General features: G+C 41.9%; 6 protein-coding genes across 13 annotated transcripts; 4 read left to right on the top strand and 2 right to left on the bottom strand.

Moving 5' to 3' along the window:
- Positions 1-1334: 1334 nt before the first annotated feature.
- fignl2 (fidgetin like 2) lies at positions 1335-16524 on the top strand. Of its 2 annotated transcripts, none has more exons than XM_020930156.2 (3): positions 1335-1473; positions 2727-2865; positions 12436-16524. In XM_020930156.2, the coding sequence occupies exons 2-3, from the start codon at positions 2841-2843 to the stop codon at positions 14403-14405; spliced, it is 1995 nt and encodes a 664-aa protein (XP_020785815.1). In that variant the 5' UTR covers positions 1335-1473; positions 2727-2840; the 3' UTR covers positions 14406-16524. The 2 variants fall into 2 exon arrangements, with proteins under 2 accessions (XP_020785815.1, XP_055022054.1); XM_055166079.1 differs by lacking the exon at positions 1335-1473 and adding an exon at positions 2588-2650.
- Positions 16525-24820: 8296 nt separating this feature from the next.
- stat6 (signal transducer and activator of transcription 6, interleukin-4 induced) lies at positions 24821-35398 on the top strand. Its single transcript, XM_055166345.1, has 21 exons — positions 24821-25478; positions 27834-27985; positions 28081-28238; positions 28928-29007; positions 29081-29252; positions 29473-29576; positions 29657-29805; positions 30080-30199; positions 30292-30465; positions 30845-30932; positions 31015-31137; positions 31243-31335; positions 31865-32065; positions 32252-32346; positions 32421-32554; positions 32643-32789; positions 32875-32944; positions 33025-33093; positions 33539-33613; positions 34042-34086; positions 34392-35398. The coding sequence occupies exons 2-21, from the start codon at positions 27855-27857 to the stop codon at positions 34465-34467; spliced, it is 2304 nt and encodes a 767-aa protein (XP_055022320.1). The 5' UTR covers positions 24821-25478; positions 27834-27854; the 3' UTR covers positions 34468-35398.
- Positions 35399-35516: 118 nt separating this feature from the next.
- On the bottom strand, positions 35517-38981 carry mipa (major intrinsic protein of lens fiber a). Its single transcript, XM_020929693.2, has 4 exons — positions 37237-38981; positions 36997-37161; positions 36833-36913; positions 35517-36748 (listed from the first exon to the last, which is right to left on the bottom strand). The coding sequence occupies exons 1-4, from the start codon at positions 37597-37599 to the stop codon at positions 36563-36565; spliced, it is 795 nt and encodes a 264-aa protein (XP_020785352.1). The 5' UTR covers positions 37600-38981; the 3' UTR covers positions 35517-36562.
- Positions 38982-39132: 151 nt separating this feature from the next.
- ptges3a (prostaglandin E synthase 3a (cytosolic)) lies at positions 39133-41898 on the bottom strand. The gene is made up of 8 exons (XM_020929694.2): positions 41739-41898; positions 40838-40951; positions 40695-40764; positions 40524-40622; positions 40258-40347; positions 40151-40192; positions 40039-40066; positions 39133-39906 (listed from the first exon to the last, which is right to left on the bottom strand). Coding segments are annotated over exons 1-8 (465 nt in total). The 5' UTR covers positions 41741-41898; the 3' UTR covers positions 39133-39886.
- dtx3 (deltex E3 ubiquitin ligase 3) lies at positions 41383-47560 on the top strand. Of its 7 annotated transcripts, none has more exons than XM_055166342.1 (5): positions 41383-41493; positions 43658-43698; positions 44078-44883; positions 45304-45521; positions 46021-47560. In XM_055166342.1, the coding sequence occupies exons 2-5, from the start codon at positions 43686-43688 to the stop codon at positions 46094-46096; spliced, it is 1113 nt and encodes a 370-aa protein (XP_055022317.1). In that variant the 5' UTR covers positions 41383-41493; positions 43658-43685; the 3' UTR covers positions 46097-47560. The 7 variants fall into 7 exon arrangements, with proteins under 7 accessions (XP_055022317.1, XP_055022315.1, XP_055022318.1 ...); XM_055166340.1 differs by lacking the exon at positions 41383-41493 and adding an exon at positions 42799-43481; XM_020929689.2 differs by lacking the exon at positions 41383-41493 and adding an exon at positions 42818-43504 and having other exon boundaries at positions 43803-44883.
- A 1005-nt stretch (positions 47561-48565) lies between these two features.
- On the top strand, positions 48566-50063 carry LOC110164969 (probable E3 ubiquitin-protein ligase DTX3). The gene is made up of 3 exons (XM_020930115.2): positions 48566-48920; positions 49355-49572; positions 49639-50063. Exons 1-3 carry the CDS (start codon positions 48651-48653, stop codon positions 49715-49717), a joined length of 567 nt encoding a protein of 188 aa, XP_020785774.1. The 5' UTR covers positions 48566-48650; the 3' UTR covers positions 49718-50063.
- Positions 50064-54297: the final 4234 nt, after the last annotated feature.

Below are 54297 nucleotides of genomic sequence, written 5' to 3'. Positions count from 1 at the left end.
TTACTATACATCTTAGTGTATTTTGAAAGTAAAAGTGGCATTATTTCCTTGGCCCTGTGTTATGTTGAATGATTCATATGTGTGCCTCGAGCTGTCAGTGCAGCAAACACTTTGGGTAATCCTGTCACATGATGAAGTGCATGGGATGCTCTGGACTCCAAACATATGATCACAGCGTCCCTGTCTATTTTCAGACACTTTCCTCAGCGTGTGGAGAGTGTGGTTGGTGGGTCCGGTGGGGCTGCTCTATGAGATGCTTGACAGAGGAACAGGCCCTGTGTAACAGGAGCAGATGACTGGGCCATGTGGCCTCAGTGAGCAGCTAAAAACAGGCTGACAGCTGTGTGTGGAAACTAGAGCAGCACCTGACTGCTACATCCACGCGCCTCCCAAACGGGCAGTGACGGGAAACATACCCCCCTCCCACAGAGTATTAGGGACATATCACTGCACTCACACTGTGGATCACAACTCTTCACTCCTGAATATGACAGGTGGAATGCGTCTGCAGAAAGGGGCTTTAGTGATATTAATTTACTAGTCAAGTACATCTGTGATATGAGATAAGTCTTGGTAACTTTAAGCACCATACAAATACAAAGCAATAATTTGGAACATTCTCTGTGTAGATATACAAGTTAAATGCCACACTGTGAAACATTCCAGGCAAGAGATGAACACTTGGAAAGCCACCACCAGGTCAAGGATGCATATTTTTCCTAATTTTTATTGAACAATAGAGACACCCATCATGACATAAATTATTGTGTTACAGTTTAATTTTGACTGAAATTTGACAAAACAATTGGTGAGGCTTGAAGCAGCTGTTAGTGCAAAGATACTCTTTCATGAAAGAATTGTTCAGTCACTGGTTTGACAACATTCAAGCAACATGAACAGGCTCAGAGAGCTGTGAGGAAGCACTGATTAGAAAAGACATTTGTAGCCACATTTGTTTATCTGATACTTCCTCCTCAAACATAGCTTTGCAGAGGAGAACTTTATCCAAAATTTCTAACCCTTTCCTATGCTATTCTCCCTTCACTACAATGTCCAGTCTCCTCAATTGGCTGCACTCCCCCTGACTGCTGCCCACCCCTAATTCTACTCTCTCTTTACTTAAATACATTTAGCATAAAGAGCCACAGGGAGAGGGAGGGAGGGAGGGAGGGAGAGAGAGAGAGAGAAGAGAGAGAGAGAGAGAGAGAGAGAGAGAGAGAGAGAGAGAGAGAGAAGAAAGAAAGGAGGGGGGGCCAGGGGGAGGGGAGTGGCGTGGGGGAGGGGTGAGCTCATGGAGAGCCGCTTGCTTGCTCTGTTGTCACTGGCCAGAGAGAGGCAGAACAGAGAGGGGCTGGCAGAGTCCACTTGTGCTTGTCCCATGTGTAAAAAAGCCTAGCAGCGAACACGGCTCCACTCCAGGGATTATCCTAGCAGCATTTTGAGATCTGATGGACAATATAGAGGCATGAATAGGTAAGAATACATCCTCTTTTGTTTTTATGCTCTGTCATTGAATTTAAAGAAGTTTAAGTATTGTTACTGTAGCTTGCTGTTCTTATGTTTACCAAGACATGTTTAACCGGTGCTTGCCTTATGCACGGACAGATCTGGGTTTGTTCTGAGTAGGAAATTATGTTTTTTTTAGCAGTTTTATGTATTATTATGTATTATTGTTAGACGAGGTGTTGCATGGTAAAAGTCAGTTGGCGAGCCGGGATGTCCTAGATTGGTGTCCGGAGACAGTTATTGCGTAATTGCTCCTCCAGATGAATGGCACATGAGTGATTGGAAATGGGCAACATTATTCTCTGAGTGAGGTGCCTTTTTGTTATATAATAGTCTTAATGTTGTACAACAGCCATCACTGTTTTGACGTTTGGTGCATTTGAGAGATACCATACATTTTTAGGGCTTTTACATTAGATTGGATTGGTTTTAAACTTAAGATGTGTGCTTTGATTTTGCATGTCTTTTCTTCTGATTTAATGCTGTTGACTTTTTTTGTTTCTATATTTTTATGTTTTTTTAATTGCATTTAAGTAATTTTTAAATTTCTTTGCAGACAAAGACATGCAACAATTTAAAAAAAGACTTGATTATGTATATTTACTTTTAATAAATATATGCAAATATGACACATAAAAAACTATTACAGCATAAAACACCAAAGCGTCCATCTGAGAAATAGTACTATTTTTGAAAATGCTGAACTAAAAACGTATTTAATTTTTGTTTAAAACTACAGACTTACTGATACTGAACAGTATTGTATAATCTTTTACTCTTGAATCTACAACACAGGTGAAGGCACAACTCCTTTTCCAACTTTTTGCGTTTGCACAAAACTCATTCTTTCTTTTTGCTTTTGGCTTGTGCAGCTGTTTGGTCTCCTAAGAATGCACTCTTTATTGCCCCAGTGCACAGAGCAGTGGTATGCACCCAGTCCTTTTTTGTCAGGCAGATTTAGAAAGCCCTCTTTAGTGGCTGGACGCCTCACAATCAGCTTAATGCTTTGCCCTATAATGAATCCCCTTGTGTGTGTCAATTTGCCCAACTCTACTCTTCTTCTTTCTGTGCATGTTTTGGTCACACTGATATAGGCTTCTCAGGTTGGTCCGTAACTCAATCAGACGCCGCGTGGATTGAGACCGTTAGTTGACATTTGAGTGTTTTCTGTGGACATTGTGCGACGGTCTGTAACAGCTTTTGGTTCTTTTTGTCTCCAGGGCAGTTGTCGTCAACGGAAGAGCCCACCAGTGATGGACTACAGCTGGACGGACGCTAACCTGAGCTGGCATTCACCAAACGGCATTCCTTCAAACTGAGACCAGCTCCACAGAATGCTGAGTCCCATTGTTCCCTATAGTGAGTACTAAACATCTGTGTCATCTCACCAAACAGGACTTGACTTTTAGTTGGACTTTGGCTAAATCAATGAGTTCTAAAAATAGAGGGAGCAGCCTTATTATTTTGCCTAAAATGAACATATACAAGATGCTGTTAATTATTTAAAAAGTTCAATGACCACAAGAAGAAAAGTGGCAAAACTCTAATTTCAACATTAACACTTTTTATCTGTTTTAAAGTCAAAATGTTCTCAGTGAATTTATAGAAACTAGTATATTCATCATTGTTGTTATCCAGTGTTATGAATACCATATACTACTCAATTACAATCTGATCTATTTTAAATAAGCCCAAAAGAAGGGTACAGAAGAGACAAAATAAGCTCTGACATGAATTACACTCTATAAAGATTTCATAAGAACATCAAACTTTATATACTGAGGTGAGTCCCCAACTCTAGCATTTTATATGAAGCATCTTCTGAAAGGACAAAGAGGACCAGTGAAAAAGGGCAAAGTTTTCCTTGACGTGCTGTGGAAAGGCTAAACCCAGGTCCTGGTCCGGTCTGAATGTTTCATCACGTGGCGGAAGGGAGACAGTGGGAGAGGAAGAGGGGCGGAGGAGACTGTGGTGCTGATGGTTTAAGCAGCAGAAAGCCATCAGTTCTGCCAGTGTCATTTTACCAACACGGTCAAGAGTTACTACCACACATGCTGTTCCCCCCGCGCCTCTTCCCCCTCTGCGCTGACCTAATAACTGACGTGTCCAGTCCTGGCTCCCCCTCCCACCAGGCTGCATTGGAGTGCAGTGCTCAGCTTCTCCAAAACAGCATTGTTTTGTGGCCAGCATGGGGCTTCTGCGTGAAGAGCCCCCTTTTCCTAGCTCTTTAACCAGTCTCAAAGGGGCTTTATCAGCATGACAGTTACATGAAAAGAGTGGAGTGAAACGTAACTCTTGATTGACAAAGTAATACTTATAGGAGACACAGGGTTTGCTTTGGTGATGGCTGCGCTAATGTGCAAAAAATGGAAGTCAGAGTTTGAGCAGGTCAGGCACGTGGGAGAGTGAATGTGCTGCCTGTAGGTGTGGACAGTCATCATGACATTTGTTTTGGTCATTGGTCTTAAGTTATCTCTAAGGCACTGAGCAGATAAAGGGAATCTGAGGGCAGCTTTGTGAGTAAAACCAGTGGTTGTACATGTCTGTAAAATAAATTAACAGTAAAAATGTTTTTTAAAGACCCATAGACAGGCAGTCAATTTAGCTTGAAAGGCTTCACAAGGAAAATGTTCTTCTAGAAGGATATAAAACTTATTAGCTTCAATGCAGTACACTATATACACTTGTGCTCCTACATAATACTCTCAACTGTTTGCATCAGTTGTTAATCCTCTCCCTTTGTTGAGGTAATGCTTAATGACTGTAATGTCTCCAGGCGGCTGTGCTGTAAACACACCACACAGGTTTGTGCAGAGTCTGCTTGTCCCATCAGCTCCCAGCGGCCTAAGAGCCCACCCTGAGGACACTCCCTCGAGTCAAGTGGACACTGTATCCTAGAATGTCACAAACTGCTGATGAAATGAGTAACATGCTTCTAGAACGGCCAGTGCTTTTCTGTCATGGGAAACTTCAGTGCGCTCTGTACTGGCCTTTGTGTGTGAAAGCTTTTATGATGGTGAGGCACAATGCAGGTTTTCATGTGTCCAGAGTGCACAGGCGTGCTCTGTTAGCAGATTGTTTCCACTGCTCCAGTGCAGTGTCCACTGTAGTAATCTGTATGTCTACGGCTGCACACAGCGGTGTGAGGAGCACTGCTGTTTGCTCTCAGCCCAGTGACACACAAACATCCGTGTGCGTCTCACCATCTCCCACTTAAAGACTGGACTCATGATTTTACACAGCAATTTGACAGTGAGGCACTTTGCATATATGCAGCACATGTGAAGACTCTCACATCCATGTTGAAATTCACTTTGTGGGAATTTCCACTTCCCAGTGCTACTTCTGACTCCTGCTGTAGGCATTTGTGGTCATGCACTGAACAGGTCCATGGGAATGTGTGCATGATGACACATGGTTTAGATTGGTTTTAGTCAACCACATTGGTTCTTTGCCATGTTATTGTTGCTGGTGTGTCCAGCCTCAGAGCTCATGTCCGGCCAGTCCAGAGGGCTTCAAGCTGGGGCAGGCAGCGGCCGGAGCGGAGGAGTAACCTGAGAGAGATTCCAGGGGCCATGGATACTCCTGGAGGGATTTGGTGCAAAGAATCTGTAATCTGCACTTCAAACAGACTCTTAAATCAGTCCCAGGCCGCCAACCCAGGAGTGCCCTAACTCTTGTTGCAGGGGCCCCGCTGCTTCAGCGATACCTTTTCTTTTACAACACGCACACACAGTACAGGTCTGGCAGATTTTATAGCTCTCCTCTGACTGACCCCGCGCTGCTGCCTCTCCCTCTCTACCTCTGTTTTTTATGTTTTGTACAAGTGTCTTTCTGAATGACTCGCCCAAGTCATGGAGCAGTTTGAATAGAAAGAAGAAGACGCTGGTTCGTGCGGGCCCCTGAGAAGCAGGTTGGAGGGCCGCCCAGGCATATAGCCCATTGTAGGGCAAGTGGTATGAGTGGTGCAGTGAGGGGCCAGTGAGGCTCTTGAGTAAACATACAGCCATTTAAGTGTATGTGAATAAAAGCACACATCATTAGTGGAGGGTGTGAATGGGCCCTAATTAGCCCCTAGTGTGTAAAGGTGTGTGTCCACAGCGGAGGAGGTTAGGGACATAAGGCCAAGAGAGTGTTCCCCTCTCTGTCTGCGAGGGTCCATCAGCTCATTAAGGACATCTCACTAAACATTAAGGGCCCAATTAAGAAGCAGGAGGTGAAGCTCATTTGGATTGCAACACTTCACTGGATTCCTGAGACAGCACATTTCACACAATGAGCCACAATGTCTTTCACAGCTAATTAGCGAACAACCACACTTAAGAAATAACTTGGTTTAATCGTTATGCCATTAGTCGTATGCTGCTCATAAAAACAAAGTGCTGTTGTGAATATATTGAGTTTTCTGTAATTTGTGTGTATACTTACAGAAAACAACAAATCCCAGAGCTCCAATGTTCTTAGACTAATCTCAGAGGGCCGGGATTTGGAGAGAAAAGAGGCAGTGCAACATTCTCATTGGGAACGCGCGGAGAGAGGCTGGTGCAGGGATTGCATGGTAAAGGTCTGGACCAGTGAGATTGGGCGAGGGAGACAGATGGAAAGGGTGATTGGTCATCACAGAGCTTTAGGACAGCTGTTCTTTGATATATTAGTGGACACAATGACCTAGAGCCAGCCTGCAGTCACAGAAAATAGGGACCCTGTTTTTCTTGGTGGGAGGGTAGAGCAGACGGGCTTCTGCCATTTGTGGACGTGCGTTAAAGGGGAGTGGGGGTTGGGGGGGGTTATTTCTAAAATTACGAGCATGAAGTGACGCATCTAACAATTATTCCTCAGGCTTTTTAGTTTTGGAGAGTGCAGAGAAAGGGCTGTAAACTAAGCTCAGATGGGATTTGCTTTTGCGGCACTATAATTAGCTATTCTAAACGTGTTTGCCAATTAATCAATGTTTAACAAATGCCATCATCAAGTATTTTGGCCGCTGCAGCACCACAAACACTCAACAGAATGAACACAGTAATGACATGGTTATTGTTAGCCATTTGTTACATGGGTTTTGGCAAGAGGAAAGCCTGTTGTCTTATATGTTACACGTATATCAGCTAGGTCACAGTTAAATTTTTTTAAGTCATGATTCATGTGTATATGCCTAGCAACTTTATATCAACTTATGGATAACTATCTGTTTCTTCTGACAGTTCACACTTGACTGTGATTGATTAAGCCAGTTTGTCATAACCGAGGCTGACTAATAAGAAGGGTTGGTGGGAAACAGTTTGTGTTATACACCTGCAGAAAAGCTTAGAATCAAGTTTTAACAAAATGGCAAAATGTCACAGAGTCAGATCACATTTCAGTTTCACTTTGTCATATCACCAGACCCTACTTGTCATAATGTCCTTTACCTTTAGCAAAACTAAATTAGCTGCAAACAGTGACAAAAGCTGCTTTGACAGTGGGCCTGACACAGGCTCAGGGGACTAAACAAAAAATAGTGAGTCAAGCTGTCAGCCTGATGTATGTTGGAGTGGCCGCTCTGTCCACAAAGAGACACAGAGGACATGTCTCAGTGCAGGACCGGCCTCTTCCTCTGGGACCGGCTGCTCTGAAAAGCGCTGCGTCTGCTCCCGTGCAGGGCAGCAGGTGTGAAAACTCCCGCACTCTTCTGTTATTACATCTTTTTAGGGCCCTGAAAGAAGCAGCAGATGAGCTGGAGGGAGTCACTACCAGTGTGCCATTTTGTGTCAGGTGATTGATAGCAGCCTTTTGAGTAACACATACATTTATAATAATATTATTTGGCTGGGCCTAATTAGGCACAGCCCATGAGTTATGATGATGGCCTGAGTAGTCACTGTTGGCCACTGCTGTTCATTCTGTCAGGTGCACTTCTTTCAAGTTTTTCTGGGATTTATACACACATTCGAACATTGCTGTTATTGGTAGCTTGTACTATTACAATTTAGAAAGACAATCAAATAAATTGAATTTTATTATTTATTTTATTTTATTAATTTTATATTATTATTTTATTATTAATATTTTTTATACTTAATGTGATCTAAGTGCCTTCATTTTGTATATGGAGCTACTTTGGCCAGATCATAAAAGAATAGTAATTTTTGTTTTGTTTTGTTTTTATTTTAACACTTAAGTAGGATAATATAACTGTATATATTTTTAAACAGCCAACCTTAAACTCAAATACTGACCATTTAAAAAAAAAAAACATAGTAGTAGAATAGCATCCTTGTGCGGTTGTGCTATTTGTCATTGTGAGGCACTTTTTAAACATGATCCAGGACCCACAAATGTACTCTCCTATATGTAGCCAGAATACATCATTGCACAGCGTGTCCGTACGGCGTGTGCTGGAGCTGATATAATGCGTATTTCACACCAAAGTGAGAGAGGGACTCTCTCAGACAATTTTCCAGTGTCTCCACCTGCCACTGGGTGAAATGTAGCCAGCTTGTGGATTGGTGTTTTTATGACAGCCCAGGTAGTATGCAGCCGAGGCCTAGTGAGAACGTCCTGCCTGATATTAGAGCCATAAATCACAGTGAACTTGAGAACAGAGGACTTTGGGGGCTCCAGGACGAGATGACAAATCAAGATAACAAACTTATAAATAACTGAAGTTCACGTGTTTTGCTTTGCGTCAGACAAGAAAGTGCTTTCAGTCGGCACATGTGTGAAAAACTAAAGTGTGGTCAACAAGAAAGAGATGCTTTTACATATTTATGCACAGGACAGTTCATCCAATAATTCATCGATTATCTTGTGTTAGCTGAATGCATAAGAGCTATTGCAGTCATCAGAGCGTCAACTTTGTGTTTTATCAGCACAAATAAAGCCTCTGTCCTACTCTGCCCTTCTGTCTTAAGCCACCGGGTCTTTAGCATGGCAGCATTTAAGCTATTATTTCTCAAAGTGGTGCTTGTGTAAACTTGTGCTGAGCAAATTGCATTCCTGACAAACTGCCACAATGACTAGTGCGGCATTCCCAAACGAATTAGGTGTTGGAGAAAGTGGTTGTTTTCCAGGACAAAAGATGACAGGATTTAAAAGCCTATATTAAAGTGGGTTTTAACAGCATGTGAGCTATAGATGTGCATGATGGAGTGGAGGTGTTGGTAGTTTATTCTAGTGGCGGAGGTGGGGGTCGAAGCTTCTGAATAGGACCCTGATTGGATTGATCCAGAGCTCTTGTTTACAAGCGGCCTCCTCACAATCGGCACGGTTTAATAGCGCACTGTCCCAGAAGGCCTGTTGCATCCGTGTCCAGTTTGTTCCTCGGGGCAGGGGGGAAACAAAAAGTGCCAGGAAGAGAGAAAGGAGAGAAGTATCCTCTAGGGAACAGTGAACCGCCACCGGAGCCATTGGAGTCTCTGGGCTTCCTGCCAGGATAACGTTTAACCTGACCAATGATACCCCTTTTATAGGAAACCACAACACGCTCTCGAGTACTACAGCCTTTACGGACCAAAGCCATCTTGAGTTTCAATGAGTCAACATGAAATTCAAACTGAGTGAGTGAACACAGCAAATGGTGGCTTTTATTACTTTTATTGGCAAAAACGAAATCACAAATGAGCTTTAACACTTCCCAAGAGCAATAGGCGTCCTATTGTCATTTTAGGGCCTTCTCAAAGTAAATTCGGTTTGAGAGCCCACGACACTGCCTTCATCACGAAGTCCCTCAATAGGATGCAGCTCACACAGGTCCCTCAATAAATCCTGGGCTGACACAAAAGCTGTCAGTGGACTGCTGCTGAATAGATTAATAAGATTTCCATAATTAGACAGGCCCTTGACAATAAGATTCTTCAGGCTTTGTCTCAGAGCCAACTGGATTGTCCGAGGAGTGCGCACGTCTGCTGGCCGGCCGCAGACCACAATGGCGGTGCAGACAGTAAGGCGGTCAGTGCACGAACATCTGTCTCTCTTGGGGTTTAGACTTTTCTCCCACAGTGAGAGCGAGAGCCCAAACATACACATAGGGATCTTATCAGGCCCACAAACGCATATAAGACTATTGGTCAACACAACCACCTGCAAACAACCCTTTCAACCTAGTCTTAACTTAAACAGGGGATATTAATTCACTTTACATTCTCTTCTGCATATTGTTGGCAAAACATACAAATGTTTTAGCTGTTAACATGATATATTTGCATTTTAAGATGTAATGCAACTAATATTTTTAGCCAACAGTGTCTTTAGTCATGGTAACTCTTAACTATTCTTGTTTTGTGAAGTGTAGAATCATAGTTTTATCTAAACCAAGTAATTACATTTTAAAACAAAATCAAGTAGTCTAGTAGTTTGTACTGCAAAAAACAAACAAAATTCAAAATTAAAATACTTTTGCAAAATTCAGATTTATTGGTGCATATCTGATATCATCTCTCAATGATTAATGTAAAGAGTCTCTCTTTTTGCTATTTAAATAACAGTCTGACTGTTGCACCTACTATTAAAAAAGGTGTAAATGATTTATACTTTAGCTCAGATCTACAAGATAATCAAATGCATCTACTTTGTCCCAGTAGCCTGATCTTGACCACATTGTCCTGATTTTCCACTTCTAATCTTAGCTTTCTTCCTGGCCCCCAGTGAATTAATCTAGATGATGCTTCTGATTTAAGCAGAACTGTAGATTAAGGCTTTTGCTCAGTTTATTGTGGAGGCCTGGTGCAGCAGTGTCCAGCAGAAGGCAGGCTCTAATTGCCGCTTGACCACCCTGCTGTGCGTCCAACGTGTTTGAGTGATGTCCTGCCACTCAGCCCCTATCACATAACCTCCTATGCCCTTAAAATGGAGTTTAAAGGCAGTTCAGAATTTAGTGAATGTTAATACATGCTCTAGCTATAGTTGGTCAACTTATGAGACAGGAGAAAAAGCATGTGGATTAAATTATGCATATGCTTTAAGAATAATAGCAGCAAAGGAACTGCCAGTATATCCTCTTACTCATACCAGTTGTTTTTCTTATACTCAAACAGGGTTTCTTTTTTAGCTTCGGTGACCCTATATGACTTCAAGCGTGTGCATCCCATGTCTGCTTTTCCATACTAGATAATGAATGACAACTATCTACTGTAGCCACGGTATAATAACTCTTGTTGTGCCTCTTTAAAGACACAATGTGAAGCATTGTACTGTTCCTTTATTCACTCTTAAAGCACTTGGAAGGAATCTAATTTACCCATATTTGACTACGCATTGACCGTGGATTGTTTTTTTTAAGTCCAGCTGGTCATTACATTGGTCAGAGTGGGTTTGGTGGGGGAGTTGGTTAGGGTCCCATTCTGTATTGGTGCTGCTCTGATGATGGAGTAGACAGCCGTTAGCCCGCCTGGCTGAGTCCTCTAATGTCCGCTCCGGCCCACTTGAAGAGGACGAAGCCTGCTGTCCACTCTCTCTCCCCCCACCCCACCTCACCCCTCCCCTCCCTGCTGCAGGTTTTATGAGCTCCCTTGGGCTCTCATCCATCTCTGTCACACACAGGGCCCATTATTGGGGCTGCTTGCTGCTGCTCACAAACTGGTCAGGCTGCAGATGGGAAGGGCCTTGAGGACATATACAGTTTCTTTCTTGCAGCTTTTGGATAAAGACCTCTGCAAGTCCAACCAGAAAAAATATGTGGTCATTTGGGTGTGGATTTACCAAAAGAAGTTGAAATATCCAGTTTGTCTTGTGGTAATAGTGAAAAAAACACTTGAACTGGTGTGGCCATTGGGAACTTAAGGCAGTGGATTTGAATATGAAGGACATGATAATCCAGCGGCCATCTGGTGTGACTGAATCTCATCTGGCTGAATAAATAACGGGTATAATCTGAAAACACACACAGGGAGGTGAGGAGAGGAGGGAAATAAAGAGGCTAAAGTTTAGGAGCAAGCTGCAGCAGTGGACTCAGAGGCACTGGATATTGAGATTTGATTTAAATGGCAATAAGGCCTGGCTCTGCACATGCACACACGCAGGTGGTTATGAATAATGAATCATGAGTAGTCTACTGAAGGAAAAGCAAGCCAGTAATCACAGCTTTTGCTTTATTTCTTTACCTCTCTGTTTTCTAGCTCGAGTAATGCTCACCTCGGGCTAAATCATGACAGTTCAATAATGCCAAGCTATGTGTGGAATGTTAAGCTAATGCCTCAGCAAGAAGTAGTGCTAGTCCTCATGAGGTAAATAGGAAATGTAAAGACTTAAATGCAGCGTAGCTCTAAACAATGAATAAAACAAAAAGACAGACATTGTTAACTGTTGTGAATCCTGAATGTGGGATCAAATAATTAGAGCAATAAATATTTGAAAATGAAAGGTTTTTTTGCATCTTTTGTGTTAAAAGTAATTTCCTTGTGTTAGCTGAGTGTTAGCTCTGAACTTAGCAGCCGTGATCGATCAGACCGGACCCGTGCTGAAGTCAGCCCCACAAACACACATTCCACTTTCCCAATGTTCCATGGGAGACTGTGCTGATGAATAGCACACTATGTTGCAGGCCCAAACCCAACCCCCTCTTTCTCTCCCACTCTCTCCACACCACTGTCCAGCCGGCGCTCACTCTGTGGAGATGTGGTGTACGCTGCTTGGGTGGGTGGTAGCTGGGGGTGCAGGGCGGAGAGAGCAGGCATTCACAGCAACATGCAAAAGGGAGATAACAATAGGTCCTCTGGGAGAGCTGCAGATGCTAGCAGGATGGGGATAGTGTGGGATCTAATCACAGCTCAGCGTCAGCTACAAAAACACAACGTTGACCATATCTTCTGTAACTTTTGTCATTCATGTTATGTTGATCTTCTGTGCAATCACATCATGCTAAGTAAAAAAGTTTTGAGTTATATATTGTCTTTAAAGACTTTAATGTCCTAAACACTCAAACCGTTTATCTAATGTAACATGTGTTTTTTTCAGGCCTGTTGAAGATGCACTGGACCCCAGAGCATGCCCAGCCCCTGAGCCAGTGGCCGGAGCAGCACTTAGACGTGTCGTCCACCACCTCGTCACCGGCACACAAGTCGGACTTGTACTCGAGCCGCAGCCGTGGCTCCTACAGCTACGCTTGGGCCAACGATGACATCTCTGCCCTCACCGCGTCCAACCTGTTGAAGCGCTACGCCGAGAAGTACTCTGGGGTGTTGGACTCGCCCTATGACCGACCTGGCACATACCCTGAGCCTGGAGCTTTTGGACTCAATGGTCAAAAAACTGAACTGGAGCCCTGGCCGCTCACACACAGCACTGATGCCCCATACTCCTTAGTAGCCTCTGGGGGACACGATAGTCTGCCAGGTTCTAAAACCACAACTGCGGGGCCCCCGGGGGCCAGCACTGTGTCAGTAGTCAACAGTAACCTGTCAGACTCTGGCTACAGTGGCAGCAGCTCTTGCAGTGGCTCCAATGAGTACCCCTCCACCTATAATGGCACCTATCTCTCATCAGGCTACTGTCCCCAGCCCAGCGCAGCACTTCCCCCAGCCTCGCTCCACACTCTGCAGTCCACCCCCACACTGGTGCCCAGCTACAGCCCACCCACACCGGCCTACAACTACACCCCGAGCACATACCCATCCCAACCAGGCCTGACCTCTAGCTACAGTCACCCCTCTGCCTCCTACCTGCCCTCTGGTCTGCCTGCCCCCACCCCAGTCCCCACCAGGCCTGCAGTGGTCGGAGGCAGCTACAGCTACCCCAACACCACTCTGGCCTCTGAATCTGGTGGCACGTTGAAAAGAAAGGCCTTTGAAATGGGACTGGAGGAGGATGAGAATGGGGATGGTTCACGCTTTAGAAAGTACAGCTCGCCTTTTGATAAAACAGAGTGCAGAGGAAATGGCTTCAGCAGCTCAGGCAGCACAGACACTCAGAGCTTCAAACCCACTAAGCCCTCCTCGCAGCCTTTGGTGTCCCCTCAGTATGGGGCGGGGGACTACAGCCCCCCGGCCGGGCTCACAGGGGAGAATGGAGCTTCTGAACAGAGTTACTCTCAGCACCGTTCCCAGTCCCATAAACGGCCCTCACTATGTGCCCCCACAGATGCTCTGAAGAGCCCGGACCCTCGGCTGTTGGATCTGGTCAATGGGGAGTTACTGGACTGCTCCCCTGCACTGGGCTGGACTGACCTAGTGGGACTGACCCATGTGAAGGCTGCTCTGGAGGAGGACATTCTGTGGCCTGTACTGAGGCCTAGTCCTGTAGTGAGGCCACCCCGAACCGTCCTGTTGTTTGGTCCTCGCGGAGGGGGTAAGACCACACTCACCCGCTCTCTGGCCTCACAGCTGGGAGCCTCCTTCTACCGTGTCAGTGGAGCCATGCTGGTTGCCAAAGGTAAGGCAGAGGCAGAGCACATCTTGGGTGCTCTGCTGCAGGTGGCGGGGGCACGGCAGCCCTCAGTGGTGCTGCTGAGTCACATGGAGGCCCTGGAGGAGGAGGGCCTGCGGCAGATACTGCTGTCTGCTCTGGAGAAGGCCCAGATGGGCTCCAGTGGCCTTGTGATCCTGGTGTGTGCCACTGGGAGGCCTGACCTCCTGCAGGACTCAGTGCACCGGAGTTTTGCCAAGCGCTACCACGTGGGCCTGCCAGACGGGAGCATGAGGAGGCAGGTGTTGCTGCAGGCACTAGGACCTCATAGCTGTGGGCTGAGTGACAGAGAGATGAGTGCAGTCCTGCAGCGCTCAGAGGGCTTCTCTGTGTGGGAGCTGATCCAGCTGAGTCAGCAGGCCCTGTCCTCTGCCTCTCCATCAGGGAACCTCCATGGGATCCCCACGCCCACCAAGCCCCCTGCCTTTACAGACTTTGAGAATGCCTTCTGTAAGGTGCGCCCACACAGCACCACTAAAGAACTGGACACTTGTTTAGAGTGGAGCAAGATGTACAGCCACTGAGAGCAGCCAGGCTCTGCTCGAACTGCCCCATGACCCAGACATGGCAAGCCTTGCGAATGTGTTGTTTTTGTAATTTCAGATTATGCAGCCAAAAGAGCCAGAGATAGCGTCAAGGAGAGACAAGCTAATGCTGGCTTGGCTTTAGCATGCCATGGTGTGCTACTTTAGTTTGCTTTGAAAATATCTGCAATATTTTTCCCCAAAGACAAGAAAGACAAAAAGGCCTGATGTGTGGGGTAGTGTATAAGTTGTTAGGCCTATGGGAAAATCAGAAAGTAAACCACATCCTGATTAGCCTTGGTCCAGGACAAAATCAATTATATGTTGCTAGGTGACGTGGTCCAAGATTATGGATAATCAGGGTTTAGGAAATCCTCCCTTTGACTGCGACTCTCAGGATCCTATTTATTGCCATTTCAACTCTGTGTTATCCTTATAGTCAGTCATTGGGCTTTCACTAATCATGCAGCTCGAAGGGCTTCAGCTAATCTGCAGTAAATTACTGTTTTGACCAAAAACAATTTGAACCAAATATGCTGCTGTTGTACTCCTCAAATAAATCCGGTCTCAGTCCAAAATCAAATCTTTAGAGCTTTCCACCAAAACAAGTTGAGAAGTGTCTGCCCTTCACACTGGAGAACTGTATTGTATACAATATCAAACTGAAAGCTCCTTCACCATGTGCTTCTGTAAATGCATGTGTCACATTCCTCATCGCTGCAGTGTCCTGAGATTCCTGCTCCCAACAACAGTGCACACCCAGCCCCTTGGTCTGTCCTCATGTACCTTTTATTTCGTAGTATTAGTCTTGTTTGAAATGCTCAGGAAGAATTTCTTTACCTCAGAATATGAAATAAAGAATGTATGTAATCTTAGGGTCTTAGTAGAGAGGAGCAGCAAGTGAAGAAGCCTGTCTCTTGTCATACCCACTGCAGCTGGGCTTTACCTCGGCAGAGAAACTTGAATATGCTACAAAGAGTAACATTGAATGTAATTCAGGTATTTCAAAGGATATTTGATGCCATAAATCCATGTATTATTATATATGAATATATAAATACCTTTCTTTCTGTTCCCTCATCCTTTATTTTCATTGTAGTTTATGGTGGAGTGATGGTTGTCTAAGAAATGTTAACAACAGAAAATATTTCTGATTTTGTTGGACAAACTGCTGTGATTCTCATGTTTACATATCATGTATATGCATGTCTGCTGTAAATATATAACAATCACATATGGACTCATACTGACGATCTGAGCACAAATGCCATTTGCCATTGAATAGACACAATACATTCTGTATACATTTACCATGAGCATTTAGTGAATCCCAAACTCAAATAAACATGGTCACAATGAGTAACCCACATGTAGACAATCCAGAGAAAGGTCCTCTTCAACACACTGGAAAAAACAGCTCACTATATTTGACTGTTGCCATGGCTGCTCATACACTCAATGACGTAATATTTCCTACTGGTCCGTCCCCATCACTCTTTCTCTCCTTTTCTCTCCCCAATGCACTCTCATTAGATTGGATTGCCCCCTGGTCACGAGCCCCAGTGGCCATGTGGCGCTGCTGCGTCCTCCCAGCCCCCTCCTGCCTCCCGCCTGGACCCACTCTTGGGGAGTGGAAGTGGCCTGATTGATGTCCAGCAACCCTATATCAGAGCACAGCTCCCCTCTCCAGCTGGTGGCTTCACTCATGCCATACAGCCTGATCAATCAGAGAGACCCCTGCTGTGCACACTGATCACTGTCTGAGCAACCCAAAACATAGCCTCTGCTGCAGGAGCTCTGAAAATCCATTATTCACTATTAAATTAATTCCACAACCACAAATGTCACATTTAAATTGTAATTTGCCCAGTTTGTCCAACAAAATAGGTTTTTATTTTTACATGTTTTAATTGGTTGTTGCAGTTTGGTTATTGTACATTTTCTGTAACCATTTCTACCTCATTTTTGCGGCATATTGTACATGAAAGTATTTATTTCATGTCTTTTTTGATGTCTCTTTTGAAATGATAATAATGTTCTTGAACTGTATTGGTCTACCTCAGAAAAGACTGTATTTTAAGAAAAGAATATCAACAATATTAAACAGACTTTGTCAGTATTGCATTGAGCCTGCTCCTGTGTTTTCTGTTTCTGGGTTGGTGTGTTGCCCCTTGTGTTTCTGGGGCTAATCCCAGCCTTGAGGTCAGTGCAGTTACTTTAAGTGATTGGTGAATCATTTGGATGATAAACATTAGAAAGCATCAGAAGGTTAGGGGACTGAGGTCGCACTTGGCTTTGTGGTGTTAACAGCATTTCTGTGGTTATTTAGGAACTGATGAGTCCAGTAAAATGTTGGTAGAGACACATTTAAGGGCAGACTGAAAATACTTTACATTTTATTATAAACAGATTAATTAAAACAATTAAATAAAACCACAAAACCATAAAAAAATATTCCTGCTATACAATTATCAACAACCTCTTTCCTTAGAAAATCATTTAAGTTTATCACTGTCATTTTGGCTCAAGTGCAGTGTCACGGTTCACAGTTTACCAAGGACCATGTGTTTGCATGACTCCATTTTGAATGTACGTCTGGTTTGGCTGATACTTTCATTTATTTTGAAACATGCAATTTTCCATACACAATCCTGAATTGAACTTTGATTGGACAAAAACCTACAGTAGAGCTAGCAGCCCAAGTTGAGGAATATCCCTGATTAAACCCAACCCAGTCTCTCAGTGAACAGCTTGTGTCCACTGTGCTTTAGGTGAACACTGCAATCTCCACAGCAGCAGAGGAAGCAGCAGCACACCCCAGGGGCTGCATCTCCAAGCACACAGGTCCTCCATCCCTGTCACCGTCTGTAAACAACACTCTGTCCCAACGGCATGCACTATTCCCAGCATCTCCTCACATCTCCCAAAACATAATAACACGTGAAATAAAGTCAATTTCTGAAAGTTTTAGTTAGATGGAGAAAGTTGAATTACTGAGGTCTAGAACATCTGTGGTTGGGTCCTGGCTGATGACAGACTAATTAATTGTCTAATAATGATGCATAGAGCCACAAACACAACCTTGTGCAGCGGCCGCCCTTCATCCTCTGACGAAGGATAATCGCTCCTGCAGCTGTTTCCAAATGATTTCTACACTATCTCCCTGTCACAAACTCAATAACACTACAGCATAACCTTGGGGGGGGAATAAGGGCCTGTGTGAAGAAGGACTCCACACATAAAACAGAATTTATATGGATTATTATGTATTATTTGTTATTGTTATTATTATATTTATGTAGTTCTTCACTATTTTTAGATAAAGCTCTGTGACAGATGTAACCCATGTTTGATAAATGCCTGGCAGACATCAGAGTTTTCAAACTCTAAAATCAAACATACTTCGTGAAATCAAAGGTTGAATGTTAAAAGCTGGAGTAGTGAAGTGCACATATAGTTTGATTTTTTGACTTCAAGCTTTTTTAGATTGGACTAATTGGCTCCCTGCTTTGAAAGACTTAATTTTCAATGTAAATACTGTATTATGGCCAATAAATCCCTACTGGTCTACTTAATCCTGGCCTAGAGATAGACCAATGTTTTGGTCAGCATTTTATATAAGCCAGTCACCTGACTAAATGCTTTATTTTAACTCTTTAAAATGAAGAGGGCAAAGCACAAATTGTAATTTTATGTAGTCTAGGGTGATGATCATTACCCATAGATCAAAATTAGGACTAAACTGGGGCAACATTTGGAACTAATTCTGGACTAGACTTGGACTAGTCAGGTCAAAACTAAGCCTACATCTACAACTGAGCTCACAGCAGGATCCAACAAGTACAAATGTGAACTCAGCTATAGTTTGGGTAATGACCAAAATTCATAATGGGCTCAAAATCTCTTTCCTGAACATGCAAAGGCCTTGAACTTACATCTTCACACAAAACACATCTCAGCCTAAACCCTTAAACCCAGTCCTGGCACTCGTCCCTCTGTGCCCCGTTTGTCCTCTGTGTCCTGAGTGATTTCCCTCCAACAGGAAGTCCATCATTTTCCCTCTCCTGCTGATTGGAGGTAATTAGGCGAGCCCTGTTTGTAATTGGATAATAAAAGATGCTAATGAGGCTGCTGTCCTATTTACTCACAGTGAGGTGGTGATAGAAACACACTTTCTCCAGAGCTCACAACAATCTAATCTAACTCATCATCAGCATGGTTAATAATACCCTGACCAATCAATTACCTTCATAGATAAATTAATATATAGTAAGGGGCTGTATCTCACATTTTAAACAGCAAGAAGTAGGCCTAAGTTTGAACAATTTAAAATTTTTCTCAATTACGGAAAGGCAGTAAAAATTTATTATAATAAAACTGACTATAAAATTAATACTCAAACTCAAACATCAATATAATAGGAAGCAATATTATTCAGAGCTTGATAATTTAGAATTTTAACAAACTGAATGCATTATTTACTGACTATTTTCTGATTGCCTCTTCACACACTTTACCTACATTTGTTCTGCCCTGTCAAATATTCTGTGTGCAGGATGCGACAGTATATATGAGATGTTGGGTAAAGAAGGGTAAAGGTAAAGGATAACTGTCATAGGTGTAAATGTTAGAAAGCAGATGAGTAAGTAAATTTTTTACTAACCAGTCTTTTAATTGTCTAAATAAAGCATGAACAAAGACTTAATTCATAATGAACAAATAACTTAAAAATGTCTCAGGTTTAGTAACTCTATTAATGCCCTAACTACTACCCATAAGCCCCCAAATAAGTAGTTACTAAGCATGAATTACAAATTAAGTCTGTCCATGCCTTATTAAATGTGCACTGTGCAACTTTCTGCTGGAGGGTCTGCTACCTACTTGTCTCCATGGAGATGTTATTGCTTTGCCTGGAATGTTACACGGCATAACATCGAGCATGTTTCTATTGCTCAAAAATAGAATAATTTCTTCTGTGAATAGGGATGCAGATCCAAAATGTAATGTAGTGTACACTGAAAAAAAAACAATATCTAGGTAAGTGAAAATGACGGAACCTTTTACTTTACTGGAGTAGATTCAACTTGACAAGTAAAATGATCTAGTGCTGTAACCTCCCTTAGGGTAGATTTAATCTACAGTGCAAAAAACAAAATCTAGTCAAGTTAAGATGACTTGAATTAAGAAAGTTTTATCATGATTTGAGTAAATTCCACTTAACAAAAAAATAAAGTAAAATTATCTGCCAGTGGAACAAGACTTTTTGTACTTAAAATATGAAAATACTTTTGCTACTCTTAAAACAAGAAAAACAAGAACTTTTTGCACTTAAAATAAGAAACAAAATCGAATGTTGCTTGAATTAAGAAAAACACACTTATTCCATTGGTAGATCATTTTACTTGTCAGGCTGAATCTACTCAAACAAAGTAAAATGTTCTTAAGTTAAGTCTTTTTAACTTAACTGACTCTTTTTCAGTGTATATTGTGGAATATTCCAGATAAAGCAACAACTTTTCCATGGAGGCAAGCAGGTAGCAAACCCTCCACTAGAAATGTTTAAGGCTAATTATGGTGAAGTTATCATAAAGTGGAATTAACTGTGACAAGAGTGGAAGAGACAAAACAACTAGCTAGAATTGTGTGAATCTTAATTTTAGACCATACAGTAGCAGCTCACACCCAGTCACCATCACCTTCAAGAGTCTACATGCTTCTCTGTTTGTTGTCAACATGCATGTTTGTGGTGCTCTTGACAAAAAGTTGAATATATTTATGGTGAGGACCTTGGTTGGAAAAGGTCATCGTGTGAATGTGATTGTGCAGGCTCTGGGCGGTCATACCTGGAGCGGTTGCCTGTGCTGCCCGGGCCTTGATACTGACAGGGCTGACATGAGAGGAGCACTCTGACACTGGTGAGTTAGGACTGCCAGCTGTTAGCAATCAAGTCTATTTTGAAGTCAGGGACACACGCACCCCCAGGGCCAAAGCAGCAACCAGCCCGCCTCCAACCCCCCCATCCAGCATGCAACCTCCCAGCCCCGCTCCCACAGATAGGCCGTGCGGCTGTATCGCTTCCAGATGTTTCCACAGCTTGCACCGAGGGCCCTTTACCTAAGAGGACCCCGAGAAATGATGACAGAAGTGCACATGTTGTGGTAATGGCATTAGCAAAGTGTGAAGAGGTACACGCATGTTCAGAGTGTGGAGAATGTGTTAATCTTGTGTGTTTTTGTCAGATGACCTGTCCACTAAAAATGTGCGTGAAGATTAGAGATTGGCCCCTGGAAGCTATAATGATGTGGGGCAGGATACTATAGTGCATAATCCTCCAAACGGACATCCACTTCAAGTTAAGGACTACAGTAAAGCGAAGTGATGACAGGGGACTTATGGGGCCAAATCTAAAGAAACAAAGTCTATAAATCACAGTGATTCAAACCTTAAAAACATGCCACAACAGGGACCTTGATGTTAATTGAATGAGTTATTAATGTGAACAAAACTGCCCTTACTGCAACATATAGTCCATTCAATTAGCAAAAATAAATAATAAAATAATAATAAATAAATCTATGTAAGAAAGTATGACAAAGTATTTCTAAAACCTGTAATTCAGATAGAGACTTTCAGTAATCACAACTACTGCTTATTTAGAGTTATTTTTTCTTCCTTTCCTTTTCTATTCATTCTTCTAGAAGTGACAGATAATATTAAACCTCTATATAATTAAAGGTAGACTGTGTAACTTTTTTGGTGGAGGGTACACCACCTGAAAAGTTACACTGTGCACCTTTAATAACTACCTGCCTAAACCAGATTTGTTAAATTGGGTGAGAATAATGTGCAGTTCTAAACATGAATAAAATATAGCCTATATCTGATCATTGAACCAAAGTTGAAACACATGAGAGAGTCCATTATATGAATGCATAAAACCCATGTGGACTCAATGACTCCTCTATACATTTCTGGAGCAGCTGCATTGTTTGTGTTGGACAGGTCACTCAAAATGGGCTGGAAATGAGAAGTGACAGGTGGAATGTCCCAATGAACTATTGGACTAAGCTTCCCCCTCTTTCACTTCACACTAGTATTTGATTAAAAATAAGTAGGCCAAAGTGATAAAAAATCGATTCGACATTTAAATCTTAAATCTATCTTTATATTGCACTTTTGCATTCCCAAGGCAATCAACGTGGTCATCAAGGAACCACACACATTCATACAGAAATGTACACAGACACTGGAGGTGAGGTGGGTAAAGTGTCTTGCCCAAGGTCACAACAACACCATTCATCTGTGGGAAGAATTGCACTGCCAGCCAGTTCGTCAGTGGGTCGAACAGAGATGTTTATGTCGAGAGTCGAACCGCCAACCTCCTGTTTGTCATCCAAATTTAGAAGCAGCTATTTGAGAATGGATGTTTTTAGTGAGCCTTGTGTTGGTGTCTGTATTGTTTCACGTTGCTCTGCTGGGATGTCATGTCAAACAGACCACCGCAGCTACTGCTGAAGACTGCACAGACGCGAAGGTGGAGGACGCCCCCAAGTGGCCACCAGCAGCACTCACTAAAAAGACAAGAATATCTCACATTAGAGAAAGCTACTATAATATCGACACATTTTCGGGTGCTACTTACAATATTTACTCACGTGCTTGTGTGCATGTTTGACATAGTCGTGGCTCGTTCCTAATGAGACGACGGATAGTGTCTTGTGTCTTGCTCCTGTATAGTCTGAGGAGCAACCTGGCAGCATCTGATGGACCCAAACATAATGTCCCAGAGATGTTCTATCAGGTTTAAGTCAGGTGATCATGAGGGCCATTCAACTGTATCAATCCCTTTATCTTCCAGGTTTTGCCTACAGACTTTTTTCACACAAGGCCAGGCATTGTCGTGCATCAGGAGGAACCCAGGACCTACAGCCATTTTCTTGCCGGCACTATTTCATGTCTATCACAGGTTGCTCAGGGTGAACCTGCTCTCATCTGTGAAAGGGACAGGGCACCAGTGGCGGACTCGCCAATTCTGTTGTGGTCTAGCAAATATCAATGGAACTCCACAGTGCTGGGCAGTGGGCACAGAGCCCACTACAGGACGTGATGCCTTCAGCCTCCCTCATGAAGTCTGTTTCTGAGTGTTTGGGCAGAGACATTCACACTAGTGGCCTGGAGTGTTTGGAGGTCATTCTGTAGCGCACTGGCAATGCTCAGCCTGTTCCTCCTTGCACAAAGGAGCAAACATTCGTCCTGCTGATGGGTTGAGGACCTTCTACAGCCCTGCCCACCTCCCCTAGAGCAACTACCTGTCTCCCGAAGCCTCCTCCATGATCTGGAGATTGTGCACATCCGGGTGTGCCATTCTGGAGAAGTTGGACAATCCATGCAACTTCTGTAGGGCAGCAGTGGAAAATCCAAATCCAAAAAAGACTAAGAGGGAGAAATCTGAAATAATCTACATATGCAAAACCAGTTCTGTTTTAGAGGTTGTGTCATTGTTCTCACTCTAGTGCACCTGCTGTTCATTTCCATTAGGAGGTGGCATCCTTTAGTTTTGTTTCACATTGAGATCTGATGTGTTTTCAAAGTGTTCCTTTATTTTTTTTTTTCGAGCAGTGTACAGTCCCTGACAAAAGTCTTATCCATTTTGTAGAAACAAAAGCTTATGACCTGACTTTAAATTAATCGATTGGTTTTAGAAATGTCTCATATGAAAGCTAAAACCCTCCCAAATTATGCTCAATATACTAAAATAAATTTGCTTCACTGAAGAAAGATTGATCATTCAATGAACACAGAAAGGTCAGATTTTGGCAAGACAAAAGTCTTGTCGACTTGTCATATGAGGCACTCAATCCTAGATTACAGCCTCACCTGTGATCAGTTACTGATCAATCAATTAGTGGGTGTGTATAAAAAGAACTCCAGCACACCAGACCTTCACATCAACTGCAACTTGACCTCTGACAACATGCCTAAGATCCACCCTGAGACCAAAGCATTAATTATCAAGAGGCTGAAGACCAGATCCACTGCTGAGGTGGCTGACACCTTCAATGTGTCTCAGCGTCAAGTACAAAGAATAAGAAAAAGATCTGAAATGACTGGAGATGTTTTTGACAAGCCCAGGTCCGGCAGACCCCGCAAGACAACTGCTCGGGAGGACCGTTTGTTGATTCAAAAATCCACGGCCAGCCCCTTTTCCACTGCAGCAGAGCTCCACCAGGCCCGGTCACCTCAAGTCCCTGTGTCAACCAGAACAGTTTGTAGAATTCTGTCTCGAAATGGCCTCCATGGTCGAATCAGTGCACAGAAAACAGCACTAAACAAAAGGCAATTAAAAAACCGTGTGGCATTTGCCAAGGCCCACAGCCTGCTAAAAGGATGGACACTGGTAAAGTGGCAGAAGGTGGATTTCTCAGATGAATCCTCGCCTGAATTACATCACAGCCGCCACAAATATTGCAGGAGACCTACTGGAGCCCACATGGATCCAAGATTCACCCAGAAAACAGTTAAGTTTGGTGGTGGAAAAATCATGGTCTGGGGTTACATCCAGTATGGGGGTGTGCGAGACATTTGCAGGGTGGAAGGCAATATCAATAGCCTAAAATATCAAGAAGTATTGGCTACCTCTTACATTCCCAATCATAAAAGGGGTCAAATTTTGCAGCAGGATGGTGCTCCATCGCATACTTCTATCTCTACATCAAAGTTTCTCAAGGTGAAGAAGCTCAAGGTGCTCCAGGACTGGCCAGCCCAGTCACCAGACATGAACATCATTGAGCATGTCTGGGGTAGAATGAAAGAGGAAGCATGGAAGGCAAAACCAAAGAATCTTGATGAACTCTGGGAGGCATGTAAGACGCTTTCTTTGCTATTCCTGATGACTTCATCAACAAATTGTATGAATCACTGTCGAACCGCATGGATGCAGTCCTTCAAGCTCATGGAAGTCATACAAGATCTTAAATATGGATCTCACAGCACCACTACTTAATTCACTGACGTTATGCAACATATTTGTGTATTTGAAGTAAATTATTTGTTCAATTTTCTGTAGGCAACAAAACTTTTGTCTTGCCAAATCTGACCTTTCTGTGTTCATTAAATGATCAATCTTTCTTCAGCGAAGCAAATTTATTTTAGTATATTGAGCATAATTTGGGAGGGTTTTAGCTTTCATATGAGACATTTCTAAAACCAATTGATTAATTTAAAGTCAGGTTATAAGCTTTTGTTTCTACAAAATGGATAAACGACAAGACTTTTGTCAGGGACTGTACATTCTGTAGCAGTGTTGTTGCTTGTTAAAGGAAAAAGAATGCTGCGTGTGTGCCCCCTGCTGGACGTTTAGGTTGACACAGGATTGGCCCTGCTGTAGCCCGTTTAGTTTCGGATTCGATCTCTTGTTTACGCGCAATTTGAACACACTTTTAAATTCTGATGTCATGCTTACTAAAAGTCCTAGTACTTAATGGCACACAGTGCAGTGGTTTACATTTAACACGTGGTGGTCTTCATAAGTGCCTCTAAGTGCTCGGTCCTGATACGGTTGGATCAGATGTCAGCTCAGATCACAGATTACTGGAAGTTTTGCTATCGTGTGGAAACGTCACTCCGCCTCCGCTTCTGTGGAAGTATATCCTAGGTACTTTGGTTGTTTCAGGTGGCGATTTCAGAGCCTAAATTACCTCTGTTGAAACATATTTTCTTTCTCAAAAGCTTTTTACAGGATCTCGAGTCCGCTCTTTATAAACTATCGCTTATTAGTTTCGTTTAGTAAATTTGAGTCTTGGTCAGGAAATAAAGTCCTCGGATCGCCGTGCGCAAAAGGGAAGTGAGCAAGTAATCTAGAAAACTGAAAAGTTTTCAGTGGCCTCACGAAAGCTGTTACGTGGTCAGACTAACTTTCTTTTGGACTTTACTCAGCCACATCCCTGAGAGACGACATCTGGGGCGAACTGAATTATGGGACACGGAAATATCAATAACTGAAAGTTTGCGTACCAGCCATATTAGAAGAAAGAGACGAGCCAACTATACGTTTTGTTATCCAGCACACGGAAAGTAAGTGTATTTTCTTGTTGTAATAGTATTATAATTATATTTAAGGCGGTGGATGTGTTTTATAGCTGCCATGTCAGGAGATGCGTCATTCCTGTTGTTGACATGATTCCATTTACAAAATAAACAAAGCAGGACGTGCGGCCTGTAGAAGCCTATTTTGTACTGTCTCCAAGCTGATTAAATGCGATCAAATGGGCAATCATATAATTGTCCTTTACGTTTAGGTTTATTTAAAGTGAAATTTATATAATAGATTGTGTCAGTTTCATTATTATTATTAAATTACTATGCTGAGTCCTGGGAGTGTCCATTGCATAATCTGCTATTTCTTAATGTATTTGGGAAGCTACTGTAGTAACATTTGTTTATAGTGTAATTTCATTGGAGTGTAGTTTGATTAAAGAATACGTGTATAAAATGACCAGTTCTTGAATGTTGAAATGCATCCAGTTATAGCAAACAGACATGTTGATGCAGGACCATCGCTTTGTAGTCCCACGTGTGAAGTCCATTTGTGCTTGGCTGGTGAGATTTTAACAAACTATAGAGTTGTAATAAAGGCAACAGGCTACCATTTTGGGGAGACAATGATGTTACTATGGACCACTTCTGTACAAATGTGAGATTACACCAACAGCCATAAATAATTTAAACTGAATGCTTTTTATTCAGGTTTGAGCCCTTAACGGTGGGCTACTCATTTGGATTGGAGCCCATTCAGTATCAAACTAGACCAGCATCTTTGCATGATCCAAAAGGCTACAAAATGCTTCTAGATTTGTCTTGACTCATTTTGTGTGCTTTTAGTACATTCATATTTTTAGTTCAGCTGTTTTCATCAAGGTCTGAGATGCATAATAGCCCACATCCTCCTTCTTGTCTCTATGTACAGTCTCTGAAGTAAGATATTTGCTGGAATCAAGAGGAAGTGAAGAAAAAAACGTGATTGTGGTTTATGCTGTGCTTATTATTATGTTAGAAGCTTTTCCCCAAGTAACCAAATGCCACTGCATTATAAAATGCACTTGGACTTGCCATTTAACAAATTTACAGTGGATAGTGACCAACCAAAACAGTATGACATGGAGCATCGCACATTGTTCGATCTCTGAATAAAAATAGGTCACAAATAATGATCTAACATAGTTTACACTGTTTTCCTCTGACTTGTCTGCTGGTACAAACTGTGAAATAAGCTGTTTCCTATCTGCTCTCTACAGATGAGATGAGGGCTAGATAACATGTAGCTAGCTGTGAAGTGTCTACTGCAGTCATGTTGTGTTTAACTATAGGGCTTCACTGTAACAAATGTGAAAGTTTAAGACAAAACGGGACTTCAAAGCAGGGCATTCTTGTTAACTATTTATATCTTAGCTGCTATTCTTTAACACATGCGTCAACATGTTTTGGAATGGAGTGAATGATTAGTTCTCCAAAACTGTCACTCTAAAGTACACATTGCTTAGACAAGCTGTAGTGTATGCACAATTTTACTGATGTATGTTGTACCAGCTAGGTGCTCCCTGTGATTTTACTAGAAGAAATTATTTTATTTGGAATTTGGTTTCTCTTTTTACTTGCATTTTCTGCTGCAAACAAGGTGAACAGAAGCGTGATTCAACAGAAACCAAAAGTTGCTCAATGTGCCCTGTCAGATGTGGCTCTGAGATTACTCTGCCAGGATGTTATTTTAACTGATACTAAACTCATTTCACTGTGTGCTGTTAGTGCATGCTCCAGGCAGACAACAGGCAAATAAAATGTATCAATTGTAATTCATAGTTCTCAGTTTATCCAGTTTTAGTTGCTTGTTCAGTTATGCTAGTTGGCACCAGTATGTTGTGGGAATAGAGAAGTACATTGCACCCCTTGATGGTCTGAAGCCTCATTGTATATTAAAGCAGTGATGAAAACAACAAAAAAAGGTTTTAAACAACTGTTTTCAAAGTTAATTAAGTTCACTTAATTAACAAAGAATCAAACTATTGTCTGTGAACTAAAAGTGTTCATGTGCTTTAGTATGGGGTACCATCACAGCACTAGTAAATTTCACCAAATGTTATTCAAGTTGCTATTGCTTATAGATGTTTTTTTTTTATTATATATTTGTATCATTTGTATATATATATATATATATATATATATATATATATATATATATATATATATATATATATATAGTTTTTGTAATAATCTTGAAAGAAAATGTGCACATTATTGATCCATTAAATACTGTCTAACAAGGTAATGCAAAAAAAGAAAAAAAAAAGAAAAAACTGAAGCACCCAAAAGGTAACTTCTTAAACTATAAAAACACATCCAGTTGGCCTAATTTGAACCTGACTTGTGTTTCAGCATTGTTAACTGTGAGTGACCATGGCGCAGTGGTCTCAGATGACCCAGCTCTTCCAGTTTCTGTCCCACGAGATGGTGAACGATCTGTACCCCTCCACTTTCCCCATCGATGTGCGGCACTTTCTCGCAGATTGGATCGAGCAACAGATCTGGTGGGAAACCGTATACACAGATAATAATATGACAATAATGTACAGTGTATGTAGCATCAGTGTAAATTATTGTGTATGTGTTTGTTGATTTGTAGGGAGGACTTTGAGCCTGGCAAAACTGAGCTGGAGGCTCGGGCCAAATACCAGCTGGACCAAGTGATCAACCTGCTTCAAATCATCTCCGAGCAGAACAGTAGTATAGTGGACAAGATGAAGCTCAGACAGATCAGCAAAACTCTGGTATGCATTGGCAGTGTTTCCCATTGAAGGAGACCTGTTTCATAAAATCTACTTCTCTGAACATTTAACCATGTCACAATTGTCTTTTTTAGTGTATAAGACTGATAGGTGCCCCACAGAGTATTCCTGACAGTCACAAAAAGCTTGATTCTTGGTATAACAAAGGAAACAGTACTTATCGAGCTTTAATAGCATTTCCTAGAGTTTTTGCAGAGGATGTAGTCAGTGTGATTTCCAAATCAACGGTCCGATGTCCAGGTGCTGAGTCACTGCTTATGCTGTGTGTAACAACCCATGGATTTTCTAAACAGTTGTTCACAGTGTGTGCTGCTTCAAAATTTTGGTCAATAATGTTACAGCTGAAAGGAGTTATAATTGGATTGTAATTGCAAAGCCTAATGCATAGCACTACATCAGTTTGATCAGAAGCTTTATAGTAACAGACAAAACCTACTTTATATCAGTTATGGATCCGAACAAGACAAAGTACACAGTATATAAAAACACTACAATTTTACCATGTTGGTTTATCACATGAAAATAAGATTGCGACTTGGAATGAGTCTTGTTGAATGTGAATAATGAGTGCTCACATATGGATTTCATGCAGATTACACATTATATAGATACAGGGAAGTTACACATTAACATAATATATACTACTCAGGAAACCATTACTGTACTTAAACTGCTTATTTACAGGTGTATTCCAGCCACGACCTCTAGAGTTTGGAATATTGGTTAGAGACATCCTCAGGAAAGAACAGTTTCTGCTCAGCAATGTGAGATTTAGACATAAATTTATTTATTTAGATTACTTTTTGTGGCTAATTCTCACAAACGTGATGCTTTCAGTACCCACAGATCTCATGCCCCCAGTATCAGCAGAAGCCCACAGCTCCGGAGATCACCATGGACCAACTAGTCAACAAAGTGGTGGAGATCCAAGACATCCGGCAGAAGATTCACGTGCTACAGGAAGAACTCAACCTGGATCAGGAAAAATTTGAAGCAATGGCTCCACAAGGTAAGATTTCTGTGAGTTAATGAATAATATTTTGGTATTAATCAAAATGCCCTTCCTGATCCTAGTAAGTGCATTGTAAATTATAAGAGCAGAGGAGAAGCTCTGCAAAATAATAAACTAATACATAACTAATTCTAACATTGGTACATACATACATAAAGTAGTAGTGCTGTGTATTGTTTATGTGATTTTAATAAATATGAAAGTTGTTGTGGATTAGGGTCTGTGGTGCAGAATGGTCTAGATCCTTCCAGTGAAGATCCACAGAAAAACCTTCGTATTTGTATCCAGCAGAAAAAGTACAGTCTGCACTCTATGGCGATGGTGAGAAGCCGAACAAGTCCATTCAAATAAATATTAAATATGACAAAGTATGATATCTAGAACTGTTGATGTTTGTTTAGACCAGAGTCCAGCTCCTCCAGGAGTGTTTGGAAAGACTGGAGCAGTACCAGCTGGACCTCATTTCCAAACTCAAGACCTGGTGCTACGAGCAGCACAAAGCGGCCATTGGCCACCCCTTTGACGACAACCTACACCCCCTGCAGGCTGGGTCAGGACTTTTTCTAACAAACGTAGTTAACTTGTTGTGTTAAAGTTATAGAGACTCAATATTTTAATAATGAGTAGTGAACTGACTGCATTTTATGATGCTACAACACTCGTGGTTTACCGCATTTTTATATGTTTGTATATGTTTAATTGACTGAGACGTTTAATGGACTGAGACGGCAAGTAAAGCAGTACAGATGTGAAACATCAGCTAAGTCACACATACACACAGCTATTTTCATTAGCTAATTTCATTTTGTACATCTTGTGTGCAGGTTTGAGCAGTTACTGGAGATGAATGCAAAGCTGCGTCAAGAGGTATTTTTGGTCGGAGATCCAACAATCGTGGGCCTAACAGAGAAACTGACCTCTCTACTCACTGTCCTAGTCCAGAGGTAACAACTCTTAATAAAACAACTTAATACAAAAACAACAACTTTTAATATATTTGGAGATTTTTATTTACACTTTTCCCTGTCTGTCACAGCTCTCTGGTTATTGAAAAGCAGCCTCCGCAGGTCATCAAAACACAGTCTAAATTCTCTGCATCTGTGCGATATCTGTTTGGGGATAAGATTGCTCCAGGAAAACCTGCCATGTTAAAGGTGCAGATTATCAATGAACAGCAGGCTCGAGGGCTGGGCCAAGGGGGCTTACTCAGGTGAGAAACACAATACCACAATGCAAACAGAAATCAATACTTTGGTTTGGAATAAATGTTTTGTATATTGTGTATAATGCAATCTTCAGAAACACTATTAACAGCAAGAATATTAGCACAAGGATTAAACATGAATACACTGAATACAGTTCTACAAAATGGCTACTAATAAAACAGTTCATGGAGTTACTGAGGAATGAGTAACTAATTCAAATGTGAGACTAAAAAAGTGACTAAAAAGTGAGACTAAACCAGGACCAAAGCAGCCTTATTCAGATCATTTAATAAATACATAGACTGTGTAATTACGTTTTTGTTTAGCCCTTTTTTCTTATGACAGTTTTGTTAATGATATTTTATTTTGATTCTTTTTACTTAGTGATAATGTTGGAGAGCTGATGAACCACACAGCTATCCTGGAGCACAATACAACCACGAAATCCACATCGGCTGCCTTCAGAAATATGGTAGGATGCACCTTACATTGTAAACTTATATTATTATTGTTAAGTTATGCTTATATACCTGAATTAATCTTTGATTCAACAGTCCATCAAAAAGATCAAGAGGGCAGAGAGAAAGGGCTCGGAGTGTGTGACAGAGGAGAAGTTTGCTTTGCTGTTTTCTGGAGAGATCCACGTTACTGGCTGTGACTACCCCTACAGCATACATGTCTGAGCATTTTCTTTGTTTATTATCTGAACTGTTCCTTCCATAATTATTTCTCCAGCACAGTGATTAAAATCTAATTATTTTATGTCTTTTGGATTTTCACAGGTAATTTCGGTGCCAATAGTGGTCATTGTTCACGGCAGTCAAGACATCAATGCTATGGCCACAGTTATCTGGGACTGTGCTTTTGCAGAACCAGTGAGAATTATTTTTGTAGTTTGTTTGAAAAAACAAAAACACTCAACATGTTATAATTTTTTTTCCCCAAAAACTTTCTGGAATCTAGGCTTGTCAAATTGTGACACTGTTTAGGTGCAGCATCACTCTTAATAATTTGTGAGAAAAATACATATTTACAGGTATACAGTTTTCTTGGTGGAGGCACAGTGTGCATATGCACATAGTCCCATCAGCCGCTAGGACCCAGTTGAAAGTTGAATGCCCATTCTTTGTGTATTTTCTTCTACTAAGACAAAAAATATTATTTACTCAGCATGTTTCGGGTTCAGTCCTCATCTTGTTTTATAAACTGTACAGTTTTACATTTTAGATGCTCATGATGGAGGTTGTAGCAATGACATGAAAGATTATTGAAGCAATTTCTGAATTTAGGCCCCCAAGAAACATCTTGTTTTCTTCCTCAATAACATCATGAGCTTGCATTTACATATAGATACAATAATATTGTTTTTCACAATTTTTTCACAATGTCCTTGTTGCGCTTTAGGACAGGGTGCCATTCGTGGTCCCAGACCGGGTGCCATGGAGACAGATGTGTAACACACTGAATGTGAAGTTCACATCGGAGGTGAACACTCAGCAGTCTCTGAACGACTACAACCTACTGTTTCTGGCTCAAAAGATCTTTGACAAACACGACATCTGTGACTTTAGCAACATGTTTGTGTCCTGGTCCCAGTTCAACAAGGTACAGCCTTTATTATGTAATCTTCCCATCAAATAAAGTCATAATTTGAAAACAATAGCTTGAGGTGTCTGACATTTCTGTACAATTGTTTAATGGAAAATAAGGGAAAGAAGCAAAAGCAATGTATGACCACTTGCATGTAATACTATACAAATATAACTTAATTATATATATGTTTGTTTTCAGGAAACACTTCCAGGACGGTCCTTCACTTTCTGGCAGTGGTTTGAGGGAGTGATGGAGCTGACCAAAAAGCACCTTCACTCTTACTGGAGCGACAGGTGCATCTTTATTTTAGCCTTAGTTATTTGAGGTGACTTTAGTTATTAAAAAATTACTATTCTTATTTGTCCAGGTTGATTTTTGGCTTTATTGGGAAGCAGCACTTACATGTAATCCTCAAAGACCGACCAGGTGGCACATTCCTCCTGCGCTTCAGTGACTCAGAGATTGGAGCCATTACTATCGCCTATGTTGCTGTCTCTGAAAGTGAGGAAATCACCAGTTTATTTTAAAGTTTATTCTTTAAAAAAAATCTTAAAATGACTGCAGTTTGAATATTTTCCAATTCCCCTAGATGGAGTTCCAAAGGTGCAAAATATAATGCCTTTCAGCAAAAAAGACCTGGAAATCAGTGGCCTTGGAAACCGCATCATTGACATCAACTATTTAACATATCTGTATCCCAATATTTCAAAAAACGTTTTTAAAAAGTACTACATAGGTAAGACCTCTCATAAAATGCAGCACAAAGCACAAAGCATGTTTCAATTGCCAAATAATTTTATATTGTTTATTTGATGAAACAGGACCTGCAAAGGCTGCTGGCTCAGGTTACATCCCAGTCCAGTTGGTCACTGTGGCACAACCTTCAGACATGTAAGGCTCTATTTACTGTTAATAGTTTTAAATAATAATCATCATTGTAAAGAGTGATACAGTTGTGTCTTTGTTATTAGGAATGGCTCTTCAAACCAAAACATTATGAGACCCGCTCCAACTCTGAGCAGCCCTGAGCCCTACCCTTTGTAAGTCTTTCAGCAGTGCGTTAGTTGATTTTAGTTAAAGGTGCGCTATGCAACTTTTCAGGTAGAGGGTCTGCCACCTAAATGTCTCCATGGAGATGTTACTGCTTTGCCTGTAATGTTCCACAGGATGCCATAAAACTACCTAACATTAAGTAAATTACAGATATTTTTGTCTGTAAATACCTTAAAAACATGCATTCTCATCATCAGCATAGTCACCTCTCCACAGATCTGACCTATAACTTGGCCTTGTAGTGCTTGTCCTTGGAATGCCGTGCTGTAGAAAATTCCATGCAGAGCAAAGACATCTCCACGGAAACAAGCAGTTGCACTGCTCCGCCAGAAAAGTTAAACAGTACACCTTTAATGAATCTTTAATTATGAAATTATTTGAGATATTCTAGTAAGTTGTTCATAATATTAAGGTATATATTTGTGTGTATAGGGACTCTAACTCTGCTCAAAATCCAGTCTCCATGATTGCACAGTATTCTCCAAACTGTCCGGACCCCATTTACATGTAAGGCCTTGTAAAACACTTGCTTTTGTGTTTAATTAGCTTTTAAGTGAAAGACCCCTGTATAATGTTTAAAATGCATAGTCTTAAAGTGGACAGTCTTACCTTATCATTTGTTGATCGCTGATCATTGTGTTTAGGATTTGTGTTTTGTAGTTTTGATATAAAAGTTGAGCCTTGAGAAGAGAAATAAGGTCGTGCTAATATGAGCTCAGTGCTTGCTCTCTGAGTGGCAAGTTGTGGAACGCCTCTTGCCTCTTGTGTAAAAAAAAGATGCTCAAGAAATATATTCTTAGACAAGATTTGAAGCGACTGCTATTTTGAAAGAGCTGTCTAGGAGCTACTCAGTTGTAGCTGAAATAATACACTTTCACAAATATCAAGGTGATTTGAATTTTTATGTAACTTTTGACATAAATTGTGTATTTCAGGGATCCCAGTTTAGCACTTAGTGACCAACAAGTTGCCTTTAACATGTAAGTCTCAAACTATCCTCATTCCAAACATTGCTTGGGGGTTCAGGGCAGTTAATTACCTTTGCCAAATTTATATGAGCTATTACATAACTGACAAATCCAGTTTCCCTATTTAAGTTATTTCAGTTGTAACGATCACCAATGTGTAAAAATTTGAATATTTATTTAGGTATGTTTTTATACTCTGCAGTAAGGTCTTATGATGGGTTCTAATATTATTTTGTGTAAAAAAAAAATAATAATAATTAAAAAAGGAAAAAAAGCAAGTAATTTGTAAATTGAATGCCTGTCTGTTTCTTCCTCAGGTCAGACAGTACTAAAATGGATTTGGGAGATTTTGGTGATTTTCTTTCTGATCTAACAATGGACAATGCCCCCTGACTGTGAAAAGGGATTTGGTTTCTTGGACCAACATAAGAACATGTAAATAGGAAAACACGGCATGGCGTTACTGGCCCTAAAGTAAGTTCTGTTTTAGTTATGACTTACTTATAAATTGTGTTGCTGATACAATAATGGACAAACTAGGTTGGGTAAAAACTGAATGGCCTTGTTGTTTGGCTACATCTGTCTCTTTCTCATTAAAAGTTATTCTGATGGTGCAGGGTCTGAGAAATTACATGATAATTTTCTTCACTAAGCATGACAGACCATATATTTATACAATGTTCTTTTTCAGCTATTTTTCTCAAAATAGAAACAGGGAAAGTATTTGACAAGAGTATACCAAAGAACATGGATACTTTCTCTGTAGACATATCTATAAAAGTGCTAGACTAGTGCATAAATCAAAGGATAACTTGTTGTGTTATTGTTCCAGTATTGTTCTGGTATGTCTGTTACAACCTGAGGTGTTTTTTATTAAGCTCTAAAAGAAATGTTTTTCTTTTTATTCATTTAAGATATAATTTTGTTCAGTTTTGTTTGTTCTGTTCAGTTTTTGAGGACCTTAACTTGTAAAATGATCTGTAAGTGGAGTACTAATATGTATGCTTTTGCACTGGTTTCTTAAAAATGTATATACCGGTAGTTGCTTTGTTAATCTGGCTTTTCCAATTTTTTTTGCCGTCATGTTTATTTTACATATGAAAATGTTGGCTGTATAACTCCTCTAATTTGATGAATACAAAAATAGCTTTGTGAAGTTTTTGTTTATTGAAATGTCCCGTGGCTCACATTAAAATGGGCCTTGGGGGATATGTTGGTCCCATATTCTGTATAAAGAAGTCTATGGTTGGTACTGTTGTTTTGTTTGTGTGTAAAAATCATGCTGTACAGTAACATTAAATAAAACAGAGAAGGAAGTTAGAAACATAGCGTTTTCTTTACATATAAAAATAATACATCATTGTGAAGGTGAAGATCAGCCAAGCACCTTAATGTGTAATTAGAGGCATCTCTCCCCTCTGACAGCCAGAAGGTCCGCAAAGTATGTCAATCAAGTACACTATTCATCCAATGTCAGTTCATAGAAAAGAAGATTTTACACTGTACATCAAAGTCTTTTACAAAGCACATTTCAACATCACACTAAAACCACTGCTCAAACACATCACACTAAGAGAAGCAGAGGGAGCACATGTTTCTTAATAGGCTCACTAGATCGCTGCCATGTAAACAAGGGGGGAAATAAATGTATCATTTCATTCTCTCATTCTTTAACAGTTAAGGTTTCTGGGCTCGTTAAACAAACCAGACGTTTGTTACTGTGAGCCACAGACACATTCATATTTTCAAACAAAGTAAATTAATTAAAATGTTGATGTGAAGACAAACAGAAGAAATGCACACTAGATCCACACCTGTACATCTGTAAAAGTGCTGCACTAAAAGAGAAAAACTAAAATCAAATGAAAAGCAAAGTTGATTTGAACAAAAAACAGTTTAAACTGTAATAGCCCAGTTTTTATATACATCTCAAAGAATGTGGCCCAAGGCTAATGTCAGAGCATGGAAATAAGGTGATAATGTATTATGTTCATAAGAAATATTATAACTAGATCAAAGATTTATCCCCTGGAGCGTAAAACTTAAATAAATAATAAAAAATTAAAATGAATAAGCACACAAACATGCACAAAAAAGTGACACACATATGGTTTCCTCACACAAACGCAACAAACATTTGCCAAAATTGTCTAGAGCACATATAATTTACCCAAAGTTCATTAAAACAGATAAGTCAAATATGATCAATAAGCATCATGCAGAAGGTTACTGCTCTACTGTTTCACTCAGAATACAAAAGGGGAGCAAACATAAAAAATAAAAAATCACACAAGCCCGTGATATGCTCAACCACAATGGGCAAGTCTTTGTCAAACCACTGTTTCCATGTGGCTGGAGGAGAGAGGCTGGTCGTCCAGAGGTGTGGCCCCTGCCCCAGGATGGTCCTGTGGTGGGTTGCAGACTGAGACTTTTGGAGGAGGTATTGTAAATTCTGTTCAGGTTTAGGATGCACTTGTCCTGTAAAGGTTTATAGAGCCTGGGTCTTGAGCTCAATGGGCTCTCCTCTGGTGTCTGGCTGCCCCTGTGCCTCTGGAGGTCTAATACCCTTCAGTGTGGCCAGCCTCTCAGACAGACCGCGCATACGAGGAAACAGCATGAAGTCATACACCAGAGCTCCTATGGCCCCTCCGATCATCGGCCCCACCCAGTACACCTGCAGCAACACAGGCACAAGCACAGTTTACGCCAGGCTTCTTTAATACATTATGAGATCATTTGTACACAAAAAATAACTTACCCAATGGTTGACAAAGTTTCTGACCAGAACTGCAGGGGCAAATGATCTTGCTGGGTTCATGCCTGCTCCAGTGTAGTACATCTACATTATACAAGACTGGAATTAATTTAACCCTGATGCTGGTGATTTTTAGCTAACTGGATGATTTAGTGTTGTGTTCTCACCCCAAGAAGATGTCCCATGAGCACAGAGAAACCGATGGCCAGTGCTGCAGAGCCTAGGCGGCCGTTGCGCCTCTCATCGGTCACAGCGAAGATGCAGATGACTAGCTGCACCGTGAGGAAGATCTCCATGGTGGTGGCCATTCCCAGGCTGATCCCTGGCTGCAGCTGCAGGAGCCAAAGGGTCAGGATGAGACCAGACAGAAAAGAAACTACATAATCCAAGCTGTTAGAAAGTCTTACCGTATTGAGAGCCAGGTTTCCCCTCATGTTAGTGGGAGTGACCCCATATAGGACAGCAGCACCGGCCAGGGCCCCCAGACACTGGGCTATGATGTAGAAGAAAGCCCTAAACAGGGACATCTGAGAGCCGATCAAATAGGCAAAGGTGACAGCAGGGTTGATGTGTCCCCCACTGATGTGGCCGATGGACTGGATGAGAGTGGCAGCTGCCAGCCCAAAGCAAAAGGCCACATGCAGAACATTGTGAGGCCCAGTGGTCCAGCGCAGAGCAGCTCCAAGGCCAAAGAAAACAAAGAACATGGTACCATAAAACTCAGCAAAAACTGCCCTCCAGAACGACATGGACCTGAACTCCCACATCATGGCAACAAACAAAAACTTAAAAATAAATAGGGACAAGGATATACAACTGGTAAAACAAAACTAAAATTAACTATAAATGCTGTCAAGCTGATTTTCTCTTTAAATCTGTAAACATCTATAATCTAAAACTCTAAAGCTAATTCTGTCTGAAGATGTGTCACAAGGTTGTGCCACACCTTTACTGATCAGTACAATAACATTAAGCATGCCATGCAGACATTTGGTCTCTATACTAGAGAGGGGAGAGATCAGAGGCCTTTATATTACACCACAGGGCCCCACTAACCCCACTACAACCAGGGGAGGGGTTACACACAATACTGCATCTCCAAACAAAATGAACTACCCTCCCACCTACTGATCTGGCTAAAGATCCAGCACAGAGCCAACTACACATTTGTAACAGGTGCAAAGGTGCACATAAAGTGTTTGATTCAACACCCTCCCTCATGGCAGTGCAAACTTGAGAATATTAGTCAAGTGTATCCAAATAAAATCACATTCATAACTTTCCCCAAACCCTTCGAGAAATCACAATATCAATTCTGAAAACAGAGCAGCTGTGGGCCTGTAGTGGGCAGCACCTGAGCTCCATCATAGAGGTGCTTTATGGGTTTGGTTCAGTTTTTTTAATTGAATTATATTTTAAATCTAACATGATTCAAAGTTATCAAAGGTACAGACATTACAGTAAATTCTCCATTGCTCCATTGCTGCAGTGGCCCATAGCAGCAGAAATGATTAGACAGACATTTACATTGTGTCCTGGTGTGTTTTGGGGGCTCAGTCTGGATAAAGCCACAAATGTTATGAGGGAAGAGGGAGAGTGTGATGCTGACCGGGGCAGCTGAGGGGCGGCCTGCAGAGACTCAATAGATTGTGATGAGTTCAGTGTTTTTCTATTCACACGAGTGGCACTATTGGTTCTGCTGGTTTCTGTCATCTGTTTGCATTGGCCAGCACTGTTGAAAGTCATTACTGGCTAGACTAGACAAACTTGCTCTTTTGAATTTTTTGCAATAATCAAATTTTACACAAAAGAATAAATAAATTTCTCTGCAGGTACTATTATGTCTAAGACTATATGAGTTAAAAAATATATATAAAATAATTTATGTTTGTACAGTACAGCTCTTTGTGTTTGACCACGTCCCAACTCCCACCATCCTTAGAAAGCTTTCTTTTGTGGGTCTAAGCCCAAGGTTTAGTCTATGGGGGTGACTACCAGAAGGTGCTTGCCTAGTGTTTTGCTGGGCCCAGACTGCTGACATGTACAAGCTGGAGCCTGCCTACAGCTGGAGATGACACAAATATTTAACAAAAATGAAATCAATATGGAATTACCCACTTTAATTTAGGATCTGTCGATATGTCTGGACACCTACAACCTATTTGTTTTTATTCCAAAGGAAATAAATTATTTTGCGGCAAATGAAAAGTCGAAATATTACATTAGGATTCAATGCTGAAAATTTTATGCCACACAAACCCTTGTGGCTGTGTATTTTAAGATAAATGCATGGCCAGTGTTAATTCAATGGTCTGACAGTTTATTACAAACATACTCCCACAGCATCAGACTAATGCAACACAAGTTCAGACATAGAACATTGTAACACAAATCTAGTGATATGTGAGCAACAGCCATTTGTAAACTGCACTGAAAACAGGGATTGAGGTCCTTATTATGAAAGCATTTGGAAGAAAATGGCCCTGCTACAATATGCAGTACTCTCTCAAACTGACTCCCATGTTGTCTACAAGCAAAAATGTTTATCAACGTTTTAACACAATATTTACGATGCACAAGCAAGTTTTATTTCACTGAAGTTAAACTGCGGTAAAATAATGACATACAACTGAAAACCCTTTTTAAATTAACACAAAGTCCAATCTACAATACAAACATGAAAAGGGGGAAACTATCATTAAAAATGGGTTTTTGGAAAATTGTGTTTTGGAGTTTGTTTTTTTTCTCATACGGAATCACAATACATAATCTGACATTGCAAAAAACATGTGTAAGACATCAGCACGTCCCATTACAGTCATTAAAGTCAATGAACAATAACATTTTCATTTGAACAGAGTTGTTCATGCAGAACAGAAGAGCGAAGCACAGCACTGTACGTCAAGAGGGCCTCAGTGCAGTCTGTATCAACAGTCACTCCCTTCAACAGTTTCTCTTTGAAACAGTGGAGATCTTCTCTGGAGCGGCTGCCATCTCATGTCTAAGTCTCTTCAACCCAAGTGAATTACGTACTACTGGGGCGGCATCCTTATTTGTCTACTCAAGGTCAGGTAATTCTGAAAAATTGAACAAGATGATGTAAAGCTGACTTCGCAGTGACTCATCTGCTATTAGGCACCCGGCGTTGCTTTAAAAAAAATAAAAAAAATAAATCACATAAAGACAACTGAAATAATGCCTATACTTACGGTCATCATCACTGTCTCCAGACTCATGCTGCATCAAAGACACACAAGTCAGATTTGAACTTTTTTTTTTTTTTTTTTTTTTACATATTCTATTTAACAAACATCATTTTACCTCGTCTATATCAAGGTCATCCCCGCCCATGTTTTTCATGATCTGAAAATATCTGCATTCAGCACTGTACATTTCTGTGCAATTCCTTTAATCATGTCTTTACTTACCTCTGAAAATTTGTCAAACCCAGACAAGTCTTCATCCGAATCATTTTCCCAGTCTTTCCAATTGTTAAAATCAACACTCAACCAGTTGCACTGTAACATAAGACATTAGAAAAAACACTCCACATTTTTTACATTTTCTCTTTCAGTTATAGTGCATTTTTTTATTTGGACCTCCTTGAAATTCATCTCTAAACCTCCAACTGAAGAGGCCTTTTCTGGACTATTGAGTAACTTATGCCATTTCTGTAAAAAACAAAGTGACTTGCCTTCACTTTAGCTTTGGTTAGTCGCACCCATGTTTTCCCTGGTTCTGCCTTTCGTATACAACACAAGACCGACCTGTCAGTGCGTCTGTGCTTGGATTCCTGAAAACAAGACAATATGAATACAATACAGGCAAATACATAAACATCTAAATAATAATTTAAAGAACATACTTTTGGGTCTATTTCTCCAAAAAGCTCAACTTCATTTTGATGTTTGACATTATCTGTTCCACTAACACAGCTGTGACAGAGAACAAATGAAAATTATTTTTTTTATCAAATATTAAATGTTTAAGTAGCAGATGAAATGTCACCTGAAATCCAGCTTGCTTTTGTCAAAATTTACTTTGACATCTCTGCTGTCTTCAACACAGAACTCAACAAAAACTGCGTCCCGTCTGTCATACCATTTGGCTGGTGCAGGATGCCTGTTGATAGAAAAGAGTCAATGACACAATCTAAAATATTATCCATTTCAAAATTTTATATATATATATATATATATATATATATATATATATATATATATATATATATATATATATATATATATATATTGTATATATATATTTTTTTTAATAAAATCAATTATTCAGGCAGAATATTTTATCTCTGTTGTGTACTTTATGTACAAAGGTCACCTGAGTTCACGTTAGACCTGGGCAAAGCTTCACCATTCATTATACTCAAAGGGGTGAGGTCCAACATACTTTACAATTACTATTTCAAGAGATCAACACATGCACAGCCAATCTACTTACTCCCATACATATCTATTCATCATATTAAAAAAGACATGAACGATTTCTACAACGGATCACTGCAGGTATATTTCCTGTTTGCTCCAGCGAACGTTAGTTACCCCAATAGCTCAAGTGTAATCTGCCAGGCTAATGATGACACCACGCTTTTTCATTGCTAACATTAACCTGTGATTGACATTAGCTTCTTTGCTAATCATAGAGCTTTGGTGAGTGAAGTACAGACGAATATGTTTATATCAGTGACATGTGTTTGATCACAATGGGCTGAATAAACTGTATATTGTACATTAATGAACGCGAAAGCTTCTCTCGGTGTGAGTAACACGTTGTACTATGACTGTATTGAAGCTAACGCGTGTGCTATGCCAGTAAGCTAATGTTAGCCGATTGTCCTACTCTACTTGAGGAACGTGCTAACCACTACAGATGAAAAAACAAATCAAAGACTTACATTTTGATAGTGTTTATAAGTTATCAGCGTTGGGACACGTTTTGGTCAATAAACTCAATCCTTGTTCAGATTCACCCGGCTACTACGTTCATTGAAACGTAAACAGTTAACAAATTGTGCGATATTCTGCTGTAGTATCGCGTAGTTTCGGTCTTTAATACGTGATGCGAGAGCAAAGCCCAATATGGAAAGGCTAGAGGACCTTAGATACTGTTGCAGTGTCAATTTCGGCGGCCATATTGTAGCTGTCAAAAGAGGAAAACTCTAACAGATTATAACTAAAAACAGGCCCAGAAATTGCCTTAAAATTATAAATAAAGGTAGTAAAGTATTGAGAACTCGCTTGTGGCTAGAAGTATCTGTCAGGGTTTGCTTTCACTGAATCTATCTTAGTTTCGGGCAAATGATTTCTTCCTGAGTTATATCGACGGAGGTCAATACCTATTCCAAATCATTCAAATCAAGGAATCCTCACGTCTGAAACCATAGACATAAATGTCTATGCTTGAAACAGACAAATACACCTTAATACTACTACTACTTAATGTAAAATTACAGCATGTTGGGAAGTCAAGACGCTGTATGGACTCAGCTACTGACAATTATACTATGAAATCAGCAAAGTCTATTTAAAGAAAATGAGGGCTTCCTTAGTTTGCATGAGCTTTTGAATAACTTAGAATTTACAGTCTGGGGGCTGCTGGTACAAAAAATAAATAAATAAATATATATATATATATATATATATATATATATATATATATATATATATATATATATATATATATATATATATATATATATATATATATATGCCCAGAAATGACCTTAAAATTATAAATACTGGTAGTAAAGTAATGAGAACTCGCTTGTGGCTAGAAGTATCTGTCAGGGTTTGTTTTCATGAATCTATCTTAGTTTCGGGCAAATTATTTCTTCCTGAGTTATACCAACGGAGGGCAATACCTATTCCAAATCATTCAAATCAAGGAATCCTTATGTCTGAAACATGACATCATAAAAATAATGAAATCTATCATACAATAATATATTTCATTATTTGTATGAGGGCCAAATTATTATAAATTAATGCCAAAGGACAGATTCCCCAAACTCATTTGCATGACAACTGAATGAGTGGGTACTCCCTGTATGTAGGCTGTGTGCACATATCGTGTTTGTCAAGCTCTAAATCACGACCGAAGTATGATTCACTGCCAGAACACTCACCAACATAGAACATGTTATCCTCCAATCCTGTGCGCGCAGTGACGAACTTCCTGGTCACATTTTAGGCTGGTCTCAAATACCTTGTTTTAATGAGGAGCGCTTTAACTGTAGCCTATATGACGGAGGAAAGGAAGCTGTCACTCGGAAGATACCAGAACTGTCAGGTTTATCTGGCTCAAACAATCTTAGAGCCTGCGTGAGGGAGCCGGATAAGAAAGTCAAAATGCTATTTACTTTGTGTAACGCCTAACTCAAGGACGTAAGCTACGTGGAAGACTAACAGCCAAGACCGGGGACGAGCTGCTGCTCTGGGTTGCGTTTGGTGGCATCGAGAACGACTTGATGAGATTTTAAGCCGATATGGAGATTATGAAACGGGCGTACATTGGGATACCATGTCTTGACTACTAAAGAGTAATGCTCCGCGGATAAGCTGCAGCAGCGAGGGGCGAGAACAGGCCTCCTTCTTCTCCGATGGATGCTATTTAATCCCGCCATAAACCTCCCTAACAGGTAGCGACGAGCTACGGTAAAGGGTGAGGCGTATTTTCATCAATAAATGCACAAAAGTCGAGCTCATGTAGCTATAAAATCATTGTTAGACCCGTCGACTCCCATCATCGCGGCACTGGAGGCTTATGTTTACGCAAGCTCTTGTTCATCTTTTCTCTCTGTTTTCTGTTCAACAGGGCGCTTCACTCGCAATTGAAGGAATTTATGGGATCACGAGGTAAATTAACTGTAGAATCACTGTGTCGTCATAATGGTGTTTAGATATGTTACAATTCAGCCTTTCAGGGATAGGCGGTAGCTCTAGTTTCCCTTTGTTTACAGTGTGCATTTGTGAACAGCTGATCTGCCGCGATGCTGCCTGCTGCATGAGGCTAACGTGATGCAGCCAAACACCAGCCACTCTTCATCTCTTATGAACATATCAAGTTTATTACTCAGCTATAACTAGAGTTTTGACATTGATTGTAACATGGTTTCGTTCGTTTTGATAAACCATCTGTATTTGCGCCTTTCACACATGGAATCCAGCTTGCTCTGTGTGGTACTATTACTTGCATTCTTGTGCTGTAAACATGTGTTCTGTCCTTTCTGTGCAGTCTCGTCTGATGAGATGAGTGTGCGTGCGGGCCAGGGCAGTGACGAGGTGCTGGTTTCACAGGCAGTGTGGGATTACCTGGCTGCAGCGGGGCGCCCCTGGCTCATTGACTTCCAGCACAAGCAGGGGATGAGAGCTGGTATCATTAGGCGAGGAGAGAGGGGGGGCTGCTGTGCCGTGAGGCTGCAGCCGGTGGAAGGCTTCAGGAGCTCTGGTGCTGGTGTGATGGATGAACCCATCTCCAGCGAGACGCGGAAAGCTTTCATTGACTTATGCCGCTGTGCCCGAAAAGAAATGAGCAAACTGGAGGGGGGACCAAAGAGAAAAAGGACTCTACTGCCCTGTGTTGGAGTCCTGGAGCCAAACGGTGGAGAGGGAAGCTTGATGCCCCCTCCTCTTCCTCAACCGCGGCGCTCCCAGAGGCAGCAACAGCGCTTCAGGAAGCCTGCGGATGAAGAGGCTTGTGCCATGTTTCATGAGTTATCTCAAAGAAAAGACATGGACCCTAATATGTCCTCCCACAGTGAGGCAGAGGACAACAGCACCTGCTCCATTTGTATGGGGGACATTGTGGACAGAACCATGCTGGAGAGGTGTGGCCACTCTTTCTGCCGCACCTGCCTAGACCAAGCCTTTAAAGTGAAGAAGGCTTGTCCTGTGTGTCGACTGGTGTATGGACAGTTAATCGGTAACCAGCCAGCAAATGGTACAATGATTGTAGAGCGAGACCCTGATATCGAGCTTCCTGGACATGAAGGATATGGGTGTATCTGCATCATCTACAGCTTCCCTCCTGGACTTCAGGCGGTGAGTTACTTATGACACTTTTACTACTACTTAATTTACAAAGAGTTTTCAGTCTATATCCTGTCCAATTATGAGCCATTCAAGCAAACAACATATCTCCTTCCAATAAGATTGATTACCTCTGTCAAGATTACATCCTGTTGTAAAACAACGTTTCTAAAATCATCTAGGACTAGCTGGTTAACAAAGGCCAGTGATGATGAAATTTTTAAATCAGGTTCCTTCACACAACAAAACTGATTATGCAACTGTTTTGGGTAGAGTCAAAACCCATGATGAGAAAAGAGTAAAATCTATAGCACATCCCTTTTTTGCTGAAAACCTATTTGGTTTTCATCCTTTTTGAAAGCAAATGTTGTCAAAAAGTAAATATTCTTTGAATTGTTTATTGTTATTTCTATTCTCTTTTGGCATGTCCAGCCTGAGCACCCAAACCCAGGTGTGCGTTACCCAGGAACTGACCGCGTGGCCTACCTCCCTGATAGCCCTGAGGGGAACCGTGTGCTGGGTCTGCTCAGACGAGCCTTTGAACAGCGCCTTATCTTCACCATCGGTACCTCCATGACCACGGGCATGCAAAATGTCATCACGTGGAATGACATTCACCACAAAACCTCAATATGGGGAGGGCCTCGCTGGTATGTAAAGATTGTAACTCCATTACACATATTTGGTGATGTAATTGACTAGTACTCAATATGTTAAATACTGCAAAGTATGCACTAGTTCTACTTAAGTGTGTGATAATTACATGGGCATTGACAAAAGACTAGGAGTGAATTTGTTTTGTCTCTCATCCAAATAGCTTCTTCAATTTTGATAGGATTCTGGAAAGTCCCTGCCTTTAAATATTTGTCTTGAAGGGAGGGACTAACTTGAGGCAAATATTCGAGGCTTGGCCTACAGTGGCAAAACACATTGACTCCTAAAATCTTTTCTCCTGTTCTGTTGACAGAATAACATTTTCTACCTGCAATCTCTCAGTCCTATTTGGACAGATACATGTGCATTAGTACAATTTTCTGTCCCATCAGCATCAGTTGGCACAACACACTCAATACTTTTCTCTGTCTTGAAAGACTATCAGTTGATGTCTATGTTGAGATTTACTAATGGCATCCTAATTTGTTCTGACAGTTTTGGCTACCCGGACCCGACTTACCTTGTGCGAGTGACAGAGGAGCTCAGAGAGAAAGGCATCACAGCGGACTGATCGCCTCATAGTGACTCTCTTCCAGGACTCTATGACTTTTTACTGTCCTTGCTCTGAGCACCACCCCAGCCTCTGCCCACTGCTTAAAGGACTCTCATCTGATGCTGCAGCAAGCCCTCACCCCTACATTAGCTGTTCATTTGTTTGTTCGTATCAGCAGCAGTGCTAAAAGTGGAAGACCATATTTTGAGTGCAAAGCATTCTTGTATAATACGAACCTAACTGTTTTCAAATAGAACAGAAGCCTGATGCACAAGAGTGTCACCATGTTGGTACTGTACAAGGTACATTGTTATTATTATGATTAGTTTTTGTTATTTGAATATTTATGTTGTGGATATTTTGTTTCATATATACAGATTTTGGTTTAGTTTGTTAAATTTAAATGATATGGATTTCATTTTGTACAATAACTACAATCCAAGGCACTCACAGGCATTTTATTTATTTTAACATTTTTATTATTATCATTTAGTTTTGTGGAGCTGGTTCTAGAAGAGTTCTAGGTGGAAGGAGATTGCTTAGATGCCAAATTGTTAATGTAGTTATGGGCTGTAAACGCTTATAAACTACAAATTGATGTCAGTTTCTTGGAAGTATTAGTTTTTTATTTTAATACTTTCCTCTAATTTTACAAAACAATGGCGAATGTATGCAGAGTTTTGCAGCACTTTTCTGTCCAGTCTATTTCCTTGGAATCATCATTCCTTTGTTATACCCGATTTTTAATGCATTGAGTCTATTGATTCTCAGTAGTATTCTTGTCAAATAGGCCAATCTAGATTTATAAAGATGTCAGTATGTAAAGGGCATATAGACCAGTCATACCAAATCCAAGGCACAAAAGCTCTTTAAAATCTATACCTCCTTGTTAAATTGGGAGAGTGAAGTATGAAATATCAAATTATTGATTTAACATGTGAAACATATGTAATATTGTTTATAAAAAAATATCACAGGTACAATTGATCTGAGTTATTATATAATTGTGCCTTCTCTTACATTTAGTTTGATTATAAAAAGTTAGCATGCTGTAATTAAGATTTATTAGGATAAGATTTGTTTATATAACTTGTTTTAGAGGATTCTCTGACTTAAAACCTCACAGAACCTACCATTTTGTTTATAATGATCTTGTAGTCCAAAATTCAACTAAGATGACATTTGTTAAACATTAATAATTTATATTCTTTTAAAACTAATTTATTTTGTTAAAGCCCCTACATTTCAGTTAAGGGACCAAGAAACTAAAACATTTGGACATAAGTTATGTGAGTAGCTCATAAAGTTACCAGGCAAACATTTCTATGCATACATAAAGGAGTGAGCAAAATTAAAACTTAGGAAGGGATTGTTGAGGAAAAGTTGTTAATTTGCTTTTCCAGTTGTTTTAGTTTATACTCTGTTGATATAAAAATGTGCTTTACATTTTAATACTTGAATAAAAAGTTATGTTTCAAATTATCTACACCCTTTCATTCCAAATATACAATTCTGTGTAAAACGCAGCTACTACTGACGTAAAAGGATATACATTTCTTTGGCCACCCTGGTAAACTTGAAATGTAGAAAACAATTTCAGCTATGGTCTTGTACATGACTTTTTAGTTGTATTTTAGAACACATTGCCACATAACAAGCTGGTAATAATAGTTTATTTAATTTCATTTTTTTTTTTTTTTTCATTGTATCATTTATTTATTTGACTTAGGACAGTGCATTTTAAAGTGTCAGTAAGCAACTTCCACATAAGCCAGAGTTAGCACAATAGCTAGGTTTCCTAAGGTAAGTAAAATCATTAAATATTCAATTAATTAATTAATCATTGCATTTATATAGCGCTGTATAAGATACCCAAAGCACTTCATTATTCAGTCACTCCACACTCAGTGGTGGTAAGCTACTACTGTAGCCACAGCTGCCCTGGGGCAGATTGACAGAAGCAAGGCTGCCAATCCGCACCATCTGCCCCACCAACGACCACCATCACTCACGCACACACCACTTTCATTCTAGGCAATGTGGGTGAAGTGTTTTGCCTAAGGACACAACAACAGTTTTTGCCATTGGCGGCCCACTGTGGCACCTGGAATTCCCAGCCCGGCCCTGCTTAGCTTCTGAGATCTGGCGGAATCAGGCTTTGACAAGCAGGTATGGCCACATTTAGACAGCAACAGACGCATTACTGACATTACAAGACATTCAACATTGACCCAAGTAGCCAAGTGCCCAAGAAAAAAGCGGAAGTTCATCCATGGGCGTTGTTTTCAAGCGTCGGTCTATTCCATAATTTTGAGCCTCTGATAGACCCCATGGCAATTTTAATTTGTATCAGGCATCCAGGTTTTGGGGTCGTGCAATATATTCTGAACGTTTAGCCTGTTCTTTACAAAAGGCTACATAGGGCTATATAGTAAGGGTTTCCATCCAATCACAGCAGCGCTGTGGGCCAATCGAAAGAGAGCGGTACTTTCCTCCAAGACGTCATCTGTTTTTGATGATAGCTACAGCAACCCTGTCGAGTTCAGCATAGCACGACAAAGTTCATAAAGCAATGGGAAACAAGGAAGACTGTCCGATTTGTTTAGACACAATCAGAGATAAGAAGACTCTGAAGTGTCGCCACTCCTTCTGCTCAAAGTGTATCGACTCCGTGTTCAGGTCAAAGCCAGCCTGCCCCATATGCAACACCTTCCACGGGGTGTACACCGGGACCCAGCCGGAAGGAGCCATGTCTGTCACCCGCAGCTATCGGTCTCTTCCCGGGTATGAACACTGCGGGTCAATCGCTATTGACTATGTGTTCGCCTCGGGAATACAAGGGGTGAGAATTGAATTTGATACCACGTAAGTGTTTTAGCAACTTGGAAGAATTATTATACCGGCCTCTGTGCTTTTCCGTATAGGATCCGTCAAATGTCCACTTGGGGATGCTGTTGTATAATAAAATGGTGAATTTATAGTGCCTAGTACCTTACATAAGGACACACCAACAGTTTCCACTAGAGTCACTGCTGACCTACTGTGGCACCTGATATTACTGTCCTTGCTATTCAGTTCTTACAAGACTTTGACAAGTATGGTATATGCCACATGTAAACTGTACCAGTGAGCTATACACAGAGTATAGTAGGCCTATATGATATAATTTTAGTTGTGATTTACTATAGTCTTATGCCTTATGCTTTTCCCTGTAACCTGACACTACTTCCTTCATACTGATACTGCCCTGTGTTACATGTATATTGTTTGATTCAGCCTGAGCACCCTAATCCTGGAAGACAGTATAGAGGCACAGCCCGAACAGCCTACCTCCCAGACTGCCCAGAGGGAGAAAAAGTCCTAAGATTGCTCAAGAGAGCCTTTGAGCAAAGACTTATCTTCACCATTGGCCGATCGGCCACCACTGGACTCAACAATGTCATCACCTGGAATGACATCCACCATAAGACCAGCATGACAGGAGGTCCTCAGTGGTAAGGTCTAATTTTGTAAACATGATCAGTAAATATATGGGATAACCAGGGATTTGTCTGTTTCAGTTTTGGGTATCCTGATCCTGGTTACCTTTCAAGGGTTCAAGAAGAGCTTCAATTAAAAGGAATTACGGACGAAGACTGAACTGTAAAGAATTCTTAAAACAAAGCTATATCTCAATTATTACTCATTTGTATTATTGTTGTATTATTGTTCAAGAGTCTATGATTCTATTACATGGATGTTACCAGAAGAATTGCAGGTTTAGTTTAATGATTCCACTGTTGTTTTACTCTTTGTGTGTGTGAATTTCCTTTGAGGAATTGTTGTGTTATGAAATATCTGTGTTTACCAAAGATGTACCTTTGAAGAGAAGCTGTTTCCTCATTGTGACCTCATTTTGGAGATAACTGAAATCTCAGGGCAGGTGTCTTCACAAGCCTCTTATGCAATGCATATTCTTTTAATTAAATCATATACATTCCACTGATGCATGATAGTGTCAATATTTATTCTGTTTTCTTTACAAATTTTGTTTTTATTTTGTTTTTGTTCTCCGCGTACTTAAGTTTTATAGGTAGCCTAACATAGGTTATATACGATTTGTATAAACTATTTCATAAACATGACCTTTGTCCTCAGGTTACAGCTGTTGTAATGTATCAGTGTTGTGTACTGAGTTGTATTCTTTATCATTTGATTTTGCTTCCGAATATTTGTCTGTTAATCCAAACAAACTTTTTTTTTTAGATTTTTCAGATATCTGTAAAACTTTTTTGTCAGTTCAATGGTTCAACCTCAAAAAAAAAAAACTTTTACTGGTAGCATAGGTCATGTACGATTTGTATAAAATATGTTTTTTGTTCTCAGGTTTGAAACATTTTAAATATGTTTCAATATATTTCACTGGTAACAATTATAACTTTGATGTTGATTCACATTTACAAAATTATTTATATATATTTTTAAAAGTGTCTACTTTTGTGTTTTGTGTGTTTTATCAGAAAGCTGAATGAGCCCCTTAGTTTGAATTGAAGTATTTAGCTTACCAATGTATCTATGCTCCCGTAGGTTGGCACAAGAGGGCGCCTTCAGCTTCAACAAATGCAACCATAGCTCGTACTTGGTATGCAGCTATACTGTGACACCAGCAGCGCCTCCCAAACCAGCCAAAAATCAGAGAGAGAGAGAGAGAGAGAGCTCCTCATCTGCCCCACATGATGATGACTCATGTGTTTCTATGGCGATAAGGCAGTTTCAGTGAGATACACAGATCCTATACATGTTTTATACAGTTAAAGTCCAAAATAGTAAACGCATAAATCTACCACCCCTCCTTGAACCGTCACCTTATCGTGGTGGAGGGGTTTGAGTGCCCGAATGATCCCAGGAGCTATGTTGTCGGGGGCTTCATGCCCCTGGTAGGGTCACCCAAGGCAAACAGGTCCGGGGGGACGGGTCAGACGAAGAACGGTTCAGAAGCCCCTATGATGAGCAACACACAGAGGCCAGTTACGTCGCCCGGATTGGCATCACCGGGGCCTCACCCTGGAGCCAGGCCTGGGGTGGGTGCTCGCCAGCGAGCGCCTGGTAGCCGGGCCTTCCCCCACGGGGCCCGGCCGGGCTTAGCCCGAAGGAGCGACGTGGGGCCGTCCTCACGTGGGCCCACCACCCGCGGGAGGATCCATATGGGCCAGTGCAGAGAGATCTGGGCGGCAGTCGACGGCGGGGGGCCTCGGCGACCGGATCTCCGGACATGGAGACTAGCTCTGGGGACATGGAATGTCACCTCGCTGGGGGGAAAGGAGCCTGAGCTTGTGCGGGAGGTTGAGCGTTACCGACTAGATATAGTCGGCCTCACCTCCACGCACAGTTTGGGCTCTGGAACCCAACTCCTTAAGAGGGGCTGGACTCTCCATTTCTCTGGCGTTGGCCGCGGGGAGCGGCGGCGGGCTGGTGTGGGCCTGCTCATTGCCCCACAGCTCAGCCGCTGTGTGTTGGAGTTTACCCCGGTGAACGAGAGGGTCGCGTCCCTGCGCCTTCGGGTCGGGGACAGGTCTCTCACTGTGGTGTCGGCCTATGGGCCGAACAGCAGTGCTGAGTACCCGGCCTTCTCGGAGTCCTTGGGAGGGGTACTAGACAGTGCACCATCCGGGGACTCCGTTGTTCTCCTGGGGGACTTCAACGCCCACGTGGGCAACGACAGTGACACTTGGAGAGGGGTGATTGGGAGGAACGGCCTCCCTGATCTGAACCCGGTGGTGTTCTGTTATTGGACTTCTGTGCTAGTCACGGTTTGTCCATAACAACACCATGTTCGAGCACAAGGGTGTCCATAAGTGCACGTGGCACCAGGACACCCTAGGTCGGAGGTCGATGATCGACTTTGTAGTCGTGTCATCTGATCTCCGGCCGCGTGTCTTGGACACTCGGGTGAAGAGAGGGGCTGAGCTGTCAACTGATCACCACCTGGTTGTGAGTTGGGTTCGCTGGCGGAGGAGGAAGCCGGAAAGACCTGGCAGGCCCAAGCGTGTAGTGAGGGTCTGTTGGGAATGTCTGGCGGAGCCCTCTGTCAGAGGGACTTTCAACTCGCACCTCCGGGAGGACTTCTCCTGGATTCCGGGGAAGGCTGGAGATATGGAGTCCGAGTGGGCTTCATTCTCGGCTTCTATTGTCGATGCGGCTGCTCGGAGCTGTGGGCGTAAGGTCTGTGGTGCCTGTCGCGGCGGCAATCCCCGAACCCGGTGGTGGACACCGGAAGTAAGGGATGCCGTCAAGCTGAAGAAGGAGTCCTATCGGGCCTTGTTGGCTTGTGGGACTCCTGAAGCAGCTGACGGGTACCGGCGGGCCAAGCGTGCTGCAGCCCATGTGGTTGCGGAGGCAAAAACTCGGAGCTGGGAGGAGTTCGGGGAGGCCATGGAGGAGGACTATCGGACGGCCTCAAAGAAATTCTGGCAAACCGTCCGGCGCCTCAGGAGGAGGAAGGAGTTCTTCACCAACACTGTTTCCAGTGCGGGGGGAGAGCTGCTGACCACGACTGGGGACGTTGTCTGGCAGTGGAAGGAATACTTTGAGGATCTCCTCAATCCCACCGTCGCGTCTTCCGAGGAGGAGGCCGAGGCTGGGGACTCGGGGGCGGACTCATCCATCACCCTGGCTGAAGTCACTGAGGTGGTTGGAAAGCTCCTTGGTGGCAAGGCTCCGGGGTTTGATGAGATCCGTCCTGAGTACCTTAAGTCTCTGGATGTTGTGGGGCTGTCTTGGCTGAAACGCCTCTTCAACATCGCGTGGCGGTCGGGGACAGTACCTCTGGACTGGCAAACCGGGGTGGTGGTCCCTCTGTATAAGAAGGGGGACCGGAGGGTGTGTTCCAACTATAGGGGGATCACACTCCTCAGCCTTCCTGGTAAGGTCTATGCCAGGGTACTGGAGAGGAGAATCCGACCGATAGTCGAACCTCGGATCCAGGAAGAGCAGTGTGGTTTTCGTCCTGGCCGTGGAACACTGGACCAGCTCTACACTCTCCATCGGGTGCTCGAGGGTTCATGGGAGTTTGCCCAACCAGTCCACATGTGCTTTGTGGTCTTGGAGAAGGCATTCGACCGTGTCCCTCGTGGTGTCCTGTGGGGGGTGCTCTGGGAGTATGGGGTCTGGAGCCCTTTGCTAAGGGCTGTCCGGTCCCTGTATGACCGGAGCAGGAGCTGTGTTCACATTGCCGGCAGTAAGTCAGACCTGTGCATGTTGGACTCCGCCAGGGCTGCCCTTTGTCACCGGTTCTGTTCATTGTATTTATGGACAGAATTTCTAGGCGCAGTCAGGGGCCGGAGGGGGTCCGGTTTGGGGACCACAGGATCTCATCTCTGCTGTTTGCGGATGATGTTGTCCTGTTGGCTTCATCGAACCAGGACCTGCAATGTGCACTGGGGTGGTTTGCAGCCGAGTGTGAAGCGGCTGGGATGAAGATCAGCTCTTCTAAGTCTGAGGCCATGGTTCTCGACCGGAAAAAGGTGGCTTGCCCTCTCCAGGTGGGTGGGGAGTCTTTGCCTCAAGTGGAGGAGTTCAAGTATCTCGGGGTCTTGTTCACGAGTGAGGGAAGGACGGAACGTGAGATTGACAGGCGGATCGGTGCAGCTTCGGCAGTGATGCGGTCGCTGTATCGGACCGTTGTGGTGAAGAGGGAGCTGAGCCGAAAGGCGAAGCTCTCGATTTACCGGTCAGTCTTCGTTCCTACTCTCACCTATGGTCATGAGCTCTGGGTAGTGACCGAAAGGACGAGATCGCGGATACAAGCGCTTGAAATGGGTTTCCTCCGCAGGGTGGCTGGGCGCTCCCTTAGAGATAGGGTGAGGAGCTCAGTCACACGGGAGGAGCTCGGAGTAGAGCCGCTGCTCCTCCACGTCGAGAGGAGCCAGTTGAGGTGGCTCGGGCATCTGTTTCGGATGCCTCCTGGGCGCCTCCCTCGGGAGGTGTTCTGGGCATGTCACACCAGGAGGAGGCCCCGGGAAAGACCCAGGACACGCTGGAGGGACTATGTCTCTCGGCTGGCCTGGGAACGCCTCGGGGTCCCCCCGGAGGAGCTGGAGGACGTGTCTGGGGTGAAGGAAGTCTGGGAGTCCTTGCTTAGACTGCTGCCCCCGCGACCCGGCCCCGGATAAGCGGACGAAAATGGATGGATGGATGGATAAATCTACCTGTTAAATATTGCCAAATTGTTGGAACAAAGG

This window comes from Boleophthalmus pectinirostris, unplaced genomic scaffold (assembly GCF_026225935.1).
Source record: "Boleophthalmus pectinirostris isolate CB_2022bp ecotype Guang Dong unplaced genomic scaffold, ASM2622593v1 HiC_scaffold_8, whole genome shotgun sequence".
In the NCBI taxonomy this organism is placed as follows: domain Eukaryota; kingdom Metazoa; phylum Chordata; class Actinopteri; order Gobiiformes; family Gobiidae; genus Boleophthalmus; species Boleophthalmus pectinirostris.
This window is presented reverse-complemented; position numbering and strand designations above follow the sequence as displayed.

Bases quoted from the DNA above. Each gene is read 5' to 3' on its own strand.
- fignl2 (XM_020930156.2), top strand. From the start codon at position 2,841: ATGCTGAGTCCCATTGTTCCCTATA. The intron at 2,866-12,435 runs GTGAGTACTAAA...TGTTTTTTTCAG, and splicing joins GAGTCCCATTGTTCCCTATA to GCCTGTTGAAGATGCACTGG.
- stat6 (XM_055166345.1), top strand. From the start codon at position 27,855: ATGGCGCAGTGGTCTCAGATGACCCAGCTCTTCCAGTTTCTGTCCCAC. The intron at 29,577-29,656 runs GTGAGAAGCCGA...ATGTTTGTTTAG, and splicing joins GTCTGCACTCTATGGCGATG to ACCAGAGTCCAGCTCCTCCA. The intron at 31,336-31,864 runs GTGAGAATTATT...GTTGCGCTTTAG, and splicing joins ACTGTGCTTTTGCAGAACCA to GACAGGGTGCCATTCGTGGT.
- mipa (XM_020929693.2), bottom strand. From the start codon at position 37,599: ATGATGTGGGAGTTCAGGTCCATGTCGTTCTGGAGGGCAGTTTTTGCT. The intron at 37,162-37,236 runs GTAAGACTTTCT...TGGCTCCTGCAG, and splicing joins GAAACCTGGCTCTCAATACG to CTGCAGCCAGGGATCAGCCT. The intron at 36,749-36,832 runs GTAAGTTATTTT...GTGTTGCTGCAG, and splicing joins GAAACTTTGTCAACCATTGG to GTGTACTGGGTGGGGCCGAT.
- ptges3a (XM_020929694.2), bottom strand. The intron at 40,623-40,694 runs GTATGTTCTTTA...TCTTGTTTTCAG, and splicing joins TTGGAGAAATAGACCCAAAA to GAATCCAAGCACAGACGCAC. The intron at 40,193-40,257 runs GTAAGTAAAGAC...AGATATTTTCAG, and splicing joins GGTTTGACAAATTTTCAGAG to ATCATGAAAAACATGGGCGG.
- dtx3 (XM_020929689.2), top strand. From the start codon at position 43,951: ATGGTTTCGTTCGTTTTGATAAACCATCTGTATTTGCGCCTTTCACAC. The intron at 44,884-45,303 runs GTGAGTTACTTA...TGGCATGTCCAG, and splicing joins TCCCTCCTGGACTTCAGGCG to CCTGAGCACCCAAACCCAGG. The intron at 45,522-46,020 runs GTATGTAAAGAT...TTGTTCTGACAG, and splicing joins ATATGGGGAGGGCCTCGCTG to TTTTGGCTACCCGGACCCGA.
- LOC110164969 (XM_020930115.2), top strand. From the start codon at position 48,651: ATGGGAAACAAGGAAGACTGTCCGATTTGTTTAGACACAATCAGAGAT. The intron at 48,921-49,354 runs GTGAGAATTGAA...TGTTTGATTCAG, and splicing joins TCGCCTCGGGAATACAAGGG to CCTGAGCACCCTAATCCTGG. The intron at 49,573-49,638 runs GTAAGGTCTAAT...TGTCTGTTTCAG, and splicing joins ATGACAGGAGGTCCTCAGTG to TTTTGGGTATCCTGATCCTG.